This window comes from Lolium perenne, chromosome 1 (assembly GCF_019359855.2).
Source record: "Lolium perenne isolate Kyuss_39 chromosome 1, Kyuss_2.0, whole genome shotgun sequence".
Taxonomy (NCBI): domain Eukaryota; kingdom Viridiplantae; phylum Streptophyta; class Magnoliopsida; order Poales; family Poaceae; genus Lolium; species Lolium perenne.
In genome coordinates, this window is record NC_067244.2 from 94450271 (window position 1) to 94522359 (window position 72089).

The 72089-nt window shown below is 45.5% G+C and overlaps 2 protein-coding genes across 3 annotated transcripts; one reads left to right on the forward strand and one right to left on the reverse strand.

The window, feature by feature from the left end:
- Positions 1–16199: 16199 nt before the first annotated feature.
- LOC127332209 (uncharacterized) lies at positions 16200–30171 on the reverse strand. The gene is made up of 3 exons (XM_071822741.1): positions 29660–30171; positions 28784–29515; positions 16200–17040 (listed from the first exon to the last, which is right to left on the reverse strand). The coding sequence occupies exons 1-3, from the start codon at positions 30169–30171 to the stop codon at positions 16200–16202; spliced, it is 2085 nt and encodes a 694-aa protein (XP_071678842.1).
- A 10046-nt stretch (positions 30172–40217) lies between these two features.
- On the forward strand, positions 40218–44412 carry LOC127297556 (uncharacterized). 2 transcript variants are annotated; one of them, XM_071828763.1, is made up of 6 exons: positions 40218–40927; positions 41105–41214; positions 41510–41919; positions 42504–42602; positions 43803–43873; positions 43980–44412. In XM_071828763.1, exons 1-3 carry the CDS (start codon positions 40582–40584, stop codon positions 41564–41566), a joined length of 513 nt encoding a protein of 170 aa, XP_071684864.1. In that variant the 5' UTR covers positions 40218–40581; the 3' UTR covers positions 41567–41919; positions 42504–42602; positions 43803–43873; positions 43980–44412. The 2 variants fall into 2 exon arrangements, with proteins under 2 accessions (XP_071684864.1, XP_071684875.1); XM_071828774.1 differs by lacking the exon at positions 43803–43873.
- Positions 44413–72089: the final 27677 nt, after the last annotated feature.

Consider the following 72089-nt stretch of genomic DNA (forward strand, 5'->3'; position numbering starts at 1 on the left):
ATCTTGGAACCCAGCAGTGCATTTGGTGACACTGGAGCTTCTTACAACTTCTACCAATGTACACTTGCGGGAGATTATCATGATTGCACTGCAGTGTCCGTTTACCATAAAATACATGAGTTTATTGGTGCACCTCCAAGGCGACCTTTGCGTTGTTTCAGATGAATTTCCTCTACAACTACGAATGACACAGAGCTTAATTCAGGATGGTTTGCAAGCGCACAGCTCCAGGTTCTCTTACTTCTTCACATGGGGACAGGAAAATGAGATTACAAACAACGACAATTGCATGATTGTCATATGGAGAAGAAAATTTGTGTGCCTATGTTGGAGCTCCAAGGTTTGGAACCTACACGCCATTGCTTGGGGGCAAGCAATGTTTTTTTTGGGGGTGGTATTGTCATACCCAGTATCTTGGGAGATATAGGCCTGGACGTCATGGACCATGGGCCTGGTGGTCTTGGGCTGGCAGTACCGGTGGATGCCAACAAAAGGAGAAGCGCATCTGAAGGAAGACATGGAAGAATAGAACTGAAGCTGGGTTGCTCCCGTTTCCTCTCTCTCTAGTCCCCTACCTCTCTAGTGGCCACTCTCCATAAGTGGTACTATTCCCCGGTGGCCACTCTCAACAAGCGGCATTATCCTCCTCCTCACGCTCCGGCGATCTCCGGTAGCAACGGGGTGTTACAGGAGGGCAGCGAGCGCGGCGGACTCTTCACTGCGTAAGGCGGCGACCTTGTTCCCGCAATGGGCGAGCGATGCCCTTGAATTGTGCGCCGAGGCTGACGAATAAAAATCCCGAATACGTTCCCGCATCCTACCGCATCTCCATGCTGACTCGCGCCGCCTGCCCGCCGCTCAGCTAGGGTTCGTCGCCCGCCGCGAGGAGAGGAAACTGAGAATCGATTCTAACTTAGAGGAAGGACCGCATTGTCAATGAAATCAAACGTAGGGGGTTTCTACTAAAGATTTTGTGCTGGGAAAGAGCCAGCGTGGCTGATAAGTGTCGGGTTTTGATTGGTGTTGTATGGATTTGCACCTAAATGACAACTATTTGTACCGCTACATAACAAATTGCAATAAGTTGTATGAATCTGCACCTGGGGAGGGCAGAGCGTTTCTGCACTCGAGCTCAAATGAGCTCCTTTTGTGGACCGTCCAATTGGTCTAGGGATGTGTACTATTACTGTGTCCATTGTCAGGTACGAAACACAAGAAAAGATTGGAAACTGGCACTGTTGGTATGTACAGGCCTAGGGGTTTGACGGCTGGTTTTAGTCGTTTAGCTGATCCGGTTCTGCACCTACGGCACGGGTGATGCGTACCCAACCGGACGCAGCTAGCTAGCACAGCCACACAACCATCCAAAAGCAGGGGAGCACTCGTGTAGGAATTCCATGACTTGGAGATGCTCGTGTGAGAGCTCGGGAACCTGGACGCTGTCAACACCCGGATTTTTAAGTCCAGATGCCTATTATGTCATTCATCGCAATCCCATGAATATTGTTGTTGCGAGGCATAATAGTTAAGTATCATAGTCATCATTCATTACAAACCATATTGTCTTACAACTTGAATCACATGATCCATATTACACAAATAGTTGATATATTGATCAACGAACAAACACAAGTTCATAGCGGAAGCGTAAAGATAAATGGACTCTCTAGTCCACAGGCCAACGCTTGACGTTGGAAGACTCCTAGTTGTCGTAGGCGTCCTGCTGGTCATCTCCTTGGTAATTCTGTTCATCTTCATACTCTGGCCATTTGAATAGCCAGGGACAAAGCCGTGAGTACTTTAAGTACTCGCAAAGTAATACTAGTGTAAGTGCTAACAATTCTAGCAAGGGGTGCTAAGCTCTAGTTTATTTGCATAAAGCCAATTTTAGTTCACAAGTATTTGAGAAAAGACTTATTCAAGTGCTAACTAACTCAAGTGTGAACATTAGTGTCATTCCCACAATTCAAGTGGTGATTCACCACAAGTCACCATTCACCATTCACTTCACCAACATTTTCAAGAATCTGACACCGAAAACTGTATGGCCTTTCCAACCGTCCGTAACCGTGGACACGGCTATTCGAATAGGTTTACACTCTGCAGAGGTTGCACACTTGTGCCACAACATTTAATTTCATCCGTCGGGATTACCCCGAATCATCATAACACAGTACACGGATCATCAACCATAACCTTTCACTTACAAACCCTAGTATGAGCACCTCTCCCCATGAGCTTGGCCTCCCAGTGAAGACCAACTGTCAACACAGGAGCGCACGGAGCTTGGCCGTACAATTCACATCATTTCTCAACAACGGAGGCAGCCTCGGCATAACCCCTATGATGTGTGTTCAGAGGGAACCCATACTAAGATGCATAAATTTCCAGTTAAGCCCTACCCATAATCAGGTATTGTGGGGGTACTCAAAATTGGAAAGGTATCGCATTCAAACCAATATCAGTTTTATCAAAAATCACCATCTTCTCCAAGTCATATTCACCTTCAAAATTCATTCAATGGAATGACTCATCATTCCAAGGTTTCAAATTCATTTCAAATCACATGTTCCCATCTAGAGTAGTCAAGTTTTAGTGTTTAGCACTAGCACTAATCATGAGGGGTGCTATCTTGCTTGGCTAGCTTTGAGACTCACTTTGCTACTCTAATAACCTTCTTTAACTTAGAGCAAAGTTAACTATAAAAGTAACTCTTTAAATAAACAAGTAAAAACTTGTATGGTAAAAACTTGGGATAGGCTTGTGGTAAGAAAGGTAAGACTAATGGTGCCTTGCCCCAAAAGGGCTTTGCACTTTGAAAGAATATTAGCTTGCCTTGGTAGTGGTCAAAGTTCTCCTTTTCCTCCTCTTGGTAGACTCCTTGCTCTTCCGGGTATTCTCCGGTGCTAGCGTCTAATATTTGAATACGAGGTATAATCACTCAACAAATTCAATAGCTCTACTAAGCATCACATGCATTCACACAAACTATTCTAATCACACACTTAGTACAATTTGGTGCATTGGTTGTCTTGCTTAGGGAAAATAATTTCCTCTCATTACATATGTAAATGATAGTTTCCATTTAGTTCTTGAGAAATAATTTGCTCTCATTGACTCTTCTTAAGATTTAATTTCTCAAACAATCATATATGAAATCATGTTGACCTAACTCAACCATTCATCATCATTATTTGAGAAAATGATTTAAATGAGGTAGAACACCTCATACTATTTAACAATTCTAATTATGATTTAAATTAACCAAGTATTTCATGTGAGGGTATTTGACCAGGGGTCCAAACTTCATATGAAAGTACTTGGGACAAGATTTAAATGAAGTGAAACACTTCATATGATTTGCATAATAGTTTTGGACAATATCACTTAATTAAACTAGCATATAGTCCTTTATTTAAACTAGGGCATGATCATTCAAAGTGACCACACCATATTTTTGCAGAAACAATTAGTGTAAGTGAAATGTGAGCTATTAGAGTTGTAATTAACTACATATCATTTTTGGTTGATTTTTAATAATTGTTTGAAGTCACAAAAGGCCCTGCCTTGTTTATTTTTTCATTTTATTTCTACACCAGATCTAGGGTTGAGACCAGTGGCATTGGTTAGAACTTTTTAATAGCTTTCCAACAATATAAAGTTTGCTAAATTTGGCCAAGCCAAACAGATTTTATTGAATTTCAAAGTCAGGACCAGTATTGAATTTGAACTGAAATCAATTAAACTGAATTTGAATAAAAGGGCCGGCGGGAAACTGAGTTGGGCCGAAATGATTCAAATCAGAGGAAACCAGCCCATCAACGCATCTCGTGCGAGTGGGCCGTCTGACGAGGTAGGGGCCACCCGTCAGTCTCTCTTTGAAACCCGAATCGGTACGTTGGCTGTGGGGCGTTGGATTAGATGATGATCGTGCGGCGCACGATCATCGTCTTCTCCGGCGAGAACCAGCATCTCTGGCGGCGAACCTAGGGGGTCGGAGGGCTAACCAGGGATCCGCCGGTCGGCGGCGAGGTTGTCGATGATGCTGAGGCAGCTGGTAGCAGTGGTGGAGCTTGGGGCGGCGTGAATCGACGGCGATGATCTCCAGGCTTCCGCGGCTCCGATCTTGCAATTCCGGTGACTCCGGCGATGATCGAGCTAGCTACTGGTGCAAGGCGAAACGGTGGAAAGAGGGGAGTGAGCTGGTGTGCTTGGTTGGGTCGAGGGAGCTCTTTATTTATAGAATCGTGGAGGTGCTGCGGGGCCATGATGAGGTCGACATTGGCGCGGCTGCTCCGGCGAGCTAGCGAGCTAGAGGATGGCGGAGAGCTGTTCTGCGTGTCCAGGCGGTGCGTTTGGCGGCGACAGCTTGGTCGGGCGGTGCCTAATTTGGTCAGGTGGTCGTTGGCCGTAGCACGGCAGAAGCCGGATGTGTTCGTCGTCTCCGGCGGCGGCGGGCACGGGTCTGCGTCTTGCGCATGTCCGACGGGTTCGTGGTGGCACGGCGAGGCGCGTGGTGAAGAAATGGGGGCCAGAGAGGGAGTGATGCGGCGACGCGACGTGTGTCCGTGGCGTGCGCGTCGGCCGGCATGCACGGCATGGCCATGCCGCTCCTGTCGCACCTGTGCGTCGTGGGCGCGCGCTGGCTAGGGCGTTGTGGTCCACCTTTCGACGAACGTCGCATACTGGCGTGTTCAGGGGACCAAGGGGAGGCTCTAGGGCAAGGTGGTCGGGGCTGGTGTTGAGAGAAGAGAGGAGAAGGGAGTGACCATGTCCATGGCCAGCATGGTTTGAGCTTGCCATGTGTGGCTCTCCTCTAGGCTTGCTATTTGGGTTAATAGAGGTAGAAGGGATCATGGGACAAGGTAGAGGTGAGTGGTGGCTTAGGGTTAGGCCAACACTATGCAAAATAGTGATTTTGATTTGTTCCATATTTGCCCAATTCAAATTCTTGCAAAATTTGGCTGAGCTCGAATGGTTTCAAAATTCGGAAGTGGTGGGTTTGGTTGAGTTGAATGACCAGAGACAACCATGGGTGTTGGTGGAATTTTAAAAATCAAAGAAATGCGAAATTGCACAAAGTGAGATTGTTGCATATGTTAAAAAGTCTCAACTTTGCATGAGCATAGATTTTGATCCAAGATGATTTTGGCATGGTGGTATTTACCAAAGTTGTTCTCCTTGATGTGCTCTTGAATGAGGTGCAAAGAATTGGGAAAGTTTAGGTTGAAAAACTTGAAATGCAAGGGCTCAAAGTAGTGACCAGAATATAAATGGCAGATTTGACCATTATCATATGTGATCACAATTTGAGTTTGAGTTTCATTTGATTTGTGTTTCTTTCATTCCAAAAGTTGTAATAAGTGTTTAGTAACATAATACAACTAATGGTGAAGACCAAAATGGTCTAGGGTAAATATTTGCAAAAATGGTATAAACCATATGTGAGGGTTTTAGGGTTTTCTTATTTGATTTCTTTCTCTTTTTATTTTATTTGGTTTGTGATCTTCACTTGCTCCATTTAGGGTTTTAGGGTTTAGCACAATAAACACAATAACAATCATCATGGCATATCACTCAAATGCACAAGTCCTATGCATGGCACTATATGCAAATAAAAGTTTTTGTTGGTTCTAAATTTTGGATCTCTGGAATTCTTCTTCTTCTTATTGAAATTTGGGATGTTACAAACCCTTCCCCCTTACAAAAGATCTCGTCCGGAGATCGAAAAGAAATTTAGGTACTAAAGAGATCTGGGTACTCCTTCTTCATGAAGTCTTCGCGTTCCCAAGTGGCTTCATCTTCAGTATGGTTGCTCCACTGAATCTTCAGAAACTTGATGCTTCGGGTGCGGGTGGTTCTGTAAGCTTCCTCCAAGATGCGAATCGGCACTTCGCGGTACGTCAGGTCCTTGTTGATATCCACCGATCGGTGAGCCGACATTTCTTAGGGTAGCTCCAGTTGATAAGATACTTCGCCTCGGCGACTCAGAACTTTGAAGGGTCCGACATATCGGGGTGCAAGCTTTCCTTTCAGCTGGAATCTCTGCATTCCTTTCAGGGGGGATACTTTGAGATAGACAAAATCTCCGATCTCGAAGGTCATCTCTCGGCGTCTCTTTTCGGCGTAGCTCTTCTGTCTTGATTGCGCCGTCTTGAGGTACTCGCGGATCTTGTGTACTTTCTCTTCGGCTTCATGAAGAACATCTGGTCCAAAGACTTGGCTTTCTCCGACTTCCGACCAATTCAGGGGGGTACGGCATTTCCTTCCATACAGGGCTTCAAAGGGGGCCATCTGTAGGCTGGCTTGGTAGCTCTTGTTGTAAGAGAATTCTACGTAAGGCAAGCAGTCTTCCCACTTGGATCCATATTCCAGTACACATGCTCTCAGCATGTCCTCCAATATCTGGTTGACTCTCTCAGTCTGTCCATCGGTCTGCGGATGATAGACGGTGCTGAAATTCAGACGGGTTCCTAGTCCTTCGTGCACTTTCTGCCAAAATCTTGAGGTGAATTGTGATCCTCTATCTGACACTATCGACTTCGGGGTTCCGTGCAGGGCGACTATTCTGGAGATGTACAGTTCAGCTAACTTTGGGCCTTGGTATGTGGTCTTGACGGCGATGAAATGGGCTACTTTGGTCAGTCTATCGACAACTACCCAGATTGAATCATTGCCTTTGCTGGATTTGGGCAAACCTGTGATAAAGTCCATTCCTACGGAATCCCACTTCCATTCTGGAATCTGCAGGGGCTGCAACAGTCCTGCGGGTCGCTGATGTTCCACCTTGACTCATTGACAGATGTCACACTTGGCGATGTAGCTGCCGATTTCTCTCTTCATTCCATGCCACCAGAATTGTTCCTTCAGGTCTTGATACATCTTGGTACCTCCGGGGTGGATTGAGTAAAGGGTGTCATGGGCTTCTTTCAGGATGACTTGCTTCAACTCTGAGTCTGATGGTACACAAAGGCGTCCTTTGTACCAAAGAACTCCGGCTTCATCTACGGTGAATCCTGGTGCTTTTCCTGCGGCTATCTGGTTCTTGATTCTGTCGATGCTAGCGTTTCCTTTCTGGGCTTCCTTGATCTGACCAATCAAGGTGGGTTGAAGTTCTATGCTGGCTAGGAATCCTTCACTAACAAGTTCCAGTCGAAACTGTTCAAACTCCTGAAACATGCTGGGTTGCTCGATTGCGATCATGGAGTTCAACTGACACGGCAGTCGACTCAAGGCATCCGCTACCACATTGGTCTTGCCGGGGTGGTAGTGAATCTCCATGTCGTAATCCTTGATCAATTCGATCCATCTGCGCTGTCTCATATTCAGCTCATTCTGGGTGAAGATATATTTCAGGCTCTTGTGGTCGGAGTAGATCTCGCATCGATTACCCATGAGGTAATGACGCCAAACTTTCAAGGCTAGGACAACGGCTGCAAGCTCTAAGTCGTGGGTTGGATAGTTCTGCTCATGTTGCTTCAATTGTCTTGAAAGGTAAGATATCACTTTGCCTTCTTGCATAAGCACACATCCAAGACCAATCTTGGAAGCATCGCAATAGATGTCAAAGGGCTTGGTGATGTCCGGCATGATCAGGATTGGGGCTGAGGTCAGTCTACTCTTCAGTTGTTGGAAACTCTCTTCACATTTGTCAGTCCATTCGAACTTCTTGTCCTTCTTCAACAGTTGGGTCATTGGTCGAGCGATGCTCGAGAAGCCTTCTACAAATCTGCGGTAATATCCGGCTAATCCAAGAAAAGCACAGACCTCGGTTTGGGTGGTTGGGGCTTGCCATTCTGTAACAGTTTTGATCTTGGCGGGATCTACGGCAATTCCTCCTGCAAACAAGATATGTCCCAGGAATCCTACTTCCTCCAACCAAAACTCACATTTGCTGAACTTGGCATACAACTGGTGGTGTCTAAGGGTTTCTAGGACAGTCTCCAAATGCCGTTCATGTTCCTCTTCGACTTGGAGTAGATAAGAATGTCGTCGATGAAGACAACGACAAACTTGTCCAAAAAGTTCATGAAGATCTTATTCATGAGGTTCATGAAATAAGCGGGGGCATTGGTTAATCCAAACGACATGACGTTGTACTCATACAACCCATATCTGGTGGTAAAGGCAGTCTTGGGGATATCGGTGGCGCGAATCTTCAGCTGATGATAACCAGTCCTAAGATCTATCTTAGAGAACACTTTGGCTCCGGTCAACTGATCAAACAGGTCTTCTATCTTTGGTAGGGGGTATTTGTTCTTGACGGTGACATCGTTAAGATTACGGTAATCCGTACATAAACGAGTAGCACCATCCTTCTTGTCCACAAACAAAACAGGTGATCTCCAGGGTGATGCACTAGGTCGAATCAAACCTTTGGCTAACATATCATCAATCTGCTTCTTCAGCTCCACAAGCTCTGTTGGGTTCATACTATAGGCTCTCTGGGCTATAGGTCCAGTTCCGGGGATTAACTCGATGATGAACTCGATATCCCGATCCGGGGGCATACCGGGTAGATCATCCGGAAACACATCAGGGTATTGACAAACGACCCTGATCTGATCCAGAGTTGGCTTGGCTACACTTTGGTTGCAGGTGAATTTTCTGGGTAGTCTTTCAGATACATGTTCTACTAGGATACCGGTGCTGCTAGTCATGGTGATGGCTTTCTTGGCACAGTCAATCAGTCCATGGTGTTTTGACATCCAGTCCATTCCTAGTACGACTTCCAAACCTTTGGTTCCCAGAATAATCAGATTGGCATAAAAATCTACTTCATGGATTCTGATGGGTACATTTTTGCAAAATTTTCTGGCTTTGGTGGTTGATCCGGGAATTTGAACTATCATAACATGCTTCAAACTGATAGGTTGAATTTTACTTGTGGATGCAAAGTCTTCGGTGACAAATGAATGAGATGCTCCGGAATCAAACAATACTCTGGCAGGTACGGAGTTGATAGAAAACATACCCAGTACAACATCTGGTGCTTCCTGGGCTTCTTTGGCGTTCATGTGGAAGAGACGGCCATTGCGGTTATTGGGGTTGTTGGGGGCGAACTTCTTGCCGGTGGAGACGCGGCGTTGCTGCTGAGCAGGGGCAGCGGTGTTGCCTGCAATCTTGGCTAACCTCTTGGGGCACTCGTTGGAGTAGTGTCCCACTACACCACACTCATAACAAGTGACGGTGGCCTTGTCCTTGGTTGCAACGGGGATGGCGTTGCTCCCAGTCCTTGGAGCGGTGTTGGTGTTGTTGTTGTTGTTGTTGTTGTTGTTGTTGTTGGGGGCTCTGGGCGGAGCGCGGTTGAAGTTGTTGTTGTTGTTGTTGTTGTAGTTGCTGTTGTTGTGGTGGCCTCCTGGCATGTAGTTTCCTTCACTCCGGTTCTGATAACCGGGGCGTGAAGTCTGCATCTGGGACTTGTTGTTGTTTCTCGGAGTGAAACCTCCGCTTGAGCTGGGGCGATACTTTGGTGCATTGCTGGGCCCACTCTGGTGCATCATACGGCGTTTGCGGTTCTCATTGGCTTGGTTCAGCTTGCCTTCCATCTGGATGGCGGAGTCCACTAGGGCTTCAAGGTCGGCGAAGGGTATGTTGACGAGGACAGTCTGCATCTCATCATGCAGTCCGTTCAGGAATCTCTCCTGCCTCTTCTTGGTGGTGTCGGTCTCGTCGGGGGCGTACCTTGATAGTGTAAGGAACCTATCGCGGTATTCTACCACCGTCATCCGTCCTTGCTTGAGTTCGCGGAACTCATCCCTCATCTACTTGATAAGACCCGGGGGCACATGGTACTTGCTGAACTTGAGCTTGAAGTCTGCCCAAGTCATGACTTGACCTCCGTTCATGGCACGGGTGCTAGTCCACCAGGCTCGGGCTGGTCCGACAAGGTAGTGGGTGGCAAACAGGACCTTCTCGTTGGCTTCCACTCCGGCTACTTCTAAGTTGTTCTCCATAGTCTGGAGCCAGTCGTCGGCGTCGAGGGGTTCTTCAGTCTTGTGGGGCCACGGACTTACCAGTCCAGAACTCCTGTTATGCATACAATTTCACGATCCCAAGATCAGTCCATCGTGAATACATAACCGAACTGATACCAGATTACATCATCCATTACAATACCGAAATAATAATAATACGGAAGTCTTACATCATAGGCCATCAAGGCCAAAGTTCGACAAACAGCAGCGGAATTTATTTGACTTTAGACAGCGATGGAACCCACATCAGGCCTTTGCCCTACAGGCGGCTGACTGGGAGAGCATCCTAGTTCGCGCCTTCGGCGTCGTACTCTTCTTCTTCGTAGTACTCCTCTTCAAAGTCTGGCCAAGTAAATAGCCAGGACAACAATGCCAATGAGTACGTTTGAATGTACTCGCAAACCACCTTAGAGAGAAGTAAAGGATATGCAATATGGCAGTAGCAAGGAACAGGCACTAAACTAGGGCGACAAGGAGCGAGAGAGAATTTCTCTCGAGAGTAAGATATATCTATAACTTTGTTAAAAAAAATCTTTTTGTAAACAATTGACATTTGAAGACTAATAGGAAAGGGTGACCCAATTTATTTTTCCGGCCCTCGAAATGGCCAAAACAACTATACCAACTTTCCACCTTACCTCTCAGGTACATTTTCTCCAGTCCCACTGGCATTTTTCCCGTACCTTCCCGGTACCTTTCAAAAAAAATCTTTTCTTTGAAAACATTTGTAAACAAAAACTCTTCAGGCTAAGCAACAGCCTTCCCGACCGTCCATAACTGCGGACACGGCTATTCGAATAGTTTTCACTCTGCAGAGGTTGTACACTTTCCCCACAAGATCCGATAAATCCGCCGGGATCATCCCTGGTTCACCAAGCGTCAAAACGCGAGGCTCGGATAACCGGTCGTAGTTTTTCGCTTGCTCGCCATAGTCTAAGACATGCCGCCTAGAGTTGTACCTCCCAACACCAGAGTCCGAGGGGTCGTTTACCCAGGAGTAGCAAATTCCCCGACCAGCTCGACCCTCCGGAATGCCGCGACCAACTGCGGGGCATCATTCAATGGGAGCTCATAGGTTGTACCCCTGCCATCTGTCTGAGACGGAAAGGCGTTCCCAGTTCGTCGGGAAGGCCACGGTCGATAGGTGTCCATGCTCGGACTACCCCTTACATTTGCAGGACCCAAACTAAGGCGAGACAAACTACTACGCTACGCCCCGTGCCCACTTTGGGGTAATGTGGTTGCACTGTCTTTCAATCCGGGTGAGTACTTAGGCGCTAAAGTTTTCGAAAATATTTTCTTTCCTCCACTTGCCTCCAGCAAATCTTCTTTTTAGAAACTTTTGCCTTTTTATAAACCACACTTGGGCAGGGCTACCCCATTCCAAGGTTTTCCAAAAACATCTTTCTCGGAAACATTTTTCCAAAAAAAAATAAACTCTTCCACAAGGGCTCCCAACCTATAGTCCATCTTGTTTTGAAAGTCGGCGACAAGGATGATAAGGTGATAAGCACCATATCACTATTAAGATTGGGATTAGTAGGTTACAACAAGGGCTGCACCCTAAGGGTGGATAAATAAAATTCCGGTGGCGCTAACCACCGACATAATAAATGAAAGACATGCACTTTATAAAACCTGGAATAATGCAAGAATAAGATATATAGGATCAGAGATGCATCAAGAGGTGGCTTGCCTTGATCAGCAAAGTGTCCCTGGTCTTCTTCTTCAAATCCTCCGAAATCACCTCCTCCTTCGTTTTCGGCGGCGTTCGAATCTATCGTCGCAAAAATAAAACAAACACACCATACCAAATCAACAAACCACACCAGAATAATTCACATAAAAATTTGGTAAAATCACAGTATGTAAAGGTCTACTAATGCAAGCTACTGAAAGTGGTTTCACCCATTTATGATTTTTAAAACAAAAGATATGATTTTTGCAATTCCAGAAATGACTTAGGAATCATTTAAATGGTCTAAATCTTTCTGTATGTCATAAAAATGCATGCAGCATACCTACTGAAAGCTAATAACATGTAGAGTACACATGCACAAGAATCACATGCAAATAATTTTTTAAATGACCTAGGTAAATTAACTAAGGTAGAAACCAGAGCATACAAACAACAAGGCACACCAGTATCAGGTCATAACCAACCAACACCAATCATACCCCTGGATAGGTGAGACTAAATGTGAACTAACCCCACTGGTTTGGTATTTTTCTGATTTGTAAATGATTTTATAAAAATTAAATACTGAAAAGATATACAGTTTCAGTAATTAAATCCTTGGAATTAAACTATAACTCTTAAAAATATTTCCTTTGGCACAAAATGTCCCTATAGATACATCTACTAGTAGCACTTGGTTTTGTTTCAAAATCTTTATTATTTTTCAAACTAAAAATCATTTGCTGGCTCTCTGGACAGATCTTGTTTTCTAAACCAATTCAAATGCAGGAAGCTCCTGCATGTGAGGCTAGTGCCAAAATAAAGCTACTTAAATACACTTCACAACCAAATTAACCTCATGCAGAAAGGTTGCATAAATATCACACACTAAATAAATTACACAATCAGATACTTTTTAGGTTTGTAATTTTCAGCACATATTTACAGCACTAAATCACATGCATGCAATTGTATATGGTTAAGAAAACATCTGTGAGCATCTAGGAACTTGAATCAAATCATTTGGTCACTGGATGAATTTGTGGTGATTTAAAAGCTGGACGGGATTCCCTGGAAGTTTTTGAAAACAGAAGTAAAGAAAAGGGAAAAACGGGCCGGGGTGCTGGGCCTGGCCAGATCCGGCCCAGCAGCGCTGCAGCTGGCGGGAGTACCGTTTTGAAACAGCCCCCGTCATGGCAGGCCACGTTGGCGCTTGGGCCCGCATGGGTGTGCATGCACCCGTTGGATCAAATCCAACGGTGCATGCCACCTTCGTCCTCCTCGACGCGGCCAGGAGGCCGGCGGCAAACCCTGGCGTCGGCAGAGAGCTCCCGTGCTCACCTGGGGTCGCAAAAACTGGCGGCGGAGGGTGTGTTGGATGCGGGAGAGGGCGGGCTACCGGTCGGTGGTCACGGCGACGAAAACAGCGACGGTTCTCCGGCGATCGACGGCGACGGCGGAGAACAGCTGCACGTCGGGGTGGCGTCTGGCGACGTTCCTGGATGAAAGGGAATGGCGCGTTAGAGAGAGAAGACAGAGGGGCTTCCAGAGAGCAAGGAGGGAAGAAGAATGGTGGAGCCCTGCGACGGCCACCTTCGCCGGAAGCACACAGCAATGCGAGCAACGTCGCGGCCGGCAGGGAGGAGAGGAGCTCCTCTCCTCTCGAGAGGTGGAGTTGGGGTGGAGTGGGGTTCTGGTGGCGAGGGAGTTGAAGTGGAGGAGTCCTGCACCGTTTTATACCGCGCCGGGCGGTGCACGGTGGACACGGTGTGGCGAGGCGGTTCACGGTGGGCGGCAGCGCGGGATAGGTCGAGTAGGGTGGTGCCACTGTGTCTCTGATGGACGGTGCCGAGGTTTGGATGAGAGCGTGCGTCGCTGGCGCAGTGAAGAGGGGAGACGAGCTGGCGCCAGAGGCGTCTGCCAGCTGCTCGACGCAAGGACGGGACGCGGCCTCGGCGTAGGCGATCACGGGGTGGGCTGGGGTTGTCGCTGCGTGCGCCTCTGAGGTGGTGGCGTGCGGTGGCGAGTGTAGATGATGGGCGGGAGCGACCAGGGCGAGGTGGTGAGGTAGCCGACATGGCCATGGCCACGGTGATGTGCACGGTCACCACAGGGTGGCCTGCGCGGGCCAGGGTGAATGAGCAAGAGAGGTGGCGCCTGGTGAGGTGAGAAAAAGGGGAAGGCGTCGACAGATGATCTGGGGAGGTGCTGTCCATCAGCAGAGAGAAGGGAGCGAGCCGCTGTCCTCATGTGGTGACCATGGTGGTGAGAGGACGGGAGAGGGTGATTAGGGAGATAGGGAGGGACAGGAGGGAAGCTAGGGAGGGTAGGGAACTGCAGGAGGGAGTGCTGCAGTCGTGCAAGCTTCCAGCCTTGGCAGTATATGGTTGGCATGGTCACATGCGATGCATGGCCATCCAACAAGCCCCGGCTACTCTCTCTTCTCTTCTAATTCTCTCTTACCCCAACAAGAAAAAGTGGCAAGTGGGCACATGTGATCTGTGGTGAAGGATGTGAGGTGATACAAAAGGAGAAAACAAGGGTTGTGAAGGAGTATCCGAGAGGGAGGAGAAGATTAGCTAAGGCATGGCCTATGTGGCCAATATTTTTTTTATAACCTTGATAAATTTCCAAATTATGGCATAACCAAACCTCAAGTGGTTAGGGCCAAGACAAGGTAAATATGGAATGGGGCTATTAGCATAAGGCTAAGAGGATTTTTAGAATAAAGGTTTGGTAAGCAAAGAGAAAGGGATGACAAGAACCAATTTGGATGGAAAGTGATCTTAAAGGATCCAACAATTACTAGAAGTGCTTCTAGTCCTAGGGTTTAGCATGTTATTTTTAATTAAATAAAACCAGGGATAAACAAGGTGTCATAAGTAAAAAAAAATTAGGGTTTTAGGTATTGGCACACAATTGGAATCTTCTCAAGCAACATACACACACATAACCTGAAATCAAATGCAAGAGTAACTATATGCAGGAAATTTTTAAAGATAGAAAAAAGTTTTTGTTGACCCAAAATTTTGCATTCCATAATTTAAATCAATGCACAATAGTTGGGTTGTTACAAACCTTCCCCCCTTAAAATGAATCTCGTCCTCGAGATTCGGTGGCTAAGAACTGAAGAGTGCGGGAAAGTCCTTCCGAAGTTGATCCTCTCGTTCCCAAGTGGCTTCCTCCTCGGAGTGATTAGTCCACTGAACCTTACAGAATTTGATCTTCCTTCTTCGGGTGAGACGGATAGCTTCTTCCAAAATCCGAAGGGGTACCTCACGGTAGGTTAAGTCGGTGTTGAGGTCGAGGGTGCGATAATCGATGTTCTTGAATGTCTCAGGCTTGTCAGGCACTTGGAGGCATCGTCGAAGGAGAGAGATATGGAACACATCATGGAAATCCGCTAATTCAGCAGGCAGTTCCAGTTGATAAGATACTTCACCTCGACGAGCGAGAACCTTGAAGGGCCCAATATATCTGGGGGCAAGCTTCCCTTTGACGTGAAATCTCTGCATTCCCTTGAGTCGAGTGACGCAAAGATAAGCATGATCTCCAACCTTGAAGGTCAATTCACGTCGCTTGGAATCAGCATAACTCTTCTGGCGGGATTGAGCGGCCTTGAGGCGACCGCGGATCAGTTGAACTTGTTCTTCAGCTTCGCGAAGATGGTCAGGTCCAAAAACTTGACTATCTCCGGTCTCGGACCAGTTGAGAGGGGTTCGGCAACGATGACCATATAGGGCTTCAAAGGGGGCCATCTGCAGACTGGCTTGGTAGCTATTGTTGTAAGAGAATTCCGCGAAGGGTATACAATCTTCCCACTTTGCTCCATAGGCGAGGACACAAGCACGAAGCATATCTTCAAGAATCTGATTTACTCTTTCGGTCTGGCCACCGGTCTGCGGGTGATAAGCGGTGCTGAAGGCGAGCTTGGTACCGAAAGCTTCATGCAGGCTCTTCCAGAATCTCGAGGTAAATTGGGTACCACGATCAGATACGATCCGCTTAGGAACGCCGTGGAGACTCACAATTCGGGACACATATAGGTCAGCTAGCTTGGTACCATTATAGGTGGTCTTCACCGGGATGAAATGGGCAACTTTGGTAAGTCGGTCAACGATAACCCAGATGGAGTCGTGACCGCGCTGAGATTTAGGCAATCCTGTAATGAAATTCATTCCGACTTCTTCCCATATCCATTTGGGGATCTTGAGGGGTTGGAGTAGTCCCGCTGGTCGTTGATGCTGAGCCTTCACTTTCTGGCACACATCGCAACGAGCAATGAAAAACGCTATCTCGCGCTTCATACCGTGCCACCAAAATTGTTTCTTCAGGTCTTGATACATCTTGGTTCCTCTGGGGTGGATTGAGTAGGGGGTGTCGTGAGCTTCCTTCATGATGAGTTGCTTCAAGTCTTCGATATTAGGTACACAGAGGCGTCCCTTGTACCACAAAACTCCTTTGGCATCAATGGTGAAGCCATGAACTTCTTCCCTATCCATCCTACGCTTGATTCCTTCAATACTTTCATGTCCCACCTAAGCTTATTTGATCTGATCAAACAAAGTAGGCTGCAGCTCAAGATTTGCCAGGAAACCGTGGCTAACCAACTCGAGGCCAAACTCCTCAAGTTCTTCATACAGCCTGGGTTGAGCAATCTTGATTAGGGCGTTCAGCGAACACGGCTCTCGACTAAGGGCATCGGCTACGACGTTGGCTTTACCGGGGTGATAATGAATGCCGAGGTCATAATCCTTGATGAGCTCCATCCATCTGCTTTGCCTCATGTTCAGCTCCCGCTGAGTGAAAATATACTTCAGACTTTTGTGATCAGTGTAGATCTCGCAGCGATTCCCAACTAAATAATGACGCCAGGTCTTCAGGGCATGAACCACCGCAGCAAGCTCTAAGTCATGCGTGGGGTAATTCATCTCGTGCGGTCGAAGTTGCCTTGACAGATAGGCTATCACCTTTCCTTCTTGCATTAGCACACTTCCCAAACCAAGTTTCGATGTATCGCAGTATACATCAAAATCCTTGGTGAGATCAGGCATGGTCAAGACGGGGGCTGTGACTAATCTCTTCTTGAGTTCCTGAAAACTGGCCTCACATTTATCGGTCCACTCGAACTTCTTATCCTTCTTCAACAGCTGCGTTAAGGGTCTCGCAATGCTGGAGAATCCCTCAACGAACTTGCGGTAATAACCCGCCAATCCTAGAAAGGCGCGGACTTCGGTCTGATTGGTAGGGGCTTTCTTCTCCATGATGGACTGAATTTTGGACGGGTCGACTGACACTCCTCCGGCAGAAATGACATGACCAAGGAATCCTACTTCTTTCAGCCAAAATTCACATTTACTAAACTTGGCGTAAAGCTGATGGTCTCTGAGAGTTCCCAAAACAATCCGCAGATGTTCAGCATGCTCTTCTTCATTCTTGGAGTAGATCAGAATATCGTCGATGAAAACCACGACAAACTTGTCGAGGTGCTTCATGAACACCTTGTTCATGAGATTCATGAAATAGGCAGGGGCATTGGTCAGTCCGAAGGACATCACGGCATATTCAAAAAGTCCATACCGTGTGGTGAAGGCAGTTTTGGGAATGTCTGACTCTCGAACCTTGAGTTGATGATAACCAGTTCGGAGATCAATCTTGGAGAAAACTTGGGCGCCATTCATCTGGTCGAACAAATCTTCAATCTTCGGGAGGGGGTATTTGTTTTTTATGGTGACATCATTCAGTTTCCGGTAATCCACGCACAGGCGGATAGTACCGTCCCGCTTATCCACAAAGATAACGGGAGATCCCCAGGGTGATGCGCTTGGGCGAATCAACCCTTTCCTCAACATGTCATCCAACTGCTTTTTCAACTCAACTAATTCTTGGGGGTTCATCCGGTAAGGTCGCTAAGCGATGGGGGCAGTTCCGGGGACTAGCTCGATGATAAACTCGATATCCCGATCAGGGGGCATACCGGGTAATTCATCTGGGAAAACTTCAGGATACTCACAAGCAACGGGTACTTCATGCAGGGCTGGACTGGCGACACTCTTCTTGCATAAGGCCTTCTGAAAGTGTATGGAGCCCCCATGTGTGGTTTTGGTAATTAATGACAATCCCTATGGACTAATGTTTGCATTGAGTTATATTTGTAGGAGTTGTCCATAGGCAATTCTTGAACCATTTGTTGGCTTCAAGGTTGCAATAAGAAGAAATTGATGAAGGATATCAAGTGTCAAGTATGTCTTGAAGATGGAGATGAAGTGAGCCCTCAAGTTACTTCAAGACATCAATATGATGAAGAATGAAGAATGAAGTGCAAGTTCAAGATGAGCCAACTCGAAGAGTTCATAAGCTTGAAGCTTGCCATGGAGAAATGAAGTGCAAGTTCAAGATGAGCCATCTCGAAGAGATCCTTTGCTTGAGTCTTGCCATCCATATGGTGATCATGGATATGTGAAGATGCGCCAAAGAAGAAGCTCTCCCATGGTGGATTATGGGGGAGCAATCCACAAGACTTCGTCAAGAAAGCACAAGCAAGAAAGGCGTTCCATCTTGTTGAGGTCAAGATCGTCGTCATCGAGCTCAAGTGGAATGCGCAAGTATAAGGTTTGCTCTTGATAGGGTTTCTTTCTCACCGGTCTCATAGTGTAGTTGGAGACCGGTTTATAGTTTAGTTGCCGTACTATCAAGAGGGCTCTCGAGTGAGTAACTCGATCATATCGTTCGGAGAGAGCTCAAACCTTTGCATCCTTGCATCATCTTTCTTGGTTGTTATTTGGACCTTATCCATGTGATGTTTTAGAGCTTGTGCTTATTCTCATGACAAGTTCTAGTTCATCGAAAACGGATTTCGCATAGATCACTTGTTACGTTTTCGAGTTTGATTCATCATCTTTCTTGGTTGTTATTTGGATCTTATCCATGTGATGATTTAGAGCTTGTGCTTATTCTCATGACAAGCTCTAGTTCATCAAGAATGGTTTTTGCACGGGCAACTTGTTGCATTTTCGAGATTGGAGGTTTTACCGGTATGTCTTTTTTTGGATAGGTCAAACCTTTCATCATTTGTTTCTATCCTCCCTTGTTGGACTATGATGGTTTCCTGCATGATCTTGTAGAGCTTGTTCCTAGCTTCAAAACAAGCCCAAGATCATCAAAATCGGAGTCCGGATGCTAAAGTTATGCCCGTTTTAGTTTTGGTGTTTCTGCAATTTGCCAGGCCGGATTTTCCGGGCCGGATTATCCGGGCCGGATATTTCGGAAATATCCGGCCCCCTCGAAATCGGCTAAGGACCAGAAGAAAAGCAGCTCTAGACAGGGGCCGGACTTTTGGCCGGATTTTTACCAGGTTTTGTCCCTGAGGCCGGATAATCCGCCCCCCGGATAATCCGGCCCTTACTTAGGCCGGATTATCCGGCCCTAGTTTTTCCCAACGGCTCGATTTTCTTGGGGGGTATAAATACCCCCCTTCTTCCTCCTTGGGCTGTGGCTTCTCTCACTCTCTCTCTCCTCCATTGTTGAACTAGAGAAGCTTGCACTATCTCTCAATCCCTCCATGATTCTTGCCCCCATTTGAGGGAAAAGAGAGAGGAGATCTAGATCTACATTTCTACCAATCAAATCCATCTCTTTGTGAGTGGAACTCTCTAGATCTTGATCTTGGTGTTCTTTGTGAATTCCTTTGTTCTTCCTCTCTTATTCCCCCAATAGCTTTTGTAGCTTTGTTGGAATTTGAGAGAGAAGGACTTAAGCATCTTTGTGGTGTTCTTGCCATTGCATTTGGTGCATCGGTTTGAGTTCTCCACGGTGATTCGTGGAGGTGAAAGCAAGAAAGTTGTTACTCTTGGGTTCTTGGAACCCTAGACGGATTCTAGGCCTTTATGGCATCTTTGTGGTGTTCTTGGGGACTCCAATTAAGTTGTGGAGAATCTTCAAGGGCAAGGCCTTTGTGGCATCTTAGTGGTGTTCTTGGGGACTCCAATTAAGTTGTGGAGATTCTTCAAGGGCAAGGCCTTTGTGGCAATTTGTTGGGAGCCTCCAATTAAGTTGTGGAGATAGCCCCAAGCTTTGTGCGGGTTCGGTAACCTCCCTAAGGTTACATAGTGGATCGAGGACATCCCTCTTGGTGGGAATTCTCGAGGAGAATACGGTGGCCCTCGTGCATTTGGAGTGACTTGTCCTCCACACCGCTCCAACGGAGAGTAGCACTCGCAAGAGTGTGAACTTCGGGCTACATCGTCGTCCCCCGCGTGCCTCGGTTATCTCTATACCCGAGCTCTTTACTTATGCACTTTACCTTGTGATAGCCATCGTGCTTGAAGTTATATATATCTTGCTATCACATAATTGCTTGTATTGCTTAGCATAAGTTGTTGGTGCACATAGGTGAACCATAGTATATAGGCTTTGGACTTGACAAAGTAAACGCTAGTTTTATTCCGCATTTGTTAAGCCCATCTCGTAAAAGTTTTAAATCGCCTATTCACTCCCCCCCTCTAGGCGACATCTGTGTCCTTTCAATTGGTATCAGAGCAAGGTCTCTCATTCTTAGGCTTCACCGCCTTGAGAGTAAAGATGTCGGTTAGGGGATTAGCGCACAATAACTTGTTTATATTTGATGGCACAAATTATGATCTATGGAAAATTTATGTGCTTAAAATCTTACGGGGAATGTCCCCGGACATGGAGCGATATCTTGGCATGGGTTTCTCTTCTCCTAAGGATCCTCAAAATTTATCTCTTGAGGAGGAGAAAAACTCTTGCCTCGATGCTCTTGCTTCTCATGTGTTTTCCATTGTTGTGAGCAATGTAGTTACTTCGTCAATCATGCCTTTTGGGAGCTCTCATGAATTATGGACAAAGCTTCAAGATAAATATGATGTGTCCAATATTATTGAGGATGATTGTATTGCTTCCACTTCCGACCGTGATGAGTTCTCATCTTCATCCACTTCACCAAAGTGTGTCAAGACACAATGTAATGATATCGTGAGTGGTGATGAAAATTGCAATGTTGATATTGAGCTTTCTATTGATGATTCTTCATCTCTATCTCGTTGCAATGCTTCATCTACGGACTCAAACACATCTAGCACTAGAAATGATTTACATGCTTGTGTTGATAGTCCTTGCATATCATGTGTAAGTTGCTTGAATAAATCTAATGATGATATGCTTGCATTATCTTGTGGCCATGATAAAAATGCTTGTATTTCCTCTAGTTGTTGTGTGACTAACATTGTAGAGGAAACCAAAGATTCTATTGGTCAAGACAAGATCTTGAAAGGAGCCTCAAGTAACTCCTCATCTTTATCTCACGGTTCTCATATGTGCCTTATGGCCAAGGGTTCCACGGTATCTCCTACCATGGAACCTCATACTTCTCGTGGTGATAAGGATGAGGATGTTTATGAAGAAGAGGATTGGGTTGTCTCTCTACGCGATAAGGGTAAGAGTGTATTCAAGGTTCTTTGCAAAGATAAAATTGCTAGCTCTCACTTCTTTGAAATCTTGACTACCGCTATTGAGAGCCAAAAACTTATTTGGATGCATGAGAACACCATTGATAAAATGGGTGCTCTTGAACGTGAGTACGCCAATGATGTGGCATCTCTAAAGGATGAACTTGAAGAAGAACAAACCACCAAGGAAGCTCTTGAGGAAACCTTTGCTCTAGAATTGTCTAGAGAAAAGGAAAACCATGATAGAGCTCTTGAGGTGGCAAATGAACTAAAGCTAAAAAATGATAAGCTTGTGTTTGTTAATGCTAAACTCCTTGAGGATTTTGAGCAACTCAAAAAGGGCTCAAGGGTTATTGAGAGTGCGCTCACCAAACTCACCGAGTCGCATGAGCAACTTAAAGCTTCTTATCTAAAAGAGCATGAAAACTTGCCTTCTCCTATTGCTATTAATAATAATGCTTGTGCTACTAACTCTACTTCTTGTGAAGCATCTATCTTGAAGGAGAATGTTGAGCTAAGGGCTCAACTTAAATTGCTAACTAGCAATTATGGGAAATTGGAAGAAAATCATGGAAAGCTTTCTAGCTCCTATGAGGATCTTCTAGCCTCTCATGATAGGCTAAAGTTAGCTCATGAGGCTATAATATCTAAGGCAACACCTTGTGAGCCTCATGTGGGTACTAGCACTACTACTCAAAATGTTATATTGTCATGTGCTAGTCCTAGTAATTCATCCACTCATAGTATTGCTAAATCTTGTGATGAATTATCTTCCTTGCCTTGTTGCTCTAACAATGAAGGTTCTACTTCCTCTAGTACTTGTGTTGTTACTAACCATGTAGAGGAAATCAAAGAGCTCAAGGCCCAAGTCACTTCTTTGAAGAACGACTTGGTAAAGAGTCATGAAGGGAAATGCAAACTTGACAAGATGTTGAGTGTGCAACAATCCCCCAATGACAAGAGTGGACTTGGATTCAACTCCAACAACAAGAACAAGTCCAAGAACAACAATAAAAAGAAGGGCCAAGTACAAGTCAAAGACCCGGCCAAGATTGTTTGCTTCAAGTGCAAAATTGAAGGGCACCATGTTAGATCTTGACCTTTGAAGAAGAAGCAAAAAGGGAAGCGGCCTCAAGCTCAAACTCATATTCAACCTCAAGTTGAAGAAATGCCACTTCCCAAGAAGAATCAAGCCAATGCTCCCATTGTGGAGAAATCTAGTGAGAAGAAGGAGAAGAAAAGAACTTGCTACATATGCCGTGAGAAGGGCCACATCTCCTCCTTTTGCACTATTGGTACCTCATCCAACTCTATCACCATTGATGATGTTTATTCTCTTCGTAAGGATGAGGGTGGCAATGTGTTTGCCAAATTTGTTGGTGCTCAAAGTGGTGTCAAGAAAAGAGCCATTTGGGTTGCCAAGCCTATTGTGACTAACCTCTTAGGACCCAACTTTGTTGGGGACCAACAATCCAAAACTTGATCAATAGGTTCTTGTTGGAGGGCATTGGAGACTTGGCTACATCATGAAGAATTAAGGGATATTCATCATTTATATTATATCAAGCCAAGTCTTTTGATTATCTTGCTACTATCATATATCCAATGTTCCTCCTTGCGGTAACATGTTCTCAACTCATTTACATTGAAAGTTACTCGCCCCTTTGCATGTGTTAGTTTTGTTCCTAACATGTGTATGTATATGTTGTGCTTCCTAATTGTTTTGCTTGAGAAATCAAGTATATGCATGTTGGGTTGCACACCATGTATTTGTGTTTGTGTTAAAGCCTCTTTGCATCTTGTTGTATCTTATATGGCTCTTATGAGCGATTAATGGACAATCCCATTTTGGGGGAGTGATATTCCTTTGGGAATTTCATGATCCTAAACAATGTGTGTACATGAGGAATATCACTTAGAATTGATATTGCGAGATTATCTAGTCGCTATGTGATATGTCATCTTCATGAGAAATTCAAATTCTAATGTCCATTAATATCTCTACTTGGATCTTATTTGCCTCTTGTGAAAATAATTTCCTTATCACATTATGGGGGAGTAATAAGCTTTGTGCATATTACAAGCCTAGAAAATGTGAACATTTGAGGTTGTGTCACATAGAATTGATACCGTAAATTATCTCTCCCCTATGTGGCATGTTTGCTCAAACAAGCTCCAATTTGCTTAAATAGTTTCATTGCTAATATCTTTGTGGATCTTTTGTGAAAGTTTTCCTTGGCATGGTTTTTCACAACGTGTCCCTCAATACATTTTTGGAAAACCATGTGCTTCAAGTCATACTATTAATTGCTTTGCATGTTGGTATGAATACTATTAATTGCTTTGCATGTTGGTATGAATACTATTAATTGCCTTGCATGTTGGTACGACTAAATGAAGCTATCAAGAAAATTTCTTGGCATGATGGTTAACTCTTATCTTTTACCATATGCTTTGTTCGTTGTAAATATGATCTTATGTATACTTACAAACTACCACCGGGAAATATTTCCTAATACCTCTTGTCCTAGGACAATTGGTAATCAATTATGAGGTAGATATTTATTGATCATATCTACATTGGCTCTTGTGTTTAAAATTGCCTTATTTATTGTCGTGAATTTGTTTTGCTTTGACTCCCATGTGTCTTCCTTGCATCTCATGGATCTAATTTGTCTATTCAAACTTTCTTAGCATTTCTAGTAGATATAGGTAGCGTGATGATCCTAGTTTTGTGCATTTTGTATCCATATTCTAAATCCTAGATAATGCACTAATCTTGGGGGAGCTCTCCTATATTTGTTATAATGCTTAAACTTCTCTTGATCATTATCAAAAATTTGGTTTTGGGAGACATAAATTTTCTTTTTGGTACTTTGTGCCATCATAAAAAGTGTCGAGGGTTTGGTTTATTTGTTGGAACCTTGCTCTCTTGGGAGTTGGTTATCTCATTCCTTTGTGCTTAGGCTTAATTAGCTTCTTATAATGAGATAAGTCTTTGGAATCAATCTTGTGTTGATTTGATTCTTTGATATAATTTGGGCAACCATTGTCTCTTGATTTATTTGGTGTTTTGTCCAAATTGTATCTTCCTTTGGTCCTTGAAAGTATTGTGCATGCATATTTAATATATGTATATCTTATGGCATGTGTCACTTTCTTTGATCCAATATATAGGGTAAACTCCATCAAATCCTAATTTGGCTAAGATGTGCATGAAATTCAATTTCATATCTATATGCACATAGAATTGTGGAGTTTGTCCTATATGTTGTAGTGTGTCTAACTACTTCGGACCCAACTAGTTTGGGGACCATTTTGTACTTACCTTTGTGTTAGGTACAATGGATATGCATTGAATGCTTGTCTCACTCTTGGAAAGAAGTGGTGACTCAATGGTAACTTGAGGCAAGCTAGGATGGTCAACGAACACATATCTACTACATCCACACCAATGCTATCTTGGTAACAAGTATCTTCTCATGCATACTTTTCTTGTATCCAACCTTATGGTTGCATCTTGGCATGAATCTCTTGATTTGCAAATAGTGTGCTTCTTGCAAAAGTCTTAATGAAACCTCTTTATTGTGAATGTGAGTAATTTGAGATGAGTGCATTTGTTGGGAAGTATATTAAATCATGCTCATGATTTATTCATCCCAACTATGCCTATCTAGCAATTTTATTGCATATCAATTCCTCAAGGCTCTCACATGTGCAATATAGATGAAAGTGCAAATTTAGTTACTTCTTTTGGTATCCTCGTTTGTGATACTTGTTGCCTTTCTCAAATGCATCCCAACTATCTTCTATCCCTAGTTGATATTTGTGATATATTTTAGTTGTTTGTGGTTGAAGTTCATGAATGTACAATAAGATAAAATTGAACCTTTGGCCATGCTATTAAGCAAAAAATCTTATTGGTATATTGCATGACTCCGTCTTGGATATCATACTATTTTTCTTGCGTATCTATTTTGTGTGTGCATGTTTCTTCGTGGATAAATATCTTTCTGATATTGCCCACTTAGAGAAACTTATACACATAAGAGATGATACATCTCCTTTTGATATCTTATTTATTTATTGTGTGTTGATTGGTCATGCTAAGCAATATAATTCATTGAAGACTATGATGATGCTTTTTGCTCATCCTTGTAATAGTCTTACAATATGCTTTATCATGCCTTTCACATATCCTCTTGGTTGAGCCTTTTTATTATGGTGCCTCTTACTTGTTGCTCAACTATTTGTTTGTTGCAAGTGTTAAGCTTATTTTTTCTATCTATGATCTATTGCAAATGTTTGTGTTTTAAATGGTAATGAGGGAGTGAGGATTCCAGGTTATGCATATTTTATTCAAATGCAACATTTTATTTATGCATGTACCTTGGGGAGCGTCCTCATTTGATTTAGAGCACTATTTTTTGGTGATCATTAGAGGTTGATTCACTTGGTATCTTTTTTCTGAATGATATTATGGGAGTGATGATTCCATGTTTGTGCACTTTATACTCCAATGGAAATTGTCTAGTTTTCTGCACAAACCTTGGGGAGCTTCCTCATATTATTTAGAGTAATCTTCTTGATCTTATCATAATATCTATCTTTCTTTTGGTATCTTCCTTGTGGTTCATTTGGTTGCTTGCTTCATTTGTTGAAGCTTCTTGACTTTGTTATCTTTTTGCAATCTTTGATCCTATCTATAGTGTGCTTCCTTCCGAATATTCGTCATTGGATATGTGCATTTGATTCCACTCAAATTATGAGAAATGCACACGCCATGGAGGAACTCTCACTATATTGGCCTTCTAAATTTTTCACCCATTTCGGCAATTGGTGCCAATGGGGGAGAAGTTTGGAGGGTTTAAGGGAATTTGGTTATGTCTTTGCTTTGTGCTTAAGCATGTGCCTTTATTGCATTGCATCTTGTTGCTTTGCATAGTTGAATATTTAGAGGAAACTCCACTAGTCTTTGAATGCCAATATATGAAATGAAAGTCAAGATCATTCACACATGCATATATTATGGGGGAGTTTGCTCTATATATTCAACTTATTTGTTACTTAAATTCCTTATATAAACCATCTCAAAGAGATTGTCATCAATTACCAAAATGGGGGAGATTGAAAGTGCATGGAGCCCCCATGTGTGGTTTTGGTAATTAATCACAATCCCTATGGACTAATGTTTGCATTGAGTTATATTTGTAGGAGTTGTCCATAGGCAATTCTTGAACCATTTGTTGGCTTCAAGGTTGCAATAAGAAGAAATTGATGAAGGATATCAAGTGTCAAGTATGTCTTGAAGATGAAGATGAAGTGAGCCCTCAAGTTACTTCAAGACATCAATATGATGAAGAATGAAGAATGAAGTGCAAGTTCAAGATGAGCCAACTCGAAGAGTTCATAAGCTTGAAGCTTGCCATGGAGAAATGAAGTGCAAGTTCAAGATGAGCCATCTCGAAGAGATCCTTTGCCTGAGTCTTGCCATCCATATGGTGATCATGGATATGTGAAGATGCGCCGAAGAAGAAGCTCTCCCATGGTGGATTATGGGGGAGCAATCCACAAGACTTCGTCAAGAAAGCACAAGCAAGAAAGGCGTTCCATCTTGTTGAGGTCAAGATCGTCGTCATCGAGCTCAAGTGGAATGCGCAAGTATAAAGTTTGCTCTTGATAGGGTTTCTTTCTCACCGGTCTCATAGTGTAGTTGGAGACCGATTTATAGTTTAGTTGCCGTACTATCAAGAGGGCTCTCGAGTGAGTAACTCGATCGTATCGTTCGGAGAGAGCTCAAACCTTTGCATCCTTGCATCATCTTTCTTGGTTGTTATTTGGACCTTATCCATGTGATGTTTTAGAGCTTGTGCTTATTCTCATGACAAGTTCTAGTTCATCGAAAATGGATTTCGCATAGATCACTTGTTGCGTTTTCGAGTTTGATTCATCATCTTTCTTGGTTGTTATTTGGATCTTATCCATGTGATGATTTAGAGCTTGTGCTTATTCTCATGACAAGCTCTAGTTCATCAAGAATGATTTTTGCACGGGCAACTTGTTGCATTTTCGAGATTGGAGGTTTTACCGGTATGTCTTTTTTTGGATAGGTCAAACCTTTCATCATTTGTTTCTATCCTCCCTTGTTGGACTATGATGGTTTCCTGCATGATCTTGTAGAGCTTGTTCCTAGCTTCAAAACAAGCCCAAGATCATCAAAATCGGAGTCCGGATGCTAAAGTTATGCCCGTTTTAGTTTTGGTGTTTCTGCAGTTTGCCAGCCGGATTTTCCGGGCCGGATATTTCGGAAATATCCGGCCCCCTCGAAATCGGCTAAGGACCAGAAGAAAAGCAGCTCTAGACAGGGGCCGGACTTTTGGCCGGATTTTTACCAGGTTTTGTCCCTGAGGCCGGATAATCCGCCCCCCGGATAATCCGGCCCTTACTTAGGCCGGATTATCCGGCCCTGGTTTTGCCCAACGGCTCGATTTTCTTGGGGGGTATAAATACCCCCCTTCTTCCTCCTTGGGCTGTGGCTTCTCTCACTCTCTCTCTCCTCCATTGTTGAACTAGAGAAGCTTGCACTATCTCTCAATCCCTCCATGATTCTTGCCCCCATTTGAGGGAAAAGAGAGAGGAGATCTAGATCTACATTTCTACCAATCAAATCCATCTCTTTGTGAGTGGAACTCTCTAGATCTTGATCTTGGTGTTCTTTGTGAATTCCTTTGTTCTTCCTCTCTTATTCCCCCAATAGCTTTTGTAGCTTTGTTGGAATTTGAGAGAGAAGGACTTGAGCATCTTTGTGGTGTTCTTGCCATTGCATTTGGTGCATCGGTTTGAGTTCTCCACGGTGATTCGTGGAGGTGAAAGCAAGAAATTTGTTACTCTTGGGTTTTTGGAACCCTAGACGGACTCTAGGCCTTTGTGGCATCTTTGTGGTGTTCTTGGGGACTCCAATTAAGTTGTGGAGAATCTTCAAGGGCAAGGCCTTTGTGGCATCTTAGTGGTGTTCTTCGGGACTCCAATTAAGTTGTGGAGATTCTTCAAGGGCAAGGCCTTTGTGGCAATTTGTTGGGAGCCTCCAATTAAGTTGTGGAGATAGCCCCAAGCTTTGTGCGGGTTCGGTAACCTCCCTAAGGTTACATAGTGGATCGAGGACATCCCTCTTGGTGGGAATTCTCGAGGAGAATACGGTGGCCCTCGTGCATTTGGAGTGACTTGTCCTCCACACCGCTCCAACGGAGAGTAGCACTCGCAAGAGTGTGAACTTCGGGCTACATCGTCGTCTCCCGCGTGCCTCGGTTATCTCTATACCCGAGCTCTTTACTTATGCACTTTACCTTGTGATAGCCATCGTGCTTGAAGTTATATATATCTTGCTATCACATACTTGCTTGTATTGCTTAGCATAAGTTGTTGGTGGACATAGGTGAACCATAATATATAGGCTTTGGACTTGACAAAGTAAACGCTAGTTTTATTCCGCATTTGTTAAGCCCATCTCGTAAAAGTTTTAAATCGCCTATTCACCCCCCTCTAGGCGACATCTGTGTCCTTTCACCTTCGATGATGGCATGGTGGCTATATGTTCAATTATCTCGCCGTCTTCAACAGTCATGGTTATGGCTCGGCGAGCACAGTCGATATGACCCTTATACTTGACCATCCAATCCATGCCAAGAATAACTTCCAGACCTTGCTCACCCAATACTATCAGATTGGCGTGAAAACGCTTCCCCTGAATATCTATAGGAACATCCTTGCAGGATAGATCCGTTTTGGTGGAGGTTCTCGGAATTTGAACAAGCATAGGCCGTCTCATGATGGTAGGCCTTAAGCCACTCTTTCTAGCGAACGGCTTAGTAACAAACGAATGCGATGCTCCGGAATCAAACAAGACGATGGAGGGTACTGAGTTGACGGGAAACGTACCCAGAACGATATCCGGAGCTTCCTGAGCTTCTTCAGCGTTGACGTGGTTGAGGTGTCCCCTAGCTGGTCCAGCTGGCTTCTTCTGGTTCTGGTTCCTTCCGGCGGCAGTACGGGCTTGACCCTGATTTGGCTTGGGCGCGTTGGGGCGCTGAGCAGTGTTCATCTTGTTGGGACACTCCTTGGAGAAATGACCCGGCAGTCCGCAGGTGTAGCATCCATTGGTGGCGGGGCAGACAGTGTTGTTCTGGCGGTTGTAGTTCGGATTGTAGTTGCTTCCTCCAGAACGCTGAGGGTTGAAGTTGCGGTTGGGGTTGTTGGGGCGAGGTGCAGGGGGTGGTGTCCTCTGTGGCTGGGGCGCTGGTCTGGGCGGAGGGAAACTGCGGGGTCGCTGAGTGCTGGAGCTGCCTTGCTGCAGCATCACCTTGCGCTTGCGGTTCTCAAACGCATTCTTGCGCTTGCTCTCAACCATGATAGAGGCATGTACCAGCGACTCAAGGTCTGGGTATGGAACAGCCACCAAGATACTCTGCATCTCGTCATGCAGACCATTCAGAAAGCGGTCCTTCTTCTTCTCTTCAGTGTCGGTGTCTTCTGGAGCATACCTGGACAGTGTGGTGAACTTGTCCATGTATTCCACAACAGACATGCTTCCTTGCCTCAGATTCATGAACTTGTCCTTCATGAGCTTGATCAGTCCAGACGGAATGTGGGTCTTGCGGAACTTGGCCTTGAATTCTTCCCAGTTGATGACGTGTCCTTCAGCTTGAATAGCCTTGACATTCTCCCACCAAGCGCGTGCAGGTCCAGAAAGAAAGTGAGTGGCGAACAACACCTTCTCATCATCGCTGACTCCGGCGACCTCCAGGTTGTTCTCAATGGTGCGAAGCCAATCATCGGCGTCGAGAGGTTCAGTGCACTTGGCGAAAACAGGAGGGTTAGTGCTCTGGAAATCCTTCAGCTTAGAGCGATGGTCTCCATTTCCATTCCCGCCATTATTGTTGTTGGCGTTTCCAGTAGCAAGTTGAGCGAGGTGCTGAAGGGTAGCAAGATTAGCTTGGCGCTCTGCACGGGCTGCCTCACGGTCTTCCATCATAAGGCGCAGAAGTTGCGCCATGGTTGGGTCCGGAGGTGGAGGGGGGTTTTGGTCGGACCCGCTGGCGTTTCAACTACGGGTTTCAACCATCCTGGAGAGATGTGGATCAGATATTAATGGGGAAACTAGGAGATGGGCAGCCACTTAAAAGGGGAGGGCTTGTTAAAAATGCAACTTTGAAAACGGAAACTTGAAAATGCAAAGTAGGCAAACGATAGCATAACATAGTAGGGTGCCGAAGGCACAACATAGTCATACAACATCACAACATAAGTCTCATACATCACAACCAAAATGGATGGTTTAACAGAACCATCATCATAAGTCTACTCGCATCGCACGGGGGCCTATATCATCGCCCTACGATAAGGTGGTGCGAGTCTGGGGGTAGTACTCTAGAAGTCGTCAAGGTCCACGACAGGACCCTCCGGTGTTGGTGGGGCGCCCTCGTCGAAGGGTGGCTCCTCGGGGTCCTCCTCGGGGTCCTCCTCGGGCATCAGTGGCTCAGGCTCCTCATCTTCATCGTTGATGAAGGCCTCATCCTCAGTATCAGGCTCCATATCGAAGTCCTCCTCCTTGTAGTCGTCGTCGTCGCTGAGAAGGGCCTCGTTCTCCTTGCGGAGATCCTCACCGTCGTCCTCAAGCTCCTCAATAGTGGCCTCCATCTGAGCAGTCAGAGCCTCCAGCGAAGCCACCTTCGCCTTCAGGCGTGAAGCCTTCCGGCGTGCAGCAAGTCTCTTCTTGCGCTCACTGGCCAAGTCAGCCTGTGCAGCAGCAAGCTGGGCGCGAAGTGTCACGATCTCATCCTCCTGCAGATCGCACCTCTCTCGGGCGCGGTCCTGCTGAGTCTGAGTGTGGTGCAGCAGGTACTCCAAGTGGTGCAGCTGGTGAGCGGTGTCGGGGTGCGGGGCGCCGGCAACGAGCTGACCCGCACCGTCGCGAAGGCCAAGGTACTGGTAGCCAGTGCCGACGATAGCCTCAGGGTGAAGAAAGGCAAGGCGGGCGAGTGCCTCCTGGAAGACTCGGATCATCCCGTCGAGCCACGTGCGCTCCATCACGTCGACAGTGAACTCCTCAGAAACGGGGGCAACCTCGCCCCCCCTGACGACGCAGGTGACCAGCCAGGCCATCTCTGAGTCCTCAGGCCTCTCGGTACGGACGCCCTTCACCTCGGGCGCCGGACGCCCACACCGAAAAGCCAGGTCGGCCAGGGCCCGCTCGAAGAAGTAGAGGGGCGGCCTCACCCCGACCCGGTGAAAGTGCGAGTACTCGATCGACATCTACACAAATTTTAAGGTAGATTAAGTTAGTGACCACAGTGTGCAAAATTTTAAGCATAGTAAAACTTTAATGCAAGTAGAGTTTTTGAAAATAGAAGGAGATAAGGGACTTAAGCATTTTCAACATTTAGTCAACCTCTTTGTTTTAAGAAAATAGTTTTTGGTCTGATCTAACGCCCATGCTAACTAAGGTCTCCTACTGTCAAGATGGCTCTGATACCAGCTCTGTGGGGCCCCGAACTTACCAGTCCAGAACTCATGTTATGCATACAATTTCACGATCCCAAGATCAGTCCATCGTGAATACATAACCGAACTGATACCAGATTACATCATCCATTACAATACCGAAATAATAATAATACGGAAGTCTTACATCATAGGCCATCAAGGCCGAAGTTTGACAAACAGCAGCGGAATTTATTTGACTTCAGACAGCGATGGAACCCACGTCAGGCCTTTGCCCTACAGGCGGCTGACTGGGAGAGCATCCTAGTTCGCATCTTCGGCGTCGTACTCTTCTTCTTCGTAGTACTCCTCTTCAAAGTCTGGCCAAGTAAATAGCCAGGACAACAATGCCAATGAGTACGTTTGAATGTACTCGCAAACCACCTTAGAGAGAAGTAAAGGATATGCAATATGGCAGTAGCAAGGAACAGGCACTAAACTAGGGCGACAAGGAGCGAGAGAGAATTTCTCTCGAGAGTAAGATATATCTATAACTTTGTTAAAAAAAATCCTTTTGTAAACAATTGACATTTGAAGACTAATAGGAAAGGGTGACCCAATTTATTTGTCCGGCCCTCGAAATGGCCAAAACAACTGTACCAACTTTCCACCGTACCTCTCAGGTACATTTTCTCCAGTCCCACTGGCATTTTTCCCGTACCTTCCCGGTACCTTTCAAAAAAAAATCTTTTCTTTGAAAACATTTGTAAACAAAAACTCTTCAGGCTAAGCAATAGCCTTCCCGACCGTCCATAACCGCGGACATGGCTATTCGAATAGTTTTCACTCTGCAGAGGTTGTACACTTTCCCCACAAGATCCGATAAATCCGCCGGGATCATCCCTGGTTCACCAAGCGTCAAAACGCGAGGCTCGGATAACCGGTCGTAGTTTTTCGCTTGCTCGCCATAGTCTAAGACATGCCGCCTAGAGTTGTACCTCCCAACACCAGAGTCCGAGGGGTCGTTTACCCAGGAGTAGCAAATTCCCCGACCAGCTCGACCCTCCGGAATGCCGCGACCAACTGCGGGGCATCATTCAATGGGAGCTCATAGGTTGTACCCCTGCCATCTGTCCGAGATGGAAAGGCGTTCCCAGTTCGTCGGGAAGGCCACGGTCGATAGGTGTCCATGCTCGGACTACCCCTTACATTTGCAGGACCCAAACTAAGGCGAGACAAACTACTACGCTACGCCCCGTGCCCACTTTGGGGTAATGTGGTTGCACTGTCTTTCAGTCCGGGTGAGTACTTAGGCGCTAAAGTTTTCGAAAATATTTTCTTTCCTCCACTTGCCTCCAGCAAATCTTATTTTTAGAAACTTTTGCCTTTTTATAAACAACACTTGGGCAGGGCTACCCCATTCCAAGGTTTTCCAAAAACATCTTTCTCGGAAACATTTTTCCAAAAAAAATAAACTCTTCCACAAGGGCTCCCAACCTATAGTCCATCTTTTCTTGAAAGTCGGCGACAAGGATGATAAGGTGATAAGCACCATATCACTATTAAGATTGGGATTAGTAGGTTACAACAAGGGCTGCACCCTAAGGGTGGATAAATAAAATTCCGGTGGCGCTAACCACCGACATAATAAATGAAAGACATGCACTTTATAAAACCTGGAATAATGCAAGAATAAGATATATAGGATCAGAGATGCGTCAAGAGGTGGCTTTCCTTGATCAACAAAGTGTCCCTGGTCTTCTTCTTCAAATCCTCCGAAATCACCTCCTCCTTCGTTTTCGGCGGCGTTCGAATCTATCGTCGCAAAAATAAAACAAACACACCATACCAAATCAACAAACCACACCAGAATAATTCACATAAAAATTTGGTAAAATCACAGTATGTAAAGGTCTACTAATGCAAGCTACTGAAAGTGGTTTCACCCATTTATGATTTTTAAAACAAAAGATATGATTTTTGCAATTCCAGAAATGACTTAGGAATCATTTAAATGGTCTAAATCTTTCTGTATGTCATAAAAATGCATGCAGCATACCTACTGAAAGCTAATAACATGTAGAGTACACATGCACAAGAATCACATGCAAATAATTTTTTAAATGACCTGGGTAAATTAACTAAGGCAGAAACCAGAGCATACAAACAACAAGGCACACCAGTATCAGATCATAACCAACCAACACTAATCATACTCCTGGATAGGTGAGACTAAATGTGAACTAACCCCACTGGTTTGGTATTTTTCTGATTTGTAAATGATTTTATAAAAATTAAATACTGAAAAGATATACAGTTTCAGTAATTAAATCCTTGGAATTAAACTATAACTCTTAAAAATATTTCCTTTGGCACAAAATGTCCCTATCGTTACATCTACTAGTAGCACTTGGGTTTGTTTCAAAATCTTTATTATTTTTCAAACTAAAAATCATTTGTTGGCTCTCCGAACAGATCTTGTTTTCTAAACCAATTCAAATCCAGGAAGCTCCTGCATGTGAGGCTAGTGCCAAAATAAAGCTACTTAAATACACTTCACAACCAAATTAACCTCATGCAGAAAGGTTGCATAAATATCACACACTAAATAAATTACACAATCAGATACTTTTTAGGTTTGTAATTTTCAGCACATATTTACAGCACTAAATCACATGCATGCAATTGTATATGGTTAAGAAAACATCTGTGAGCATCTAGGAACTTGAATCAACTCATTTGGTCACTGGATGAATTTGTGGTGATTTAAAAGCTGGGCAGGATTCACTGGAAGTTTTTGAAAACAGAAGTAAAGAAAAGGGAAAAACGGGCCGGGGTGCTGGGGCTGGCCAGATCCGGCCCACCAGCGCTGCAGCTGCGCGGGAGTACCGTTTTGAAACGGCCCCCGTCGTGGCAGGCCACGTTGGCGCTTGGGCCCGCATGGGTGTGCATGCACCCGTTGGATCAAATCCAACGGTGCATGCCACCTTCGTCCTCCTCGACGCGGCCAGGAGGCCGGCGGCAAACCCTGGCGTCGGCAGAGAGCTCCCGTGCTCACCTGGGGTCGCAAAAACTGGCGGCGTCGGGTGTGTTGGATGCGGGAGAGGGCGGGCTACCGGTCGGTGGTCACGGCGACGAAAACAGCGACGGTTCTCCGGCGATCGACGGCGACGGCGGAGAACAGCTGCACGTCGGGGTGGCGTCTGGCGACGTTCCTAGATGAAAGGGAATGGAGCGTTAGAGAGAGAAGACAGAGGGGCTTCCAGAGAGCAAGGAGGGAAGAAGAATGGTGGAGCCCTGCGACGGCCACCTTCGCCGGAAGCTCACAGCAATGCGAGCAACGTCGCGGCAGGCAGGGAGGAGAGGAGCTCCTCTCCTCTCGAGAGGTGGAGTTGGGGTGGAGTGGGGTTCTGGTGGCGAGGGAGTTGAAGTGGAGGAGTCCTGCGCCGTTTTATACCGCGCCGGGCGGTGCACGGTGGACACGGTGTGGCGAGGCGGTTCACGGTGGGCGGCAGCGCGGGATAGGTCGAGTAGGGCGGTGCCGCTGTGTCTCTGATGGACGGTGCCGAGGTTTGGACGAGAGCGTGCGTCGCTGGCGCAGTGAAGAGGGGAGACGAGCTGGCGGCAGAGGCGTCTGTCAGCTGCTCAACGCAAGGACGGGACACGGCCTCGGCGTAGGCGATCACGGGGTGGGCTGGGGTTGTCGCTGCGTGCGCCTCTGAGGTGGTGGCGTGCGGTGGCGAGTGTAGATGACGGGCGGGAGCGACCAGGGCGAGGTGGTGAGGTAGCCGACGTGGCCATGGCCACGGTGACGTGCACGGTCACCACAGGGTGGCCTGCGCGGGCCAGGGTGAATGAGCAAGAGAGGTGGTGCCTGGTGAGGTGAGAAAAAGGGGAAGGCGTCGACAGATGATCTGGGGAGGTGCTGTCCATCAGCAGAGAGAAGGGAGCGAGCCGCTGTCCTCATGTGGTGACCATGGTGGTGAGAGGACGGGAGAGGGTGATTAGGGAGATAGGGAGGGACAGGAGGGAAGCTAGGGAGGGTAGGGAACTGCAGGAGGGAGTGCTGCAGTCGTGCAAGCTTCCAGCCTTGGCAGTATATGGTTGGCATGGTCACATGCGATGCATGGCCATCCAACAAGCCCCGGCTACTCTCTCTTCTCTTCTAATTCTCTCTTACCCCACACAAGAAAAAGTGGCAAGTGGGCACATGTGATCTGTGGTGAAGGATGTGAGGTGATACAAAAGGAGAAAACAAGGGTTGTGAAGGAGTATCCGAGAGGGAGGAGAAGATTAGCTAAGGCATGGCCTATGTGGCCAATATTTTTTTTATAACCTTGATAAATTTCCAAATTATGGCATAACCAAACCTCAAGTGGTTAGGGCCAAGACAAGGTAAATATGGAATGGGGCTATTAGCATAAGGCTAAGAGGATTTTTAGAATAAAGGTTTGGTAAGCAAAGAGAAAGGGATGACAAGAACCAATTTGGATGGAAAGTGATCTTAAAGGATCCAACAATTACTAGAAGTGCTTCTAGTCCTAGGGTTTAGCATGTTATTTTTAATTAAATAAAACTAGGGATAAACAAGGTGTCATAAGAAAAAAAAAATTAGGGTTTTAGGTATTGGCACACAATTGGAATCTTCTCAAGCAACATACACACACATAACCTGAAATCAAATGCAAGAGTAACTATATGCAGGAAATTTTTAAAGATAGAAAAAAGTTTTGGTTGACCCAAAATTTTGCATTCCATAATTTAAATCAATGCACAATAGTTGGGTTGTTACAAGTCTTGCTAAACACCGGAGGGTTGGTGTTCTGGAAGTTCTTGAGCTTGGATCCGGGGTGGTCATGATTTCTATGGCCTTGATTGGCGAGGTTTTGCAGTGCTGCGATGTTGGCTTTGCTTTCAGCTCTTTCAGTCTCCCTGTCAGCCATCAGGGTTTGCAGCAGTGGCATCATGGCATCGTTGTTGGTGCGATTGGGAGGGGCCATCTGAATATATAGAAGATCATGAGATAAGAGGGAAATTTCTATGGTTTATTTTGAGTAAGTTCATAAATTTAAATCTTGAAAGCTGTTGATGACAAACACAACATTCATTCATTCATTCAACTTCGCACATTACAAACTAACACACTCATACTTCCCATGGTTTTAAGAACCATTCTCTCATGCTACGATACAATGGCGGGATACAACTCACACCTACATAAGTGATCAAGTGCAACTACTACATAATTGAACTGAAATCAATTAAACTGAATTTGAATAAAAGGGCCGGCGGGAAACTGAGTTGGGCCGAAACGATTCAAATCAGAGGAAAGCAGCCCAGCAACGCATCTCGTGCTAGTGGGCCGTCTGACGAGGTGGGGGCCACCCGTCAGTCTCTCTTTGAAACCCGAATCGGTACGTTGGCTGTGGGGCGTTGGATTAGATGATGATCGTGCGGCGCACGATCATTGTCTTCTCCGGCGAGAACCCGCGTCTCTGGCGGCGAACCTAGGGGGTCGGAGGGCTAACCAGGGCTCCGGCGGTCGGCGGCGAGGTTGTTGATGACGCTGAGGCAGCTGGTAGCAGTGGCGGAGCTTGGGGAGGCGTGAATCGACGGCGATGATCTCCAGGCTTCCGCGGCTCCGATCTTGCTATTCCGGCGACTCCGGCGATGATCGAGCTAGCTACTGGTGCGAGGCGAAACGTTGGAGAGAGGGGAGTGAGCTGGTGTGCTTGGTTGGGTCGAGGGAGCTCTCTATTTATAGAATCGTGGAGGTGCTGCGGGGCCGTGATGAGGTCGACATTGGCGCGGCTGCTCCGGCGAGCTAGCGAGCTAGAGGACGGCGGGGAACTGTTCTGCGTGTCCAGGCGGTGCGTTTGGCGGCGACATCTTGGTCGGCCGGTGCCTAATTTGGTCAGGTGGTCGCTGGGCGTAGCGCGGCAGAAGCGGGATGTGCTCGTCGTCTCCGGCGGCGGCGGGCACGGGTCAGCGTCTTGCGCGTGTCCGACGGGTTCGTGGTGGCACGGCGAGGCGCGTTGTGAAGAAATGGGGGCCAGAGATCGAGTGATGCGGCGAGGCGACGTGTGTCCGTGGCGCGCGCGTCGGCCGGCATGCACGGCATGGCCATGCCGCTCCTGTCGCACCTGTGCGTCGTGGGCGCGCGCTGGCTAGGGCGTTGTGGTCCACCTTTCGACTAACGGCGCATACTGGCGTGTTCAGGGGACCAAGGGGAGGCTCTAGGGCAAGGTGGTCGGGGCTGGTGTTGAGAGAAGAGAGGAGAAGGGAGTGACCATGTCCATGGCCGGCATGGTTTGAGCTTGCCATGTGTGGCTCTCCTATAGGCTTGCTATTTGGGTTAATAGAGGTAGAAGGGATCAGGGGACAAGGTAGAGGTGAGTGGTGGCTTAGGGTTAGGCCAACACTATGCAAAATAGTTATTTTGATTTGTTCCATATTTGCCCAATTCAAATTCTTGCAAAATTTGGTTGAGCTCCAATGGTTTCAAAATTTGAAAGTGGTGGGTTTGGTTGAGTTGCAAATGACCAGAGACAACCATGGGTGTTGGTGGAATTTTAAAAATCAAAGAAATACGAAATTGCACAAAGTGAGATTGTTGCATATGTTAAAAAGTCTCAACTTTGCATGAGCATAGATTTTGATCCAAGATGATTTTGGCATGGTGGTCTTTACCAAAGTTGTTCACCTTGATGTGCTCTTGGATGAGGTGCAAAGAATTGGGAAAGTTTAGTTTGAAAAACTTGAAATGCAAGGGCTCAAAGTAGTGACCAGAATATAAATGGCAGATTTGACCATTATCATATGTGATCACAATTTGAGTTTGAATTTGAATTTGATTTGATTTGAATCACAATTTGGCAGATTTGACCATTACTACGAGTGTAATAGGAACTGGAGCCCCATCCGTTGACAAAAGGATCACCCTAAGATGATCATCTCATGGTTATTGGGAACGAATCAAATCAGATGGTTCTATTACTCAACCTTTCTGACTTGCTCCTCCGGAACCAAGGTCGAAAGGATTGAAAAAGTCAGTCATTCACAACCACTGATGAAGGATTCCTCGAAAAGTTAAGGATTAGTAGTTCTTTTTCGAAATGGTGAAGACCAAAATGGTCTAGGGTAAAGATTTACAAAAATGGTATAAACCATATGTGAGGGTTTTAGGGTTTTCTTATTTGATTTCTTTTCTCTTTTTATTTTATTTGGTTTGTGATCTTCACTTGCTCCATTTAGGGTTTTAGGGTTTAGCACAATAAACACAATAACAATCATCATGGCATATCACTTAAATGCACAAGTCCTATGCATGGCACTATATGCAAATAAAAGTTTTTGTTGGTTCTAAATTTTGGATCTCTGGAATTCTTCTTCTTCTTCTTATTGAAATTTGGGATGTTACAGACGCCGAACCACATCAGCTCCAGTAGAGTATGGAGCCTAGCAGCCGAGAGCAGCGCGCCGGCGAGCAACGCGTTCACCGCTTGTCGCGCGTGCCTGTCGAGTACCGGCACGAGGAGCTCGACGAGTCCCAGCTGGGGGTCGAACCTGACAAGAGCAACGCAGCAGTCCAGGCCGGCGAGGTACGCAACGAGCTCGTGCGCGTTCACGGCCAGGCCTCGGCGAAGGCTCCTACGCGAACATGTCCCAGACGCGAGCGTGAGCCCGGAGGAGGAGCAGGTGATGCCGGTGCAGAGGAGCGCGAGGCAGGGCCGGGGCGCCCTCGTCCTCGCCACAACCGGCCTGCGCGCTACTAATCAAGCAGGATGAGCGGCGGGCATCGGGCGGCGAGGGAGAGTCGGAGACGAGTGCGTTGTAGGGCCGAAGCGTGGAGGCACAGGCGCGGCTGGCAGGCAGCGACAGAGAGCTAGAGACGGCAGGGCCGGGGCGCGGGATGCAGTCAGCTTCAATCGAAATTCAGGATGAGTACGGCTCCAAGAAGAGAGATGGAAAAGAGACGGGATGTGGGAAGAGAAAATAAAAGGAATATTTTGCATGGTACTGAACGTTTACTTCAGTGTCCATTTCGCCAGAACGGCATGTACCAAATCTTAGAGTGGGACCGTGCACTATTCACTCCGCTTCTAAAAATTGCATGCAACGGAAAATACAACGGAAGAGGACCAATCAGACCACCGGTGCATCTGTGCCCGGGATCAAAAGAGCATTTTCCCTGAATGACAACTTTTTGTACGTTAGATGCAATTACCTCTATCATAAAGTACCGCAGCCACTAAATTCGTGAATTGTGACGGCTTAATGTGTGATCTGTACCAAACACTACAAGAATCCAGCAATGCGCCGACGGCAGGGAACCCTCAGCATTCTTCCTATAAAGGAAGCTGCGCTACTCGGCCAGCCAAGGCACCAAAAGGGGCAAAAAGATCCTGGACGCTCTGTGCACAGTAAATTTTGGATCCTACTTTCTACCTCAGCCGTCCGATGCATTGGTTTTTTTTTCTCACCAGCTGCTTTTGATTGTTGGTGCATGACGGCTGGGCCAGAGCACAGGCGGACCCTCCAGCGAGAGGCAGCGACGCGCGCTCGGTCGCGTCGTCTTCATTCGCCTTTCTTTTCGACCGAGTGAAAGCCCTAGATATCCTCCCGTCCCCAATTGCCTACCTCCTCTCCTACTCCGATCCCCAGCTCCTCTCCCGTCTTCCAATCGGCCGCCACCTTCCTCCTCCAATCCGCGCCATCTCCTCTTCTCCTTCCCAATCCAGACGCTACAGGAGGGACGAGGGGAGGCAGCCCGCCGCAGCCAACGTGAGCCAGGAGGGAGAACGGGTGCCACTGCCTCGTATACCTCGCATATAGAGAGCGGGGCGAAGGACAGTTGCCGGGGGGCGCTGCTGCGCGGAGCGTGGGGAGGCCATGGTAACCGCCGGTCGCGGGCGTCGCCGTGCGAAGAGTAGGTGGGCAGGGGCCGCATCAGCCGCCGCGGGTCGACACCGCCGTAGCGGCCATGGATGGAGTGGTGGCGACCAGGTGTGTGCAAGCTCTGCGGTTCGGAGGCAGCGCCTCCCTCCTATCCTCCTCCCGAGCATCCTCCGCCTCCTCTAGCTGGTGGATGGGTGGAGCTGCAAGTAGAGGAAGCCACTGGCGGCGGATCCATCGGCCTTCAAGGGATGGAGGTTGGTGGAGGCCGTCGAGCCGGTGGTGGGGAGCACCAGTGGCTTGCAACGCGCGCCGACCGACAGGGACGCCTGTTCTCCGCCTTGAGGAGCTGCAGGGCAGAGGAAGGGGCGGCGCTGGGTGGAGGAGGGGCTTGGGGCGGCGCTGGCCAATTGGAGGAGCTGCAGCCATGGGAGGTTCGATCCCTGCTCCCCTTCCTCTCTTCCTACTCCCCATGTGATTTATTTTGTCTTGTATTCTACTTTGTTTGCTGCCCATTTAGATCGAGTTGTCATTTAAATTGAAGAAGACTGTCGGACATGTTTGCTGCCATAAATAATCGTTTCTAACAGAGTCAAATTCTTGTTTTGCAGACTTGAAACTATCTGAGTTGTCATTTAAATTGAAGAAGACTGTCGGACATGGCTGGCAAGAGCGGAGGCAGCCGTGCCTCCTCTTCCGTGTCCTGCAACAGCGACGTCAGGTTGGCCTCCTAGAGCTGCATATAGAGCGCTCTGATCTTGTTTTCTATCGTAAAAATGAAGATAATGTTCAAAGACAAATCACCTTATGGTTTGGCTTCTCTCCCATTTGTGGCATTTCCCTATTAGCCTTTTGTTGGTAGTCTTACGTTCTAATCTGATCTCTGAATAGTTTCACGCCACCCTCTAATTAATTTTTTGCATATATGAATGATATCACGTTGTGTCCAAGTAGATTATGTTTCTGTCCTCAGAATCTCCGTTCTGCATTGGTGCTTATCATGTGTTCACTTGCAGCTGCAAAAACAGCCCGAAGATTCGAGTAATTGCTGCGGTGTAAGCGGTGCTCGGTAGGGATTTTCTCTGACATGAGGGTTCCAGTAATTATTATTTATATGAGAGATAAAGAAGAGATTATACGTATTGCAGCTTATTTGGTCATACGATATAAATGAATTTCAGCATGTCATCTATGTCTACATATCTTGTTTTACAGGAATCATTACGTTCTATGGCTGTTGCTACATTACAGAAATCATTACACTTCACATAAATCATTTTGTGATATGTGTAGTGTAAGTTAACCTGCCATTTTAGAATGATTAGCACATAATCCAGAAGATTGTGGTGTCTGGTGGGTTTTACTGGAGGAACAATATTTTTTCAGTGGACCTGATGCCTAACACATATAGATGCAGCTCAGATTGGTCAGTAACCATTCAGATTCATATTCATTTTAAAGTTCCAAAAATAGCTGTTATTTATGTTGACTTGCCTATTGGAAAGGTGATCTCCAAAAAATGAATTTCAGCATGTCATCTATGTCTACATATCTTGTTTTACAGGAACGTTCTATGGCTGTTGCTACATTACAGAAATCATTACGCTTTACAGAAATCATTTTGTGATATGTGTAGTGTAAGTTGACCTGCCGTTTTAGAATGATTAGCACATAATCCAGAAAATTGTGGTGTCTGGTGGGTTTTACTGGAGGAACAATATTTTTTCAGTGGACCTGATGATAGCTCACACCTAACACATATAGATGTAGCTCAGATTGGTCACTAACCATTCAGAGAATGGTTGTTAGTTTCAGCCTAGGTAGATAAAATGGTTACTTGCAAAAGCGGCAAGAACTTTCCCCAAAACATCATTTAATATATTTTCTTTAATAATCTACCTTTTTGGCATATCTTGCAATCCTACTATCTCTAGGAATATCAAACAGTTTAATATCTTTCTAGAATATCTTTTGTGATATTGACTAATGTAGTTGTATTTCTATTTGCAGTTCTCAAAGGATATAAGAAAGTTAGAAGATGCAATCACAGGTAGTGATAACGGTGAAGCAACAATTTTTGTTGTTGCCGCAACCTACAAGTTATTGCAGGTATACATATGATCTTGTTGATGTTATTGTTGTTTGGTGGTTGATACAGATGCTAAAGGAGAGGTGTAGATTTGGGGATTCCGCAATGTTGTATATAGTTGTCTAATTTGTCTTCTTAGTGTCAGTTTACTAATTAAAACGCATGATTTGCAGATTAATTGTGAGGGTCTGATACTTGAAAAATGGATGTGCATATATAGGTCGGAAACTTATATATTTATGTATTTTCTCTTGGTTTTCTTTTGATTTCTCCATTGGTAGTTTGGTAGTGATTATATGTTAGCTTGTGGCGACAAAAACAACCTGAACTAGAGTTCAGACCACCAATTCAGAGGTTGTGTCTGTCTTGTGCAGAGATCAGGTGTGGGGTTTGTGCTCAGTGTTATCTCCGGCATTAGGATTCCAGTATATATAATAATAGCATCTACACAGAACATGATGCCATATAAAGCTTGATAAAATCAACTTTGGAAGAATTGTTTTCTTTACAGAAATCTAAAGGCATTATATAAGCATGTGTTATTCGAAGTTTAACCAGAGACGAACCTTTTCTTTTTGGAACAAGTAGCGGTGTTCATGTCTTAGTGATTAAGATAACAATTCATTCTAAGAGTTTTATGTGCAGATGCTCTTAGCCATCATTCTACCATGTATATAATGTTGTGGGTGAGGTTCTAATGCGTGTGAGGTCCTATAGAAGTTATGTTGTCTATTAATTGACCTGCTTGCTATTTTAGTGTTCCTTACCCGAGGTACTCATCATGTTGGGTATACTGCTAATCTGATTTGCTATTTAATCATGGCGTGCATTGTTTGATCAACCCTATTAGTCTGAACCTCCATAGACAAAGCATCACTACGTCACCTTTTTTGTGAAATCTTGATAGAGTATTTGCTTCTTATATATATCTTAGGGTTGAGCAAAGTCTTTGTTTGACCCGTCTACTCTATCGAAAGGTTGATTTCCTCTTTGGCAGTTCAATGGTATTATCTAATTAAGCTCCTTAACGGGGATAACTTATTTATAACTTCATATTTCTATTTCCTTTATCGTACCAAGGCACACCAGTTGTGATATCTTAGCAGGACTCTGAGTTGGAGCAAGCATAATAGTAGTATTATGAATATATATTCTGCACAAACACATAGGTATTGTATATGAGGTTCCATTATACTCACTGATGTTTCATTTGCTTTCAGTTTCGTGAGATGATGTACGATTAAGAAAACACTTGTGCAGTAGTTGTGGCACTTAGAGCCATGCTATTATGGTGCTTCACCTTCCCTTTATATGTTCGTATCTATTTTTATGCACTGTCTTTGCAGTGAACTTTTTAATCACATGCAGTTGTTTCTTCTGTCGTGCGATCTTTTCAGCTCAAGAGCTCTTACCAGACCAATATCTTTATGCGTTGGACATTGTCTACTGATAGTATGTGAAGATAGTGAGGATTGCTACCGGCGCATGGCCGCTTGTGCTGGTTAACGAATGAGCACGGATGGGACGCTGCTTTCAGTCAATAGAAAATCCGTGTTGCCCGAGATCAAGCTCAAGGACGGGGATAGAGTTGATGTGAGGTTTTCTCTGCATATTAACCTGGGTAATTTATTAGGTTGGCTACTGCCTCCTGAGTTTGTACATAATGAGACCATACGGTAGTAATTTGTGATGCAAATATAAGTTTTCATGCAAGAAATTCAAGTTGAATTAGATACTTATGCCTCAGCCTTCTCAGTTTGTACATAGTGTTATTGGCTGCAGGACAATGTTATTGGACATTCTCTAAATTTACATATGAGAATTCCAGCAGTCTTGCTTTTTTTCCTTTGCATCAAGGACGGAGTTGTTATAACCCTAAAGCCCATCTATACCTCAAAATTGTGAACCAAACTTTTGGTCCTCTTGCTCGCAATAAGTACAAACAAAGGTAAATCTTATAGTTCAGATTTTGCTATTTGCGCGATAGCGCAGCAGGTCATCTAGTAGCCATAAAGGGCCGTTGCCGTGGGCTACCATGGCGTAGCTCCTCGGCGAAGGTCCTCCTCGGAGGAGCCACGTGAGCCCTCGGCATAGACACGACACTCGGCGTAGGCCATATACGTCGACGGTCAGGACGGGCCCTCGGGGTACGGGCCCTCGGCGTAGGACTGTGGGGCCACCCCGCCCGCTAACGGACATCGTCACTATGTCGATTGCCAGGTCCTCGGCATAGGTGGACGCGTGGCGCGAGCACTACTAGGAGAACCCTTATAGGTAGGAATATATTTTATGGCGCACCTAAAAGTATGTGCTCCACAAAAATATTTTTGTGGCGTGCACTACAATGGGACCCTCCCTTTAGCAACGTATCGATGTGTTGCCTAATGTCTATATAAGCGTTGGTAGCACCTACACCAACGGATTTTATATGTGTTGCCGTTGGTGACGTTGCAAGGGTCTACAACAACACATAAGCATGTTTGGTAAACCCTCACTTAGTATGTGTTGGTGATTAGCGTATAGTAGGAAGTTTGCGGCGCGGCGCACGCCGCGCCCGTGTTGTTGAGATTCTTTTTTAAAAATAGTGTTTTTTAGTTTAAGAGTGCGGGATTCCTTGTCAATTTTTTTGAAGAAACATCTAAAACTCGACCGCGCCTTTGGTATCAAGATCGTTGGTTACAATTTTGTATAAATAATACAATATCTGGGTTACTGAAGTACCGCGGAAGTGCCAGTGAAATAAGTGAATGATGTAGTGCTTTTGTTTCTAGATTGTTGGATAAAATATTGTAGAAATAAAAAAATATCTAGGTTGTTGAAGTACCCCAGAAGTACCGGTGAAATAGGCGGCTGATGGTGGAGTGCTTTTGTTTTTGGTGTTGCTACAAAATGAAATGGTAGTATTTCTCCAACCGAAAGAGGCAACAGTGATGCGGTAAATCTATATTTCTTAAGTTACCATAGAAGAAGGTCATCCCACGTGAAAATGTGACGGATGGTGAAGTAAGTATATTTTTTTGATGTTACCGTAGAAGAACACACCATTATTTTTCCCCAAGTAAAAGAGGGAGCGGATGCTGAATTTTTTTTGAATCGCGGTTGAAGAATTATGCATTACTAAAGAAATATCAGCAGGTAATTATTGTCCAGAACCATGGTTGAGGTTGAAGGGTAGCTAACGCCCGTGTTTCATAGTTGACATCGGCAATGTTCAAGATGTCTCCTGAGAAATTGTTTTCGAGAAAAATATTGGTAGTTTCCGCCTCGCGAAAAATTACGGCCCGAGCTAAACTTGAGATTGAAATTACCACGTTGCTGCACCGTTGACAAATAATCGCCGTTGGAATATGCGCCCTCAAATAATTAAATATTACGTAATCAACGATCTATTTTATAGTTGACACTGGAAAATTATTGTTGATGTTCCGAGAAATTGTTTTTTGGGTAATTAGAGGTAGTTACCGCCTTGCAGAAAATAACTGCTATATTGTTAACATGAAAAATTCTTACGAAAGCTAAATATTTTAACTGACGGTCTACTGCGAGAAAGTACCATCAGAGTCTTTAAATATTGTTAGCATAGCAAATTATTATGAAAACCGACGACCTACTATGAGAAACTACCATCAGATTCTTGGAAAAATAGTGTGAGGAATTTTGGAAATGGTTTTGTTTTTTTTCCAAGTAGTGTTCATGTAGCAATTTTTATATGACACTGTTCATGGGCAATCAACAGTACCCAAATGAATGGGGATGAAGCAAAAGAGGTCAGATTTTATATACCGTATGATTTTTGGGTAATTATAGGTAGCTACCATCTTGCAGAAAATACAATTTCTTACGAAAGCTAAATATTTCAACCGACGATCTACTACGAGAAAGTATCATCGGAGTATTACGAAAACCGATGACCTACTATGAAAAACTACCATCAGATTCTTGGAAAAATAGTGTGAGGAATTTTGGAAATGGTGTTGTTTTTTTCAAGTAGTGTTCGTGTAGCAATTTTCATATGGTACTGTTCATGTGCAATCAACAGTAGCCAAATGAATGGGGATGAAGCAAAAGAGGTCAGCTTTTATATATAGTATAATATAATGAATGAATTTTTTGAAAGAGCAAAGTCTAAACCCCGTGTTTTGTGCGTTTGATGACAACATTTGAATAATCTCACCGTGTGCAAAGAGTGTCTTTGATAGATTTGCAAGTGCATGGTGACCTCGCTGGACGCGTCAAGATCGAAGGACTGAAGCGTAGCTTATAGGTTTTCTGGTTTTGTGTGTGTATCGCGAGGTGACATGGTTGGAGAAGAAAAGAGGAAAACGCAGTTTTTGCCTGACCGGTACTACTGGTACCAGTAGCGGTAGTACCGCTACCCCTACTGGTACCGCCCAATGGTACCGCTCTGGAGACTTGCACTGAGAAAGTCCCACAGAACAAGTTACGGTACCTTTGCGGTACCTTGAGCGGTAGTACCGCCCCGGTACCGCTTAAGTACCGTGACATAAGTTACGGCACTACCGCTGTGGTACCGCTTGGGATCCAGTAAGCCCTGGAGGCCATTGCGGTACCTCGAGCGGTATCGCAAGCGGTAGTACCGTTGTGTGTCCACGTGGATAAGTTCTGTGGGGATTTCGAATCCAGAGCGGTAGTACCGCTTAGGCAAAAACTGCACATAACGGTTGGATTTCGGGGGGCCTATTTAAAGGGCCCTTCTTCCCTAGCTCGTTTTTATCTCTTCTCTCTCTCTCCTCCATTGTTGCTGAGCTTAATCCTTGAGGATCTCCCCAACCATCCAACCAATCTTGTCCAAATTTTGAGGGGTGGTGGAGGAGGCCCCGATCTATAGTTCTACCAAGAGAGATTTCACCAATTCGTGCTAGTCCTTAGTGGATCTTGGAGTTAGGGTTCCTATGGTGGGATCTTTGAGGAAGTGTACCTGTGGAGGCTAGCTTGGTGTTGTGCTAGCCCCATAGGTTGTTGGGAGCCTCCTAGTGTTGTGGAGCTCGCCCCAACCTTGTGAAGGAACCACCGCCTCGACCGGTGCCTTAGTGGAGAAGGGGGAGCCCCTTTGTGGAGCTCTCTCGATGAAGAAGGTGAGGCCTTCCTTCGTGGTGTGGCCGCCTAGCCTCTTGTGTGAGGCTCGCACCTCCTCAACGCAGACGTACTCCTTTTTGTGGGAGGAACTTCGGGAAACAAACCTCCCCTCGTCTTCGCGCCATCCGGTTGGCCCGCTCCTTACTCTTACTATCATGCTTGTTTCCTTTACTTGTTGCACTTGCCTAGGATCATACTAGGAACATCTCCACCACTAAAGTATTCACCTTTACCTTCCGCGTTGCTAAAAACTGAAAAAGACTTAAAATTTGTGTAGTGTCCATTCACTCCCCCCCTCTTGTCCGCTACGATCCATTCAATTGGTACCAGAGCAAGGTTTTTTTGCTCGGGCTTTACCGCCTAAGAAATGGCCGGACAAGAGAAGGTTGTCAATGGGTGCCCTTCCCTTGAGCCACCCGCTCCATCATCTACCATCTATAGCACAACGGCTACGTTGGATGACCTCAAGAAATTGGAGTCATCCATCATTAGCCAAATAAAGGCAATGATGATGGAGTTGGTTGCTCAAAAGCCAACCCCTACCGAAGATCCTAAGGCAAGTGCCGCGGATCCCCCACCAAAAGCTAGTCAATTTCCTCTTGTTGATTTTGTCGCGCAATCGACAAAAGATCCACAAAAGGAAGGGCTTGGTGAGACCGGCACTTCAACAAAGGGGAAGGATGAGACACCGGTTGCGGAACGTTTAAGGGATAATCATGCGGTGCCACCACCAAGTGATTACACCATAAACGTTCCAATACCTATGCCACATATCTTGTCGCATGGTTCGCCACCGTTTCAAATAGCTTCGAAAATTCGGAATTCTTAATGCGTTCACATGTGCGCAACGTTTCTACCGAGCTTTGGCGCATCATTGAGGAGGGCTATTCACCACGAGACCCAAAGAACTTGACAAGAAGAGAGGTGGTGGATGACCAACTCAATGCCACCGCCATAAACATGATCCACATGGCCGTCACGCCCAAGGACCGCGCACATATCCGCTCACTCAAGACCGCCAAGGAAGCATGGGATAAACTCGACAAGCTCTTCCTCGGAAATGAGAGCATCCAAAGCTCTTGTTTCAATAAAGTGAACAACATGGCCGACAACTTCATCATGAATGAAGGACAGTCCCCCGAAGAAATGTCTCGGCGCCTCATCGCTCTCGCCGTACAAATGCAAGATCTTGGAGCAACATTTGTGGATGACCATTGGATCAAGCGAAAGTTCTACGACTCTCTCCTCCCTTATGAGGAAGTGAAGTTGACGGCCATCCGCCAAAATGCTTCCTTCCGCGCTATGACATCCGATGAAGTCCTTAGCGAAGTCATCGCTTTGGACATCTCCAAGAAGAATGCGGATGATCTTGTTGCTCGTGCCCACAACACCCGCAAGCCCAACCTGGCATTGAAGATGAAGGTGCATGAAGCTAGTGAAAGCAATGAGGATCCCATTGAGTGGGGTCCAGATGATCTCAAGACCAACTATCATGAGCATATGGCCCTCGCCGCCAAGAGATTTTGGGAGGGAAACAAGTCCCGAAGCACAAGACCAAGAAGACCTCGTGATTCTCCAAAAAACTTCTCCAAGATTCCTAGGGAGGGGCAAAGGGGGAGAACATGCTACGATTGCGTCGACAAGAGTCATTTTGTTGCGGATTGTATCTATGAGAGAAGAGAAGATAATGGTGAAAGGCTTGTCCGCAAGGAAAATTTTAAGTCCCTCTCCAAAGGATTCTCCAAGTTCTCCTCCAAGCCCGATGACGATAAGGTCTCCTTCACCAAGAAGCCAAGAGCCTTTATCATCCGTGAAGAGTACTCCTCCGATGAGGATGAGGAGCTTGAGGACAAGGGCTCCAACAAGGAAGGAGAGGGAGTGGCCGCCATCGCCATTACCACTCCCTCCATCTCCCTCTTCAACTCTCCAAATGAGAACCTCGTCACCAACAACGCCCGTTGCCTCATGGCAAAGGTATCCACGGAGGTAGAATCCCCTTCCAAACACACATCTCCATTTAATGATGCCACTAGTCTCACCATTAAGTGTGAGAGTGTGGGTTTGGATTCTTTTCTCACTAAATGCAAGGGGATACCAAGACTCATGTTGGGGCTCTCTTGGCCCAACTTGGTGCGGCTCAAGACCTCATAGAGGAGAAGGAGAGGCTTGAGAGGGAGGCGGCAAATGAGATTGCCTCTCTCAATCAAGTACTTCAGGAGGAACAAAACTTGCGCATGTCCCTTGAAGCTAGTGTCATCACCCTCGAAGACTCCAACAATGCCATCATCTCTCAACTCACCAAGGACCGAGATCATGCTCTTGGATTGTTGGGTGAGCTCAAGAAGAAGATGCTTTCTCTCGAGGAAGCCAACAAGGAGAAAGATGAGGAAGGACCTAACTCTTGTCATGACGAGCTTGTTGATCAAGTTTCTTCTTCGAAGAGGCACAATGCTCTACTCTTGGAGGTCAATGCTCTTCAAGAAGAAGCCTTGTATGAGTATTACCGCTTGTGCAAGGAGAAGACCTCATGTTGCAATCATGAAGAAGAAATTTCCGCTCTTGAGAGCACCAAGGCCAAGCTATTGAGTTTGAGTGGCATGCAAGAAGAGTCCTTGATGGAGTGCCTCTGCATGAGCAAAGAGAAAGTCACTTGTTGTGATCATGAGGAAGAAATAGCCTCTTTGAATAGGAGCGAAGCTAAGCTCATGGAGGTCAATTCCATGCAAGAGGAAGCTTTGAAGGAGTACTTTCCCTTGAGCAAGGACCGCGAGTGTTGCAACCATGAAGGTGATATTGCCAAGATGGAGAGTGACAAGCGTCTACTCATGAAGATGAACTCTCTCCAAGAAGAAGCTTTGATGGAACATTTCCGGGTGAACAAGGCAAAGGAGGTCCAAGTGTTTGATACCTCACCCGGAGCATGAAGATGAGGTCAATCGATTGAAGGCCAAAATTGATAGACTCCAAATCCAAGTCAAGTACTTGGAAGGAGTCATTGAAGCCAAAGATGGAGCCAATGAGGGCTCGTGCAATGAAGGAGGAGTGGCTACCAAGACAAAGAGGAAGAGAAGTAGGAGGACCAAGAAGAAGAAGAACAAGGAGAACATGGAGATCAACCATGAGGGAGGCGATCCTAACTCAAGAAGGAGTGGAGTACCCAACTCCGCCACGAAGGGTTTCGCCAGCTCTAACAACCCTTCTCATGTTCTTTTTGTTGATTACTATGGACATATTCGTGCTCGCTTTATTGGTCCTCAAGAGGACAATGTTGATTGGACTATTTGGGTTCACAAACCCCTTGTTACTAATGATACGTCTCCGACGTATCGATAATTTCTTATGTTCCATGCCACATTATTGATGTTATCTACATGTTTTATGCACACTTTATGTCATATTCGTGCATTTTCTGGAACTAACCTATTAACAAGATGCCGAAGTACCAGTTGCTGTTTTCTGCTGTTTTTGGTTTCAGAAATCCTAGTAAATAAATATTCTCGGAATTGGACGAAATCAACGCCCAGGGTCCTATTTTGCCACGAAGCTTCCAGAAGACCGAAGAGGAGACGAAGTGGGGCCACGAGGTGGCCAGACTATAGGGCGGCGCGGCCCAGGTCTTGGCCGCGCCGACCTATAGTGTGGGCCCCTCGTGTGGCCCCCTGACCTGCCCTTCCGCCTACAAATAACCTCCGTCGCGAAACCCCCAGTACCGAGAGCCACGATACGGAAAACCTTCCAGAGACGCCGCCGCCACCAATCCCATCTCGGGGGATTCAAGAGATCGCCTCCGGCACCCTGCCGGAGAGGGAAATCATCTCCCGGAGGACTCTACGCCGCGATGGTCGCCTCCGGAGTGATGTGTGAGTAGTCTACCCCTGGACTATGGGTCCATAGCAGTAGCTAGATGGTTGTCTTCTCCCCATTGTGCTTAATTGTCGGGTCTTGTGAGCTGCCGAACATGATCAAGATCATCTATCTGTAATTCTATATGTTGCGTTTGTTGGGATCCGATGAATAGAGAATACCATGTTATGTTGATTATCAATTTATATCTATGTGTTGTTTATGATCTTGCATGCTCTCCGTTATTAGTAGATGCTCTGGCCAAGTTGATGCTAGTAACTCCAAGAGGGAGTATTTATGCTCGATAGTGGGTTCATGTCTCCGTGAATCTGGAGGAGTGACAAGAACCTCTAAGATTATGGATGTGCTGTTGCCACTAGGGATAAAACATTGGTGCTATGTTCGAGGATGTAGTCACTGATTACATTACGCGCAATACTTAATGCAATTGTCTGTTGTTAGCAACTTAATACTGGAGGGGGTTCGGATGATAACCTGAAGGTGGACTTTTTAGGCATAGATGCATGCTGGATAGCGGTCTATGTACTTTGTCGTAATGCCCAATTAAATCTCACTATACTCATCATAATATGTATGTGCATGGTCATGCCCTCTTTATTTGTCAATTGCCCAACTGTAATTTGTTCACCCAACATGCTGTTTATCTTATGGGAGAGACACCTCTAGTGAACTGTGGACCCCGGTCCAATTCTCTATACTGAAATACAATCTACTGCAATAATGTTCTATTGTTTTCTGCAAACAATCATCATCCACACTATACATCTAATCCTTTGTTACAGCAAGCCGGTGATATTGACAACCTCGCTGTTACGTTGGGGCAAAGTACTTGGTTTGTGTTGTGCAGGTTCCACGTTGGCGCCGGAATCCCTTGGTGTTGCGCCGCACTACATCTCGCCGCCATCAACCTTCAACGTGCTTCTTGGCTCCTACTGGTTCGATAAACCTTGGTTTCATACTGAGGGAAAACTTGCCGCTTTACGCATCACACCTTCCTCTTGGGGTTCCCAACGGACGTGTGCTGTACATGCCATCAAGAAATTTTTCTGGCGCCGTTGCCGGGGAACTGAAGAAAATTTACATCACAGAGATCTCTAACTCCCACGTCAACTTTGCGCCAGCAATTTTTCTGGCGCCGTTGCCGGGGAGATCAAGACACGCTGCAAGGGGAGTCTCCACATCCCAATCTCTTTACTTTGTTTTTGTCTTGCTTAGTTTTATTTACTACTTTGTTTGCTGCACTAAATCAAAATACAAAAAAATTAGTTGCTAGTTTTACTTTATTTGCTATCTTGTTTGCTATATCAAAAACACACAAAAAATTAGTTACTCGCATTTACTTTATCTAGTTTGCTTTATTTACTGCTGCTAAAATGAGTAATCCTGAAGTTGAAGTTCGTACATTTAAGCAACGAGGGGGAGAATGTTTAAGAGATGCTTGGTATAGAATTAGTAATGCCCATAATAGGTGCACTAAGAAACACTCCACCACTATTTTACTCAGGAATTTTTATGTTGGTATCTCTAGCTGGAATAGGTATGTTCTTGATAGTCTCGTGAAAGGTAACTTCCTAAGTACTCCTGCATTAGAAGCAAGCTGCATTATTGAGAGTCTATTTGGAATACCCCCTGTTGATGAAGTTAAAACTGAAATCTCTCTTGAAGATGTTATGAAAAAATTGGAAACCATAGAGAAATTTTTTCCAAGTGTTGAAACTAAATTGGAAATGTTACTTGATAAAACTGATGAACTTGATAAATCCTTAGGAGGAATTGATGAAAGAATTAGTATCCTAGGAACTTGTGTTGTCCATGATGATCAAACCAATAGGATTGACGAACTTGAAAAAGCTATGGGAACCTTGGGTTCAACATTTTCTTCTCTTAAATATAAGGAGAAAGCTTATGTGGGTAAGGAGCAAAAGTTTATGTATGTCTCTAAAGTGCCTAAACCAAAGAAGTATTATTATAGGCCTAAAATTGACAAAGCCCTTAGTACCACTACGGATGGGGGAGCTCATGATAACGATGCTCCATCTCTTGATAACACCTGATACACACTTTCTGCGCCTAGCTGAAAGGCGTTAAAGAAAAGCGCTTATGGGAGACAACCCATGTTTTTACTACAGTACTTTGTTTTTATTTTGTGTCTTGGAAGTTGTTTACTACTGTAGCAACCTCTCCTTATCTTAGTTTAGTGTTTTGTTGCGCCAAGTAAAGTCGTTGATAGAAAAGTTCATACTAGATTTGGATTACTGCGCAGAAACAGATTTCTTTGCTGTCACGAATCTGGGCAAAATTCTCTGTAGGTAACTCAGAAAATTATGCCAATTTACGTGAGTGATCCTCAGATATGTACGCAACTTTCATTCAATTTGAGCATTTTCATTTGAGCAAGTCTGGTGCCTCGATAAAATTCGTCAATACGAACTGTTCTGTTTTGACAGATTCTGCCTCTTATTTCGCATTGCCTGTTTTGTTATGTTCGATGGATATTTCGATTCCATTGAATTTCAGTAGCTTTGTGCAATGTCCAGAAGTGTTAAGAATGATCATGTCACCTCTGAACATGTATATTTTGATTGTGCACTAACCCTCTAATGAGTTGTTCTAAGTTTGGTGTGGAGGAAGTTTTCAAGGATCAAGAGAGGGAGATGATACAACATGATCAAGGAGAGTGAAAGCTCTAAGCTTGGGGATGCCCCGGTGGTTCACCCCTGCATATATCAAGAAGACTCAAGCGTCTAAGCTTGGGGATGCCCAAGGCATCCCCTTCTTCATCGACAACATTATCAGGTTCCTCCCCTGAAACTATATTTTTATTCCATCACAGCTTATGTGCTTTGCTTGGAGCGTCGGTTTGTTTTTGTTTTTGTTTTGTTTGAATAAAATGGATCCTAGCATTCACTTTGTGGGAGAGAGACACGCTCCGCTATAGCATATGGACAAGTATGTCCTTAGGCTCTACTCATAGTATTCATGGCGAAGTTTCTTCTTCGTTAAATTGTTATATGGTTGGAATTGGAAAATGATACATGTAGTAATTTGCTATAATGTCTTGGATAATGTGATACTTGGCAATTGTTGTGCTCATGTTTAAGCTCTTGCATCATATGCTTTGCACCCATTAATGAAGAAATACATAGAGCATGCTAAAATTTGGTTTGCATATTTGGTCTCTCTAAGGTCTAGATAATTTCTAGTATTGAGTTTGAACAACAAGGAAGACGGTGTAGAGTCTTATAATGTTTTCAATATGTCTTTTATGTGAGTTTTGCTGCGCCGCTTCATTCTTGTGTTTGTTTCAAATAGCCTTGCTAGCCTAAACCTTGTATCGAGAGGGAATACTTCTCATGCATCCAAAATACTTGAGCCAACCACTATGCCATTTGTGTCCACCATACCTACCTACTACATGGTATTTCTCCGCCATTCCAAAGTAAATTGCTTGAGTGCTACCTTTAAATTTCCATTCTTCAACTTTACAATATATAGCTCATGGGACAAATAGCTTAAAAACTATTGTGGTATTGAATATGTACTTATGCACTTTATCTCTTATTAAGTTGCTTGTTGTGCGATAACCATGTTCACTGGGGACGCCATCAACTACTCTTTGTTGAATATCATGTGAGTTGCTATGCATGTTCGTCTTGTCTGAAGTAAGGGCAATCTACCACCTTATGGTTAGAGCATGCATATTGTTAGAGAAGAACATTGGGCCGCTAACTAAAGCCATGATCCATGGTGGAAGTTTCAGTTTTGGACATATATCCTCAATCTCATAAGAGAAAATTAATTGTTGTTACATGCTTATGCATAAAAGAGGAGTCCATTATCTGTTGTCTATGTTGTCCCGGTATGGATGTCTAAGTTGAGAATAATCAATAGCGAGAAATCCGATGCGAGCTTTCTCCTTAGACCTTTGTACAGGCGGCATAGAGGTACCCCTTTGTGACACTTGGTTAAAACATGTGCATTGCGACGATCCCGGTAGTCCAAGCTAATTAGGACAAGGTGCGGGCACTATTAGTATACTATGCATGAGGCTTGCAACTTGTAAGATATAATTTACATGATACATATGCTTTATTACTACCGTTGACAAAATTGTTTCTTGTTTTCAAAATCAAAGCTCTAGCACAAATATAGCAATCGATGCTTTTCCTCTTTGAAGGACCTTTCTTTTACTTTTATGTTGAGTCAGTTCACCTATTTCTCTCCATCTCAAGAAGCAAACACTTGTGTGAACTGTGCATTGATTCCTACATACTTGCATACTGCACTTATTATATTACTCTATGTTGACAATATCCATGAGATATACATGTTACAAGTTGAAAGCAACCGCTGAAACTTAAATCTTCCTTTGTGTTGCTTCAATGCTTCTACTATGAATTATTGTTTTATGAGTTAACTCTTATGCAAGACTTATTGATGCTTGTCTTGAAGTACTATTCATGAAAAGTCTTTGCTATATGATTCACTTGTTTACTCATGTCATATACATTGTTTTGATCGCTGCATTCACTACATATGTTTTACAAATAGTATGATCAAGGTTATGATGGCATGTCACTCCAGAAATTATCTTTGTTTATCGTTTACCTGCTCGGGACGAGCAGGAACTAAGCTTGGGGATGCTGATACGTCTCCGACGTATCGATAATTTCTTATGTTCCATGCCACATTATTGATGTTATCTACATGTTTTATGCACACTTTATGTCATATTCGTGCATTTTCTGGAACTAACCTATTAACAAGATGCCGAAGTGCCAGTTGCTGTTTTCTGCTGTTTTTGGTTTCAGAAATCCTAGTAAAGAAATATTCTCGGAATTGGGCGAAATCAACGCCCAGGGTCCTATTTTGCCACGAAGCTTCCAGAAGACCGAAGAGGAGACGAAGTGGGGCCACGAGGTGGCCAGACTATAGGGCGGCGCGGCCCAGGTCTTGGCCGCGCCGACCTATAGTGTGGGCCCCTCGTGTGGCCCCCTGACCTGCCCTTCCGCCTACAAATAGCCTCCGTCGCGAAACCCCAGCATCGAGAGCCACGATACGGAAAACCTTCCAGAGACGCCGCCGCCGCCAATCCCATCTCGGGGGATTCAGGAGATCGCCTCCGGCACCCTGCCGGAGAGGGGAATCATCTCCCGGAGGACTCTACGCCGCGATGGTCGCCTCCGGAGTGATGTGTGAGTAGTCTACCCCTGGACTATGGGTCCATAGCAGTAGCTAGATGGTTGTCTTCTCCCCATTGTGCTTAATTGTCGGGTCTTGTGAGCTGCCGAACATGATCAAGATCATCTATTTGTAATTCTATATGTTGCGTTTGTTGGGATCCGATGAATAGAGAATACCATGTTATGTTGATTATCAATTTATATCTATGTGTTGTTTATGATCTTGCATGCTCTCCGTTATTAGTAGATGCTCTGGCCAAGTTGATGCTAGTAACTCCAAGAGGGAGTATTTATGCTCGATAGTGGGTTCATGTCTCCGTGAATCTGGAGGAGTGACAAGAACATATAATATTATGGATGTGCTTTTGCCTCTAGGTATAAAACATTGGTGCTATGTTCGAGGATGTAGTCACTGATTACATTACGCGCAATACTTAATGCAATTGTCTGTTGTTAGCAACTTAATACTGGAGGGGGTTCGGATGATAACCTGAAGGTGGACTTTTTAGGCATAGATGCATGCTGGATAGCGGTCTATGTACTTTGCCGTAATGCCCAATTAAATCTCACTATACTCATCATAATATGTATGTGCATGGTCATGCCCTCTTTATTTGTCAATTGCCCAACTGTAATTTGTTCACCCAACATGTTGTTTATCTTATGGGAGAGACACCTCGATCTAGTGAACTGTGGACCCCGGTCCAATTCTCTATACTGAAATACAATCTACTGCAATACTGTTCTACTGTTTTCTGCAAACAATCATCATCCACACTATACATCTAATCCTTTGTTACAGCAAGCCGGTGAGATTGACAACCTCGCTGTTACGTTGGGGCAAAGTACTTGGTTTGTGTTGTGCTGGTTCCACGTTGGCGCCGGAATCCCTTGGTGTTGCGCCGCACTACATCTCGCCGCCATCAACCTTCAACGTGCTTCTTGGCTCCTACTGGTTCGATAAAGCTTGGTTTCATACTGAGGGAAAACTTGCCGCTGTACGCATCACACCTTCCTCTTGGGGTTCCCAACGGACGTGTGCTGTACACGCCATCAACTAACATGATAGGACCCATTGAAAAATGGGTACCTAAATCCAAGACTTGATTCCTTGTAGGACTATGCTTCCGGTGGCGCTAAATGGGTGGTTGATAGTGGAGCCACAAGTCATATGACCGGAAGCAAGGAAATTGTTGTCGATATCGAGCCATCTCACTCTGCCGTTTCATATGGCGACAACATGTGCTCAAAGGTATTGGGTCTTGGCAAGGTGGTGGTAACACCCGACATTTCACTTGTGAATGTCCTCCTTATCGAGACCCTTGGTTACAATCTACTTTCCGTTCATAAAATTGCTCGTATGGGTCTATGTACTTTTTTCGATGAACATATGGTGGTCCTCTTGTGGAGCAAGACACTCCGTGTAGCCTTTGTTGGATATGTAGAGAGCGGGTTGTATGTTGTTGATTTCTCTGGAAAGACAACATATTTCGCTCTTTGCCTATTCGCTAAAGGTGACAAGGGTTGGTTATGGCATCCCCGACTAGCCCATGTCAACATGAGGACTTTGCAAAGTCTCCACAAGGGTGGCCACATTCTCGGACTAAAAGAAGATGTTTCCTCTTGCAAAGATCGTGTTTGTAGGGCTTGCGTACAAGGAAAAATGCATGGAGCTCCTCACAAGGCCAAGACGACCATCTCTACCACAAGATGCTTGGGGCTCCTGCATGTTGATCTCTTCGGTCCACCGTCTCATGAAAGTCTTGTAGGGAAGACGTATTGCCTCGTCATTGTTGATGACTATTCACGCTATTGTTGGGTATTCTTTTTCAAGTACAAGAGTGAGACTCAACGGACCATGATGGAGTTTGTCAATCAAGTTCAATGCAAGTACAATGCCACGATCCTCGCAATAAGGAGCGACAATGAAACGGAGTTCAAGAACTACACCTTGGATGACTTCCTCCGCGAAGAAGGAATCCAACATCAATACTCCTCGCCATATACTCCCCAACAAAATGTGGTCACCGAAAGGAAGAATCGAACCTTGATTGAAGCCGCTCGAACAATGATGATGGAGTACAAGTCCAACTATAACTTTTGGGCGGAAGTTATCTCTACCGCGTGCCATGCTACTAATCGCCTCTACTTTCGCAAGGGTCTAGAGAAGACACCATATGAGATTCTCACCGGCAACAAGCCCAATGTGTCATACTTCAAGGTCTTCGGATGCAAATGCTATGTGCTTGTCAAGGACACACGCCTATCCAAGTTTGATTCAGGAGCTCAAGAAGGAATCTTCGTTGGCTATGCTACAGATTCTCACGCCTATAGAGTCTTCAACAAGTCAAATGGGCGAGTTGTAGAATCTTGCGATGTGACATTCGATGAAGATGATAGATCTTTGGAGGAGCGAAGTGCTTCTTGTGAGAAAGGAGATGCAATTCCCCCATATGCCATAGGAAGGATGGGTGTTGGCATTCGCCGACCTCAAGAGCTACCTTCTATGTGTACCGGGGAAGGACCAAGTTCCACCCAAGTGGAGCCATCTACACCACAAGGCCAAGCTTCTTCCGTTGATCATACAAGTGCAAGCCAACCTCTACAACAATCTCAAGTTCAACATCAACAACAACAACAATCAAGTGCAAGCCTACCTCAACAAACTCAAGAACAGCATCAACAACTACCGCAAGCTCATCTACCTCAACAACCGACATCAAGTGACCAAGGTCAATCTTCAAGTTCTTCACAGAATGGCTCGGTGACAATCTCTATGGATACTTCCATACCAAATACCCCCGAGTCTTCTGGCTCTCATAATGATGATGATGCCCCACTCAACAACAATGAAGCTCAAGGCGAGGATCTAAACCATGATGAAGGCCAAGAGGACTCACAAGAATCTAATCCTATGGACGATACTCTCCGTGAAGATCCTACTTCAAGACATTGCGCCTCAAGTCTCATTCCTTGCGTAATGTCATTGGTGATTTCAAGAGCAAAGTGACCACCCGGAGGCAACTAGCAAACTTTTTTGAGCACCACGTCTTTGTCTCTATGGTGGAACCACTCAAGGTTAATGATGCACTTGAAGATCCCGATTGGTTGATAGCAATGCAAGAGGAACTCAACAACTTCAAAAGGAATGATGTGTGGACTCTCATGAATCGACCCGATCATTGCCGCAATGTTATCAGTACCAAATGGGTTTTCAAGAACAAGCAAGATGAACACGACATCGTCATCCGCAACAAAGCAAGATTGGTGGCACAAGGCTATTTTCAAGTTGAAGGCGTGGACTTTGGCGAAACCTTTGCACCCGTTGCAAGGCTTGAGTCCATCCGTATCCTTTTGGCCTTTGCCGCTTACCATGGCTTCAAGCTACAACAAATGGATGTTAAGAGTGCTTTTCTTAATGGTCCTTTACATGAGGAGGTATATGTGAAGCAACCCCTGGGGTTCGAGGTCCCCCATTTCCCGGACCATGTCTTCAAGCTCAAAAAGGCCCTATATGGTCTCAAACAAGCTCCTAGAGCTTGGTATGAGCATCTAAGGAGCTACTTGTAGACCGTGGTTTCGAAGTGGGGAAAATCGATCCCACTCTTTTTAGTAAGAAAGTCAATGGGGAGCTCTTCATATGCCAACTTTATGTAGACGACATCATATTTGGCTCAACTAACACAAAGTTCAATGATGAGTTTGCTAAGTTGATGACTAATAGGTTTGAGATGTCGATGATGGGTGAACTCAAGTACTTCCTCGGGTTTGAGATTAAGCAAATGCGACAAGGCACCTTCATCAATCAAGCAAAGTACCTCCAAGACATGCTCAAGCGCTTTGACATGAAGGACGCCAAGGGCATTGGAACCCCGATGCATCTCAAATGTCAACTCTCCCTTGATGAGTCCGACAATGCGGTGGATCCCAAGCTCTACCGTTCGATGATAGGTTCGCTTCTTTACCTTTGTGCTTCTCATCCGGACATAATGTTAAGAGTCGGTATGTGTGCACGGTTTCAAGCAAGTCCGAAGGAAAGCCACATTGTGGCGGTAAAGAGGATCTTTCGATATTTAGTTGATACCCCATACTTCGGACTATGGTACCCAAGGGACACGAACTTCTCTTTGGTTGGCTTCACCGACTCCGATTGGGCGGGCGACAAGGTTGATAGGAAGTCTACATCCGGAGCTTGTAACTTTCTTGGAAGATCCTTGGTGTGTTGGTCCTCGAAGAAGCAAAATTGTGTCTCCGTCTCTACCGCGGAAGCCGAGTATGTTGCCGCGGCGAGTAGTTGTGCTCAAATCTTATGGATGAGGAAAACCTTGCGAGATTATGGACTCAAGTATAGCAAGGTGCCTCTTTTGTGTGACAATGAGAGCGCAATCAAGATCGCCTACAATCCGGTTCTTCATGGCAAGACGAAGGACATTGAGATAAGGAACCACTTCATTAGGGATCACATTGCTCGCGGAGATATTGTTCTATCCTTCATTGGTACGAAGGAGCAATTGGCGGACATCTTCACGAAGCCCTTGGATGAGAGACATTTCATTGAGTTGAGGCATGAGCTAAATATCATTGATTTGTCGAATTTTGCTTAACCGTCGTGCACACATACCACTCTTTAACTATATGTCTAGATGAAAAGCACACATGAACATAGGGGGAGTGCGGTTTAAACTTATTGAGCTATCCCTCCCCCCATAATGCATAAAGAAACCCAAAACATTCTCTATTTGTCAACTAAGTGACTAATGAGCTTCATGTTGAGTTGTGGCTGTGAGTCCTAGATACATCTACGCGACCTCACACCACTATACTCTTACACTGTGGCTTCGGCCACCAACCTCCTCCTTGAGGAGCTTTTGGTTCTTCTTGTTTCTTTGTGACTTTCTTTTGTCCTTCTTCTTTTGTTGTTTTTTTATTTTTCTCCATTTTTTTGGAAGTCTCATTCAAGCTTTGTTTCCTTGTTGGTTTTTGCAAGCTTGGTTGTTTCTTTCCTTACCATCATTGTTGGTATGCTTAACCTCCTTTTTGGTGTTCCGATGCCAAAGGGGGAGAAGTTGCCTATTAGGATGGGTTTTTGCATGGGGACTTTCGTTGTTGTAGCCTTTTGGTCCTTGTTGCTTATCTCGTGTTGTGGCTACACCAACCCTATGGAGGCACTTGTTCTGAGTTTGGGTATTCTCAAGGCAAAGGTATGATAACTTCACCCAAAACTCTTTGCATGATCTTGTGTTGCCTCCATATTGTGCATATGCTATATGAACATGTCGAGTATCCTTGTTGCATATGTGCTTGGTTTGTAAAATCTAGGGGGAGTCATATCTTTAGATTGTGTGCATTTGTATTCAAACACATATTCGAAATATGCACATGTCTAGGGGGAGCTCCGTCTAGCTTTTGCAAATCTAAAATCTCAACATAATATCTTATGCCATTGCAAATTCTTGTGTTGTCATCAAACACCAAAAAGGGGGAGATTGAAAGAGAAAAGTCTAAACCCCGTGTTTTGTGTGTTTGATGACAACACTTGAATAATCTCACTGTGTGCAAAGAGTGTCTTTGATAGATTTGCAAGTGCACGGTGACCTCGCTGGACGCGTCAAGATTGGAGGACTGAAGCGTAGCTTATAGGTTTTCTGGTTTTGTGTGTGTATCGCGAGGTGACATGGTTGGAGAGGAAAACAGGAAAAATCAGTTTTTGCCTGACCGGTACTACCGGTACCAGTAGCGGTAGTACCGCTACCCCTACTGGTACCACCCAACGGTACCGCTCTGGAGTCTTTCACTGAGAAAGTCCCATAAAACAAGTTATGATACCTTTGCGGTACCTTGAGCGGTAGTACCGCTTGAGAGCGGTAGTACTGCCTCGGTACCGCTTAATTACCGTAGCATAAGTTACGGCACTACCGCTGTGGTACCACTTCGGTACCGCTTGGGATCCAGTAAGCCCTGGAGGCCATTGTGGTACCTCGAGCGGTACCGCAAGCGGTAGTACCGTTGTGTGCCCACGTGGATAAGTTCTGTGGGGATTTCGAATCCAGAGCGGTAGTACCGCTTACCAAAGCGGTAGTACTGCTTAGGCGAAAACTGCACATAACAGTTGGATTTCGGGGGGGGGGGGCTATTTAAATGGCCCTTCTTCCCCAACTCGTTTTATCTCTTCTCTCTGTCTCCTCCATTGTTGTTGAGCTTAATCCTTGAGGATCTCCCCAACCATCCAACCAATCTTGCCCAAATTTTGAGGAGTGGTGGAGGAGGCCCCGATCTATAGTTCTACCAAGAGAGATTTCACCAATTCGTGCTAGTCCTTAGTGGATCTTGGAGTTAGGGTTCCTATGGTGGGATCTTTGAGGAAGTGTACCTGTGGAGGCTAGCTTGGTGTTGTGCTAGCCCCATAGGTTGTTGGGAGCCTCCTAGTGTTGTGGAGCTCGCCCCAACCTTGTGAAGGAACCACCGCCTCGACCGGTGCCTTAGTGGAGAAGGGGGAGCCCCTTTGTGGAGCTCTCTCGATGAAGAAGGTGAGGCCTTCCTTCGTGGTGTGGCCGCCTAGCCTCTTGTGTGAGGCTCGCACCTCCTCAACGCAGACGTACTCCTTTTTGTGGGAGGAACTTCGGGAAACAAACCTCCCCTCGTCTTCGCGCCATCCGGTTGGCCCGCTCCTTACTCTTACTATCATGCTTGTTTCCTTTACTTGTTGCACTTGCCTAGGATCATACTAGGAACATCTCCACCACTAAAGTATTCACCTTTACCTTCCGCGTTGCTAAAAACTGAAAAAGACTTAAAATTTGTGTAGCGTCCATTCACCCCCACCCCTCTTGTCCGCTACGATCCATTCACTTTTTAAATGGACGGTACAAATTATTACATAAGCTTAAAAAGAGTTTCTAGATAGCTCGAGCAATTAATGTGAGTATATATTGCTAACATCGACTATATGTTCAATGTTGAGTGTGCACAAGAGCCGCAATATAGTAAATAGAAAGAGCTCATGTATTAAATCAACTTTGTAGCTTTACAAAGAACATGATCCTATGAATACAAGATATGTATATCTAAAAGTAACATTCTAAAACATAATGTAAAACTATCTGATCACAGCTCTTTTCTTGAACTTGCTCTCAGCATGTACTGAGCCATGCGTCATCAATTTATTTTAGGAATCCACAACAAAAACATAAAATGATATTCTTTATTGCAGCTCATTTTTGCTATCCCTCTTCTTTGCAGCTCCTATTGATTTTCACAGGTCGCCTCACTTGCTCGTCGTGGACAGCTTATCCGGGAGTGCAATCTGACTTGCACGATCTTTTGACTAAACCTGTTGTAGTTCGCGGAGTAAAAGGTTAAATGAATGTAATAGATACAATAAGAAAGATGTAGTTGGGCTAGCATTTTTTTTACTAAACCGCTTATAGTTCGAGTAAAGTATACAAGGAATATGGCTGACAGACTAAAAGATGTAGCAGAGTAATTGCCTAGTCATTTTTGTGTTATGTTGACTCAGTGCGTGTATCCTTCTGGAAGTAAAATTAGTAGCAAGTCTCTAGAAAATAAAATAAAACATTATTCAGCAGTAGATAAATCTTAGAAAATATGCACGCGAAACTAAATTCACATATTTTTGCACACTTCAGCATGTATGTTACTACATGTGAGCTGCCTAGACTGATATATTTGAGGCCATAACAAGCTGAGGACCAAAGACGATGCTTGTACCTATGCAGTTCCAGGACGTACCACATATTATTATTTATCGTAGTTGCAACCAGAAAATACTGAAGATTTATCTCTTGTATGACATTGCACAAGTGTCATCCGGAACGAACTGAATTTTCTGGACTAGTGTGTAAAGCTGCAAGTAAATATTACCTGACAAAAACAACTTTTAATACTGGGTCTAGGAAGTTAAGATGCGATCAGAAGTCACCTATTTCTGCGGCCAACGAGTTACTCCATTGATCAGAGACGGAAGCTGCATAACATTGACATCTACATACAAATCACTGAAGAGAAGATGAATGTGAGCTAATAAATTCTTTTGTTTGCACATGCGTATAGCCAACAGACTGAATCTGGTCTGTACGATAATTCTTCTAGTGCATATATGAGAAAGACCACAACTCTAGTCTGCGCATATAAAATAAAAGAATCGCTGGTCTGGGCGCAGAATAAGTGAAGAAACTCACACTAGAATCATTCATGGGAATCAATGATTCATTTATTTCTGGGTTTAATCGTACACAACTCAAAGAGGGAGTTTGAGCAAGAGGAAAAGAGAGATCTTTTTTCTGGGATTCTCACCCTCTCCTGATCTTTCTCAGCTTCTCTACAATGTTAAGATATTTTACATCTTGGACCCTACAGTGTTACCTATTTACAGCACACTCCAACACTCCCACTCAAGATGGGGCAAACACATCATACAGACCCATCTTGCTACAAAACAATGAAAACATTTTATCCGGTAACCCTTTTGTAAAAGTATCAGCTACTTGGCTTGCTGAGGTTACATATGTCAAGCACACTATTCCTCTATCAAGTTTTTCTTTGATGAAATGGCGATCAATCTCAATGTGTTTAGTCCTATAAGAGCAGGTCTAACAGACCCCGTAAAAGGGGCAAACCCGTATAATAACCGCCGATTTGAGGGTTTCGGCTCTACCCGGCCGTCTAGCACGCCCCGTAAAAATGGCCCCCGCATCATTTTTTGCTGTTTTCGAGTACGGGGCGGGTTGTCGCCCCCTACTTGTGCGGGGTGGGAGCGGGGATAGTGGGCGAAACCGGTATCGTCCAGTCCACTGCGCGCGAAGGGTTTCGCTGAAGCCAACCGCCGCCGCCGCTGCCTGATCTCCTCCGCCCCGCCCTTCCCGGCCGGATCCGGCCGCCATGGACCGTCCGCAAGAGCCGCCTACCGCCGGCGGTACACCTCCTTCGGGCGCGGTGGTTGATGTCCCCGTCGGAGGTCCGCCGACCGCCGGCGTCATGTCGGCCATGATCGCCTCCACCATCCCGTCGAAGAGGAAGAGGATCCCGAAGCAATTTTCGAAGCACCTGCGGCGGCCGCCGATTCACCGGGCGAAGCGCCGCCGGCTGCCAAGAAGTCGGGCCGGATGAAGACCAAGGCGGCCGGGCCGAGGGGCGCCGCGCCGACCAAGGTGCGGACAAAGGCAATCAGCCGCATCGGCCTCGCGCCTCCACCGCCCTCCAAGGTCACGACCCCTCCTCCGTCCGTTCCGGCCGTTGCGCCGCCCGCGCCGCCGCCACCCACCATCGACGTAGACAAGGTGTTCGATGTTGAGTCCACAACATCCTACTTGGACATGCTCAACGAATCCGCGGTGAATTTGGACGCCGGTATCGGTGCATTCGATGGGGAGTGCAACGTTGAAGACTTTGATGACGAGGAGGAGGATGAGGGTGACGAGGAGGAGGTGGTTGAGGTTGATCCGGCTGCCGCCGGTTCTTCGTCGACGCCGAAGCCACGCACGGCGAACTACAGCGAGATCGAAGACGCCATCTTGGTCCGTGCTTGGAGCAAGGTGGGGATGGATGCGTGCACCGGAGTGGACCAAGGCGGCAAGCGCTATTGGCAGCACATTGAGGATCTGTACCACCAGCTGAAGCCTCGCACGAAGAGCATGGCGAACAGATCCTACCGCTCCCTTGAAGGCCGATGGAACATCATCAAGCCGGCTTGTTCTCGTTGGAGTGCTGCCATGGATCAAGTGGCCGACAACCCTCCTAGTGGATGCGTGCCGGAGGACTATGTAAGTTTTCCTTGTGTTGATGATGTGGAAACATCACAAGCTATCCATATTATGTGTTGATGATGTGGAAACATCTCGTCATACTATTGTTGTGCAGCCCAAGTATGCTCAACAACGGTACAAGGACATGGCCGGCTCGAAGAACAAGGAATTTCAATTTCAACATTGCTTTTCCATCCTTCAACATCTTCCTAAGTGGAAGTTGCGGGACAACGAGCCAAAGTGCAAGAAGGAGGCACTTCTCACCATGGATGATGAAGCAGAGGACATGAGTGGGAGAAACACCGGCAAGCCCGAGGGCAACAAGAAGGCCAAGGAGAGGGTCAAGGTAGAACTTGAAGCAGCTAGCTTCCGGGAGAAGTTGGATCAACTCATGAAGTCCAAGGAGGCATTGACGATGAAGACGTTGGAGACCAAGCTCCTCATCACCGACAAGAAGAGTGAGGTGAAGCTTGCCAAGGTGCAAGCAAGGAGGGAAGATGCAAAGTTGAAGGCCGAGCTTGACATGAAGATGATCGCAGCCAAAGAAGCCAAGGCCATGAAGGAGCTCTTGGCCGAGGAGAGGGAAATCATGATGATGCGCACCGACGGCATGGACGAGGATCAGCTGGCGTGGTGGAACGAGACCAAGGCAGACATCATTGCGAGGAAGAAGGTTGCGCGTCAAGCTCGTGCTCAAGGTGAGTCTCCGGCGAGCGGTGGCGCCGGTGGCGATGGATCCGTTGATGGTTGATCACATTTGGGAACTTCCGTGGCTTGAACATTGCCTATGATCGCGTTGTGATGTGAAAACTATGAATTATGCATCACATATTTTGGATGTGCTATGTTTGATGTGAAATTGTTGTGCAAATTGTTGTCTAAAACCCTGTTTTGAGGGGCAGGAAACTCGGACGAGCTAGCAGAACCCGTATCCCCACCCCGTAAAACAGAATATTCTGTTTTACGGGTTGGGGATACGGGTTCTGCTAGCTCGTCCGAGTTTTCGGCCGGTGAAAACCGGATACAGGGCCCTCTACTCGCGTTTTACGGGGCGAAAAAATACGGGGCCTGTTAGACATGCTCTAATGTTTCACAGGATTATTTGCGACGTCAATAGCAGCCTTATTGTCACAGTAGAGCATTAATGGTCCATGCTTGTACAATTTCAACTCAACTAGGAGAATTTGCAGCCATAATAACTCACATATACCATGGGTCATAGACCAAAATTCCGCCTCCGATGTTGATCTGGCTACTACAGACTGCTTTTTACTCCTCCAGGACACAAGGTTTCCCCCAACAAACGTACAATAGTTTGAAGTGGACCGACGGTCATCAAGAGAGTCGGCCCAGTTAGCATCTGTGTAACATTCAACTAGCAGGTTCCCTTGCTTAGTGTATAAGAGGCCTTTTCCTGGGCACCCTTTGAGATACCTCAAGATTCTATTCACGGCATCCATGTGAGTTGTTTTTGGTTCATGCATGAACTGGCTAACAACACTCACAGCGAATGCAATGTCTGGTCGTGTGTGAGAAAGATATATTAGCCTCCCGACCAATCTCTGATAACGTTCCCGATCAACATTAGTCCCATCATTACAGCTTAATTGATGATTTTGTTCTATGGGGGTCTCTATGGGGGTCGCTATAGGACGTGAGCCAATCATACATGTCACACACCAACTTTTGCAACCCTGTTTAGTTAACCTTAGAGCAAAAATCAGGGGGAACAAAAACTTTTTCTAAAGACTAATTAGGTGAATTGCCTTGATCTGTTTGATATAATGAATTGCTTCGATCTGCTGGTACATGAATTGTCTTGTTCTGCTTGTTGATTTTTGTCTTGAGCTACCTCAAAGAACAACACCCCTAGTGGTAAAACAAACATCTCACCTAATAAAACACATGTTTGGCTTAGGGAAAATTGTTTTCCTTTTTTCTACATCAAACCTTCCCTACTCATGGCAACATGAATATGCCCACTTCAAATTCCTCTTTGTGATATGATCTAGCTCAAACCCATCCTTATTTCAAAACTTGGGATCATCTACCCCTCATTACTTCCTTCTCCTATACCCTAGTCAGAAACCCTAGACAATTCAAAATTTGCTTAAGTCCTAAATCTGTTCGCAGGTTCCATTTTGGAGCCCCTGGATTAAGCTACCCCTTGCCAACTGAGGCAATGCACTTGGTCCTAGACCTACCTTGTCTTGAGCACTTCCCAACCATGTCTTTGCCTTGGATCAGTTCTCTCCTATAACCACTTTTCCTTGTTGGTTTTGCAGCCAAGTCCATAAGATGTTTTGGCAGGCTTAAAATGTTCCAACTTTGGCAGTTGATCTCTAAGCACCCTCAACTGTTATTGGTGACCTCAATACATGGATCTCATCTATGCAACACCCTCTACAACTTCCACGTCTTGCATGTCTCATCCTACCCTTACAATTCTTATAATAACTTGATCTTGTACCCTATCCAGTATTTCAGCACTAGATCACTTCTTCCTCTTTTACCTTTTTTTTTTATTTTAACCCATGTTTAATCTCCATAAAACCAAGAGTAACGAAGGTAGCTACATTATGTAGCCACCCTCTACCCTTGAGCTCCCTTCTCCCAAAATATTTTATTTGCCAAAAAATCCTATTTAGGACTCTTCTCTAATTTTCACTACAAAACTAATCCCAGTTTTCTCAAATCTTTTCAAACCTTTAAAATAGGAAATGTGGATGGTTTTTCGTATCATCTCATTTCCTTCAACCCAAAAATACTTTCTATCAAAATATTTATTTTATTCTTTCTTTTTAACAAAAAGCATGTTATGGTATTTATACCATTTCTTGCCATCCTTTTTCTCATACTCAATTTTGAGAAAATCTACCTTGCTCAATAAAGTGGGAAGATCATTTTTTTAACCCTATGCACTACCTAGCTTATCTCGACCTTTTTAAAAACTAATCTATTTCAAATGAGCCATATGCATAGGTAGTGATCCAAATCAAATCCTTATAGGTTCAAGATCAAGTGATAAGTCTTGGGAGTCTATTGTATCTCTCCTACAACATCATCACCTAATCTATTTAGTATGATCTAAATACATGATCAATTGATCATTCCTTGTGATCAATCTCTTTTACCATCCCCAACTATTTAACTTGTTTCTCATAATCATCTCATTCATCCAATTATCACCTAGACTCCACCTTGATTGATCTACACTACACGTGTACCTTTGTCATGTCCATTCTTGCTTAACATGAGGATGGAACCGGCCATGCCATCTTGGCACATGCACATATCTTCCACCATCTCTCTCTCACTCTCACTTTACTTTTAGTTTGATCACCTCAAGTCCATCTCTTGACCTCTCCATCATAAGCACGTCCTAGACATTGAGCATGACCAACTTGGATTCACTCATGCTCACTCAAACATTGCCAAGGAGAGAAGGGCCGGCTATGCATGCATGTCTTGTTGATGCATATGCCACTAGTTTCCTCTCCATATCTCTCTCTCTCATATCTTGCCCACCCAATAGTTAGACACGACCTGCACCCCTACATTTCTCCCCTAATCAGACCTACACAACCCCTCTACCATCATTGCTCTTCTCCTCCTTCCCAATGCCATGAATGGCATAGGTGTTGACCAAAACCCCTAGACCTGCACCCCTGCACCTCTCTTCATGTTTCAGGCCTCTCCCTGGATTCCTGGAGCTCCTCAGTGCTATTCCCCCGAGCCCCAAGGTTCCCTATCTTTCCCCCCAAGCATGCTAGCCGGTGGCCACCTCGTTTTTGGCTAGCACACCAGCCCCACCCCAGCTCCCAAGACTGCGCCATGATGGTGTCCTGGCACCCTTTCCCAATGAGCACGCCTCCAAGCCCTCGTTTGCACCACAGCCCGCTCGCCCGTGCCGGTTTAGGCGTGGTCACCACGTCGTGTCCACCATGAACCCGGCCTCGCCTATAAAAGGCACGAGCCGCTCCCCTGCCTCTCCTTTCCCTCACAAGTCACACCACCGCCCTCCCACTCCTCTAAGCCACACCGAAGTGCCATAGCGCTCCCCTTCTCTCGCTGCTCGCCGGAGACGTTGCTGCCCGCGGTCACCGCATGGGTGACGAGAAGCTGGCGCTCGCCCCGACACCCCTGCCTCCCTCCCGCTTAGCCCATCATGTTCCCCTTCTTCTACTCACCCTAACGCGCGCCTCCATCTTCCCAGGTCGGCCCGAGCTCGTCGCCATCGCCATCCGCCCGAACGTCGCTGCAAGAGGACGACGCCGGGAGGAGCTGCCGTGGCCAGAAGAAGCACCGCCGAGCCACCCCTGGACGCTCTCTGGACGGCCCCGACGCGCCACCACTCCGCCCCATGTCGCTACCGACCTGCCCGCCACCGGTACGTCCCCAGCCGCCGCCGTTTCCTCCCAGGACGCCGCGTCGCTGCGTGCGTGGTCAAGAAAGAGAACGACGCCCGCGAGTGTCTGCGTGGCCTGCATGGCCACGTCGTCCATGCAAAGGCCTGGCCCGCCTGCCCCCCTCCCTTTTCTCTTTTTCTTTATTTCCCTCCCCCATCCGGTTCACTGTTTGGGCCGACCCAGCTCGCTCCTGCGCGGCCCAGTTAAATCTAGCCCGTGCCCCTCTTCCATTTTCTGAAATTAAAACCTGCACACATTCATGTTAGCTTTTAATTCACCAAAAATCCATTTTTGATCCAAATTGAATGGTTCCAATTTTGTAGTGCTCCTAGATGTTTTCTTCACCACCTCAAGCAAGAATTTGACCAAGATCCATTATGTATTTGACTAGGAATTTAAAATGGCGAAACCATGCAGTAGCAATGTTAATTAAATTTGGAGAGTTTCAAAAGCAATTTAATCCTAAATCCAATTTTGTGTTAAACTAGATACAGATGCCCACCCTTTGGCACTGGTTTGAGTATTTTAGGGCAAAATATGGATTTTTGGTATTTAATACAAGTTTATTCAGAATCTGTGTTTGAGGATTTGTTTAGAGAGCTTAGAATGTTATTTTTGAGTTAAACCAATTGCATTAGAACCAGATTTTCAATAACTTTCAGATGCAACTGACCTCATGTTTGTAGGATTTTTCTACGATTTTTGGCATATAGATCTTGTTTTTTGTACAGTCAGATTCAAGAAAATTCCTAAAATAGTAGGATTAACCTTTTTGAGTGAATCCAATTGGGTTAGTGATGTAGCCCGACCTACGGTCTTCGCTTCATCATGTGCGTCAACGTCAAGAACCACACTCAAGGCCGAGGTCACGGAGGCATGGAAGAGAAGAAGGAAAAAGAGCGTCCGAGGTCGCCTAGGAGAGAAGACGCCTGTCACAAGTCAATTCGGGCCAAGGCCCATGTACCCCTTTGTTTCCCTAAACTACCCCTCCTTAGTGGCTCCCTATATATAGGCTCCCACCTCCCCCTTCATTAGAAAGGATTGAACTTGAGAGAATTAGGCTCATGCCTCCACCATCCCTTTGGGACTAGGGTAACCCCCTCCTTAGATTATCCAAATCTATTGTACAAGGCACTCCTTATATGATTAGTCTCTCACACTTGTGATTCTACCACCGGTCTCTCACTTGTGTG

Coding starts and splice junctions, on each gene's coding strand:
- LOC127332209 (XM_071822741.1), bottom strand. CDS start 30,171: ATGGCGCAACTTCTGCGCCTTATGATGGAAGACCGTGAGGCAGCCCGT. Junction 29,516..29,659: donor AAGTTCACCACACTGTCCAG/GTATGCTCCAGA, acceptor CATGGTTGAGAG/CAAGCGCAAGAATGCGTTTG. Junction 17,041..28,783: donor GGCATGGATTGGATGGTCAA/GTATAAGGGTCA, acceptor GGGAACTCTCAG/AGACCATCAGCTTTACGCCA.
- LOC127297556 (XM_071828763.1), top strand. CDS start 40,582: ATGGATGGAGTGGTGGCGACCAGGTGTGTGCAAGCTCTGCGGTTCGGA. Junction 40,928..41,104: donor AGGAGCTGCAGCCATGGGAG/GTTCGATCCCTG, acceptor CTTGTTTTGCAG/ACTTGAAACTATCTGAGTTG. Junction 41,215..41,509: donor TCCTGCAACAGCGACGTCAG/GTTGGCCTCCTA, acceptor GTTCACTTGCAG/CTGCAAAAACAGCCCGAAGA.